This window comes from Mirounga angustirostris, unplaced genomic scaffold, assembly GCF_029215605.1.
Source record: "Mirounga angustirostris isolate CCGP_5_RB_7025 unplaced genomic scaffold, mMirAng1.0.hap1 SCAF_1, whole genome shotgun sequence".
NCBI lineage: Eukaryota > Metazoa > Chordata > Mammalia > Carnivora > Phocidae > Mirounga > Mirounga angustirostris.
The window spans coordinates 54,615,194-54,687,282 of NW_026991709.1; the positions used below are offsets into that span (position 1 = coordinate 54,615,194).

Sequence of the window (72,089 nt, forward strand, 5' to 3'; positions counted from 1 at the left end):
AAAATAGACAAAAAAACCTTTTTTTAAAATTGTAATCCTCTCTGTAGCAAGGACAGTCTAAAGTTGAAAGGCTTTGTACCAATGTATGCAAAGCATTTCAATAAGACTAAACAAATAGCAACTGTACCCATAACACTTATATGCTCTTTCCTTCTTTCCTTTTTTGTCGAGGAATGTAGATACTTAAAAATCATCATCATCATTGTTGTTGTTGTTTGCTAACTCTACTGAGCTTTCTTGGAAATGATGCCAGTTAAGAGTGGTGGGAGGAGGAGGGTTAGGGGCAGAGTGGTGGTTTCCCACAGGAAATGCATCTTGCAGCTTGTTGTAAAACTGATTTCAAGGGCAGGTTAATGAGATTATAGCTTGCTGATCATCCTAGCACCCATCCTTTGCCATTTCCAAACAAGATGGCCGCTTTATCTTTTGACACCAAAAGCCCTTAGGTCTATCTTTCAATACTGCCATTGCAGATTCACCTCTATGCACAGTTTACAAAGAGTTTCAGAAACTGAATGGGTTTAAGGGGCGCCTGGGTGGCTCAGTCGGTTAAGTGTCGTGGTCCCAGGGTCCTGGGATCGAGCCCTGCATTGGGCTCCCTGCTCAGCGGGGAGCCCGCCTTCTCCCACTCCCCCTACTTGTGTTCCCTCTCTCGCTGTCTCTCTCTCTGTCAAATAAATAAATAAAATCTTAAAAAAAAAAAAAAAGAAACTGAATGGGTTTAGTAGCATGGAGCACCTGCCTTACTCTAGTGAAAAACCATGCAAGTGCTTTCGGTGCATTCATTGTAGATGAAATCAGAGGGAAAATCCCTTCTCTCGAAGTGTACTTGCTATTCAATTTAGCAAATATGTAAGAAATCTTTGAGTTGGGCACTTTGAGAGATACAAAGACAAATAAGGCAAGACCTGCAAACTGTGGCCAAGGCTGAAGAGAAGAGATTGGCAATGGGACATGGGGCAATTGTCATAATGCATAAAAAGTATGCTTTTGCTTTTTTCTCCACCCCATCCTTAGCTATCAGATGACATTTTGTCTAGTTCCACAAATACCTAGTGCCCACAGCTCTCTACTACAGAGCCACATCCAAACCCAATATCACTGAGCTCCAGAAAAGTCCATCTCAAACTGCTCCTCTCTCTCCATCACTAACCAGACTCCTAACCACCGCAAGAAACATCAGTTACTTCAACCCAGCTTATAGAATGCTTCAGCCACATCTATCTATCCAGGCTGAGTTCTACAGAACAGTTTCCACTGGGTCTTGTAAGACCTTATGCTGACTACTCTCACCCTGGGGTTAACAGCAAATTCTTGCTGAGTCTTTGAGGTGGCAGTCCTGGATGAGTAGGGTAGCAGGCTGGGGAAATCTCAGAATGGTGTCTCTTTAACTTTTAAAATCTCTTAGTCAAATTAAGACAGTGATAATCACACTTCTGCCTAATGGCCAAGCCTATTAAATCCTATCTCGCCCCACACTTCCCACTGATGACAATCAATAACTATTTGTTGAATGAATAAATGCATGAATTAATTAATACAAAATGCATCCGGACTACCTCTAGGAGTAGCAATCATAATATCTGTTGTTATCCTCTCATGAAGGGAAAGGAAAAGCACTGTATTTCCTGTGGGAAATTTATACTGGACATCAAACTAAATGAGGACTGTCATTCAGGAAAATTGGTTAATAGTAGTGACTTTCTAAGATCGACAAATAATTTGCTGAGCATTTACTACGTGCAGTCACTTTCTAGACATTGGGGAAGCAGTGCTGAAGAAGATGGACATGGGCCCTGACTTCCTGGAGCTTAGAGTCTTGTGGAGGAAAGTAGACCACAAACAAAAACATAAGCAAAGTAATTTCCATTCTAATGTGTTACACAGGAAATAGGATATAATAGAGTAGAGTGTACCTGGGGAGATGAGTGCCCTACTTCAGTTAGAGTTCTAAAGGAAGGCTGTTCTGAATATTCAAATTTGAGCTGAGCCACTGAGGAGGAGATAAAAGAAGCTTTATAGCGAAATATTTTACCCTCTCCAAGCAGGGCAAAGGCTGAAGGTAATAAAGAGCTTATCTTGATCAAGGGGGTAAAAAAAAGGCTAGTGAGGCTCTAGAGAAGGGGTGGCACATTTTTTCTCTAACAGGTCTGACGGTGACTATTTTAGGCTTTTTGGGTCATGTGTTCTCTGGGGAAACTGCTCAACTCCGCTTTGCCGCACAAAAGCAGCCACAGATGTCCATAAATGATTGAGTGTGGCTGCGTTCTAACGAAACTTAGTTTGCAAAAACAGGTGATGGGGGGATTTGCCCCATGGGTTGTAATTTGCTCTGCTCTAGACAATAGAGCAAAAGGGAAAATGTTACATGTTTAAGTTGGAAAACCATGCACAGGCCAATGCGGGGCCTGAGGGCATAGTAAGGAGTTGGAATTTTATTCTTAGTGCAATAGAATGTCATTGAGAGCTCCCACGAAGCAAGGGAGGGACTTGGTCTAATTCAGTTTTTAAAATATTATTCTGGATGATGGGTGGGCAATAGATCAAAAATGTCATCAGGGTAGAAGTAGGGAGGCAGTGGTCGAGGCAAGAGATCATGATGCTTGGCCCACAGAGGGCAGCAGAAAGATGGTGTGAATGAATGACTACGTCTTCTCAAGTCAGGACATGAAAATGGATTGGATGTGAGGCGGGTGGGGGCATGCCAAGGCAGCAAGGAGGAATTCTAGGTTTCTGGGTGATGATAGTGCTTTTATCAAAATGTGGCAGATGGAGAAGGAATCAAAAGTTCAGTTTCAGAAAATTTTAGTTTGAGGGGCGCCTGGGGGGCTCGGTCATTAAGCATCTGCCTTCGGCTCAGGTCATGATCCCAGGATCCTGGGATCGAGCCCAGCATCGGGCTCCCTGCTCAGTGGGAAGCCTGCTTCTCCATCTCCCACTCCCCCTGCTTGTGTTCCTGCTCTCACTATCTCTCTGTCAAGTAATTAAATAAAACTTAAAAAAAAAAAAAGAGTACAGAAAATTTTAGTTTGACATGTCTGTGAGACATTAGGTCATCCTTCAGAAGAAGACTGACTGAATAACTACAAGATGGACCATTTTGAAGCAGGTCGAAGAGAATCAAGGCCAGTTCCCAGTCATTCATGCGAGAATGACTTTTCGGGGGAGTGTCCCACAGCCCTTTCTATAGGGGCTGGGGTGAGAAACTATACCCAGCAAGTGCAACTCAGGACATTTGTTGAAGTGGTCACAACCCTTACTTCCTGTGTCAAAACAAAGGACGCCCTCCTTCTTCAGCATAGCAAACGGGGTGTCTCCACATTAGGTCTGTTTCTGCATTAAGCAAGCCTACCCAGGAGTGAAAGGGGGCTGATGGCAGGCGAGACAAAAATAATTAGCGTAGAGACACAGGATGTTAGTTGTGACCAGCAAACAAAGTTTGCAGGTTGGTTGTGACCTGCAAATGTGCTGCTACACGTGTTTCTCTGCTAAGCGTTGACCACATCCTAAAACACAGACATGTCAATATTTCACAGCTAGTTTGTTTTGAGTAATCCAGTCATAGGCATAAGGAAAAAAATGTCACCATGTTTGACTGATTTTGCTTAATTCAACTTGAACTGGATGCTCCTAGGAATACTGCTGCAGAAAATAATCAAGAAATAGGGAACAGGGTAGTGAACTATGGGTCAGAACACGTACGACCTGTTTCCTAACCCATCCCACAGAAGTAGGTGAAGGGATTTTAATAGGTATTTTTGGGTCAAATATGGGTAAGAAGGATAAACTTTGAAATAGATTTATGGATTATATGTTTAAAAAAAAAGAAGATAGTAGGGAGGGAGAAATGAAGGGGAAATCAGTGAGGGAGACGAACCATGAGAGACTATGGACTCTGAGAAACAAACTGAGGGTTCTAGAGGGGAGGGGGTGGGGGGGATGGGTTAGCCTGGTGATGGGTATTAAAGAGGGCACGTACTGAATGGAGCACTGGGTGTTATATGCAAACAATGAATCATGGAACACTACATCAAAAACTAATGATGCAATGTATGGTGATTAACATAACATAATAAAATTTAAAAAAAACAGATTTATGGCAGAACAGTTTAACACTAATAATATCATTCACGCTAATATGCAGTATGCAACCCCAGAAGGAAATTACTGTCCTTGGTGTTTCCAAACTTAATGAAAATACACCACAGTTTGGTAAACACACACATACATTAGATATATCAATTCTATATTTTCAATAGGGTCGTGGTCCCATCTTACAGCTCAACTCATTTTAGATTATGCTTCACTACCAGTGACAGACTATCCAATTTTAGCTACTTAAACAATTAGGGGTTATTTCATTAAAGAGCAAGAAACCCAGAGGTAGGTTTGTGTTTTATTCAGTGGTTCATAAATGTCAGAACAAACTCATAAAAATTCTCTTGACCTTTTCCTCTCAGTTGCAAGATTCCTTCAACAGCTACAAGTACCACAGGGGTGTTTGAGAAAAGGAAGAGGGAATTGAGAGGTCATAAGGGGACATCAGCTTCATTCTTTCCTTTTAACAAGGAAAATATTTTTCAGAATTCCTGTAGCGGACATTTCCTTGAATCTCATTATCTTATTATCGTCAGGTTATTTGACCACATCTAACTGCGGCAGAGGGTGGGCAAGCAGGTGGAAGCTCTAGGAAAGCAGAGATCGGGATTCTTAGAATTGGTTTAGACACTCGTGTCATTTCCCCCGGCCTTGGCCCATTGTTGCTTCAAACAAAGTAGACCACAAGGAGAAGCTGAATCTCGTCTGGGCAACTGTCTGTTCTACAGACTGGGTTACAAGACACACTTCATGTAAGTCATTTGTCGTTTTCAAATTGTAACGCACACTGTAATATAGGGCCCAGATCACCCCTCAGGAATAAAGCGCTGATCGCCCTGCTGCTAGGAGGGTTGTCCAAGGAAGACAGGCCTCAAGCTATCAGCTCCCTTCAGGTATCACCCCAACGGAAGAGAGTCACCTCCCCAAGGACTCACCTCCTTCTCGGGGCCATCTTCATCAACACGAGTCTGCAGAGGCTCTACCCGCTCCTCTTGCCCTTCACGCCCCCCCCCCCTTCCCTCTATCTCCCACTGTTCTTCCCATACTCAACAGCACAGGAAGGCCATCTCCTCTTCGGAGCTGGTGGTCGGCTGAAGCTTGGGCGGAGACTGCATTGCAGCTTAACTCTCCCCTCCGGGCGCCCGATCCTGCTTTCCTGGCCTATTTTCCATGGGTGCGCCCAATACCAAGTGCACCACTAGTAAACCTCCTGCCTGCCCATGACAGTCTCCGAGTCTCCTAACTGCAGAGCCCAACCTGCTGCAAAAATAAAAGGGGAAATTAAATGTATTCAAAATGTTCTCTATTTTAGTTTTAATGCTTATATGAAATTTTTTAAAGAAGTAATTTTAAAAATCAGAGTTATTAAAGTGAAAATGTAATTTGTAAGACGACCATGTGCCAATGAAATTCTGTGTCATTTTGGCGATGAATGGCAAATATGAAAATATTTGCCATCTGCACCGACTGTTCATTTCCCCAATTGAACAGACATGTGATTTTGTTTATAAAAAATGCATTTTTGGAAATAGCTTTACTTTTCAGAATATAAAATGAACTACTGCTCACTGTAAAATTACAAAAACAAGTAAAAATATAAGTAAAAAAGAAAAGAAATCACCTGTAATCTTATCACATATCTGTAATTAATCTTTGAGTGATATCTGTCCAGACTTTTAAAAGGAGTTAACCTAATTGTGTGATGGACATTAAGGAGGGCACTGATGTAATGAGCACTGGGTATTATATAAGACTGATGAATCACTGACGTCTACCGCTGAAACTAATAATACACTATGTTAATTAATTGAATTTAAATTTAATGAAAAACAATTCATTAAAAAAAGTAGTTAACAGCTGTTTCTTTGACATTTCCTTCGGTCTCAAGGAAAATCTGATGATCTGACCCATGTTCAATCCTCCTTGAAATATTAACTGAAGTGGGGCGCCTGGGTGGCTCAGTCGTTAAGCGTCTGCCTTCGGCTCAGGTCATGATCCCAGGGTTCTGGGATGGAGCCCCGCATCGGGCTCTCTGCTCTGCGGGAAGCCCTCTCCCACTCCCCCTGCTTGTGTTCGCTCTCTCGCTGTGTCTCTCTCTGTCAAATAAATAAATAAAATCTTAAAAAAAAAAAAGAAATATTAACTGAAGTAATTTTTAGGAATTTAACTAGAGCAGATCTGTATTAAAAAAGAATCTGGCCAAGGACTAGGTACAGGACCCAATCACCCCTCCTTGTTGGGACCAAGTAATGAATCATTGGTATTTATGCGGCAGAGCTGTCCCAGAGAACTGGGGCTAGTTGCACCCGCCTGAGAGAGCAGGGTGACTTACCAGGAATAAAAGCTTATAAAGGATTCCAGAGCTAACGATCCCCTGAGCTGTGGCAGTGCGCACATTTTCAGCTTCGTTTCTTATGACCATGCGTGTTCTCTAAGCAGCGTGGCGGGAACGTTGCAAGCCGTGCCTGGGAGGTACAAGACCATGGCTCTGCTGTTCTGTGTGCTGCATTGTATCCTGTTTGCTTTTTTAAAACGAAATAAATTTGGTGCTGGGTCAAGCCTAATGTGTGCTAAGCTGAAATGTACAACAACTATAGCCAGCAGAAACAGACATTTGCATTACCACACAAACAATTGGGGACTGTATTCTCATTGTAAATCTTCAAATAACATACAGAATTTTACAAAGTAAACTCTCCACTGCAATTTCTCTCCTCTCTTGTTTTTAATCACTAATTTGCCTTCTTTACTTCGCAGAGGTCTCTTCAGATTTTCCATTACTTCTCAAGTCAGTTTTGGTAATTTGTATCATTCTAGGAATTTATCCATTTCTTCTAAGTGTTAAATTTATAGGCAGATAAAGTTGTTTATATTTCCTTATAGTTCTTGTAATTCCTGTAAGGTGTGTATATATCATTTTTATGGATCTTTCCAAAGAACCAGCTTGGGGTTCCACTGACATTTTCTCATGTTTTCCTGTTCCTATTCCATTGGTTTCTGCTCTGGTCTTTATTATTTCCTTCTTTCTACTTTGAGTTTGATTTCCTTCTTGCTTGTCAAGGTAGAAGATAAGTTTTGATTTAGATTTTTCATCTTTAACTGTGTAAGCATTTTATGACCTATATTTCCTCCTAAGCATTGCTTTAGCCACATCTCATACATTTTGATACTTGTATTTTTATTTTTATTCTGTTTAAAGTATTGTACAATTTCCCTTATGAGTTCTTCTTTAACCATCAGTTTTTTTGGAAGTCTGTGGTTTATTTTCCAAATATTTGGGGATCTTCAAATACCTTTCTACTTTATATTTCCAATTTAATTCTGTTATGATAAAAAGTACTTTGTATTATTTCAGTCCTTTTAATTTTTTTAAGACTTGCTTTATGGAATAGCATATAGTCTATCCTGAAGAGTGTTCTGTGTGTGCTTGAAAATATGTATTTGGCTGTTGCCACGTGGAGAGTGTTCTTTAAATGTCAATTAGATCCTTTTGGTGAATAGTGTTGTTCAACGCTTCTATATCCTTATTCATTTTCTCTCTGCTTTTATTAATTACTGAGGTAAGAGTAGCTAAATCTCCAACTGTGGCTGTTGTATTTTCTATTTCTCCTTAATTCTGTCAGGTTTTGCTTCGTTTTCGGACTTTGTTGTTATTAACGTATATACTTAGTATATCTTTCTGATGTGTTGAACCCATTTATCACTATGAAATGTTATGAACAAAACCATCTCTAGTAATAGTCTTTGTATTGAGGTCTATTTCGTCTCATGTACATATAGGCACTGTTATGATGACTGTAGGCAGTCATTTTTTCACTTATTAGTATCTTTGAATGTTAAGTATTTCTTTTGTAGACAGAAAGTAAGATCTTGCTTCTAGTTTTTGTTTTTTTAATCCATTCCACCTCTGCCTTTTTAGTAGAGTGCTCAGCTCATTCACATTTAATGTAATTATTGACATAGTTGATTTATATCTGCCATTTTGCTATTTGTTTTCTATATCTCTCATTTATTTTCTGTTCCCCTATTCTTCCACAGTCTTTTGTATTAAACAAAACTTTTTGGATATAATTTTAATTCCCTAATACTTTAGATGAATTGTTTGAGATTTTTTTTTTTTTTGCTGTTAGTTGCTTCTAGGGGTTAAAATATTCATCTCCAACTCTCACAATTCACTTAAAGCTAACACAGACTTGATTTCAGTAAAATACAGCATACCAGCACAGCTCCGTTTCATCCCTGCCCATTCCTTTGTGTTACTGTCATATGCATAAAGCCTTCATGCCTATTATAAACCTAATAATACCGTGTTAGAATTATGGCTTTAAACAATCTTGTGACATTAAAGAAATTAAGGAAGGAAAAGAAAAAGATCATACATGCACACCCATAGTCTTCATTTGCCCACGTATTTCTGGTGACCTCCATTCCTTCCTGCAGATCTGAGTTACTGCCTGGTGTCATTTCCTTTGGCTTTAAAGACTGCCCTAGTTTTTCCCTGTTAAGTCGGGTCTGCCAGCAGTTAATTCTATCCACTTGTGTTTATCTGGGAATGTCTTTATTTCGCTTTTTTTTTTAAGAATAATTTCACTAGGCTAGAGAATTCTTGGTTGCCTTTTTTTCTTTCAGCACTTTAAATATGTCATCCCTCTTTCTTGTGGCCTCCACTGTTTCTTATGAGAAGCTAACTATTAACCACATTGTTGTTCCCTTCTATACAATGAGTCGTTTTTCTTTTGCTGCTTTCAGGATCTTCTCTTTTCTTTGGCTTTCAGGGATTTGAATATAATATGTCTAGTTGCATTTTCTTTAATGTGTGTATTTACTTGGTGTTCACTGAGTTTCTTGAGTCTGGAAATAAATGTTTTTCATCAAAAGGGGGAAGTTTTCAGTCATTACATATATATATATATATATATATATATATATATATATATATATATATATGTATTTAAAGGTTTATTTATTTATTTTAGAGAAGGAGGGGCAGAGGGAGAAAGAGGGAATCTTAAGCAAGCTTCATGCCCAGCATGGAGCCGGACCTGGGGCTCAATCTCATGACCCTGAGATCATGACTTGAGCCAAAATCAAGAGCCGGTCGCTCAACCAACTGAGCCACCCCAGGTGCCCCTCAGCCATTATATTTTAAAATAATTTTCTGCCCCTTTTTTCCCTCTCCTTTTATGAGTCCCAATAAATAGATGCTGAAATTCTTGAAATTGTCCTCCAGATCTCTGAGACTATTCTTTTTTTTTTTTTTAATCTTTTTTAATTTTAATTTTCAGATGGTGGTTTTAGGCATTTTCCCCCTTTATACTTGCTTTTATCCTTGAATTTTATCTTTAGTTTTGTTTTACTACGGAAGAACCAACTTGATATTATTTAGGATATCTCAAGTGTTATTTTAGGGTCAACAAAATTGCCCTGATGAGTATAGTTAAAAATCTAAAAATTAACTGTTCTTACTTACCCTTCTGTGCTCTGGGGAATAAGTCAACTTATAAAATTATAAAGTCCATGTCTGGCAGGACAGAGAGTACCTATCTAAAATTAAGTTCATTCTCAGCACCGCTTATTCGCATATTTATCACTCAGATCCATTCTCCGTTCTCCACCCCTCTTTGACCCATGGGAGGCTGACTTCCATGGATAGCATCATGATTTCCCTCTGACTTTGTTGGGTGTGACTAATGAGGAAAATGGGTAAGAGTTTGGAGGGCAGAGGAGAACAAAACTGGCATGTTTTCCCATAACTCCCTTCTTGCCTGGTCACAACTGGTAATGGCTGTGTTTTTTGTTTTGTTTTGTTTTTAACTGAAAGCCAGAGTTCTCGTCAGGCAACCCTTTCTCACAGCTATTTATCTCACCAGGTTCCAGTGGCGGACATTCCTCTAATACCTTCAAGCCTAGGAGTTGTCATGGCTCCCTCTGTGGTTAACCTGGAAGGGCTTCACCATCCCTTGTTCTTCCCATTAGCCCAGGCTGCACCTCTGCAAACAGTCCCTTCTTTAAACTCATTCAACTAACCCTTTTGACTGTTGCATCTGTTTCCAGCCAGGACCCCAACTGGTGCATCCCCTCTTGGTGTCCCTGCTCCCAGTCTATGTTTCTAGTCCCTAGGGCCCTCCAACTAGAGCTTACTTTCTAGAAATATCCTAGTCCTAAATCTCTTCTTCTGATCAAAACTTAGTCTACCATATGTCTTATTTGATGGAAAATCCACTAGAACTAGTCTCACTGGGAAGGCCATTCTGAGAATGCTGTTGTGTTATCTGTCCTGAGACATCTGAATTTTAAGGGCTCATCCCTTTATAATCTCAGGCAAAACACTTCTAGAGATGGGAATCCATATATAGGTGGTAAAGTTGATAGTATCTGTGGTGTCCCTCAGGTAAGCCAGGCCCCGAATGTGGGAGGAGGTCAGAAGAGCCAGTTCCACAGGAAGAAAAGTAGCTTGATCCAGTGTTTTGTCATCAGAGTGGTAGTCCTGCAAAAGGCTTTGAAAAAATAATAAAATAATAAAATAAGAGAATGTTTCCCTTGTGAAATAATTTTTGGGAATACGGAATATATCTCCTCTTGAAAAGAGAAATTGTATATTAGCTTACTAAAGCTACAAGAAGTTCTATGGTAAATAAACTGGATTTACTTTGAGCCAGTTGTGTTTCAAATAACAAAATTTTTCACAGTGCTTTGACTTTATCAATAGCACTCTCTCTGGGACATTATGTAGAAATTAGGAGGCAAATTGTTTTCTCCTAGAAAATTTGACTACTTGGGCGCCTGGGTGGCTCAGTCGTTAAGCGCCTGCCTTCGGCTCAGGTCATGATCCCAGGGTCCTGGGATCGAGCCCCGCATCGGGCTCCCCGCTCTGCGGGAAGCCTGCTTCTCCCTCTCCCACTCCCCCTGCTTGTGTTCCTGCTCTCGCTGTCTCTGTCTCTGTCAAATAAATAAATAAAATCTTTAAAAAAAAAAAAAGAAAAGAAAATTTGACTACTTAAGCCTTTCACATGTAGGAAGGACTGTATCTACTATTAGCCATTACTCTCCCTTGTTTCTGAATTTTACCTACTCTTTTATTTTAGTATTTGATTGTCCAAGGATTCTGGTCCTATAAAGTTACAATAAGTATAATAAAAAGGGCTGAGAATCTTATGCCAAATCCATGCATTGTTCTATTACTTTTAACTTGTTTTTTCTTTTCTACATGAATAATTATGTCTTCTGGAGGAACTTACAGAGTAAACTTAATGAAAATATGAATCATCAATATAGTCTAATCAGATGTAACACAGTAATTACTTTTGAATAATTTCATATTTTAAAACCACATAATTGGAAGCACAGTGTCCCTCCCCTCCTGTCTTTCATAAAGTTGTTTGCATACCAGCTTCAGTCTTACTAAAGAATGATTTACCGGAATAAAAAAAAATCACACACAGAGAGAAGTTCTGTTTCTATAAAACAAAGGTACTCCAAAGATCCTTTAAAATAAGGAGACATCAGGGCGCCTGGGTGGCTCAGTCGTTAAGCGTCTGCCTTCGGCTCAGGTCATGATCCCAGGGTCCTGGGATCTTGCCCTGCATCGGGCTCCCTGCTCCGCGGGAAGCCTGCTTCTCCCTCTCCCACGCCCCCTGCTTGTGTTCCCTCTCTTGCTGTGTCTCTCTCTGTCAAATAAATAAAATCTTCAAAAAAAAAAAAATAATAATAAGGAGACATCTTGGGCCCCTGGGTGACTCAGTCAGTTAAGTGTCCGACTCTTGGTTTCGGCTCAGGTCATGATCTCAGGGTCATGAGATCAAGCCCCGCATCAGGCTCCACACTCAGTGTGGAGTCTGCTCCTCCCCCCATTCTCTCTCTCTCTCTGGAATAAATAAATACAATCTTTAAAAAAAATAAGGAGGCATCTTTTATTCCAACTATTTTATTTAGTGCATATTATTGGAAATAATTTAAACAATGGACAAATTTATAAAGTGTAAAGCCAAAGTTCCAGATAGTCCCCTGTTAGTAACTAATGTTAAGGGTGTGAAATTTTTGAACCCCTTAAAATACATATTCATATATGTGTGTGTGTGTGTGTGTGTAGTATATATATTTGTGTGATATATACAGATATAAATAAATATACTATGGTGATAAGGATTAAAATAAAAATAGTAGATGACCATCAAGTCTCAAAAAAGAGACTTGAAAATTGGGCTTCTTTCTATAAACTATGACCCATTTTTCTGAGTGTGGAAGCTCCGAATGTCAGCTGCCATTTTGATATATTTTTCATTTTCTTTTGGCAACAAAACCGCAATTTGGATGGCCTTAAAGTTCTCATTTCTTGACAGGTGCCCATCAGGACCACATACCTTCCCCCAAAATTTCTTATATTTTTAACTGCCTCAAGCTTGTCAGGACAGATCTGCTTAGTCCAGCTATCTGCTAAACTTCATTTCGATAACTCAACTCATTAAAAAGTACTACAGAAGGTTCATGTTTATTTAGTATTTGAACATGACTCATGAAGCCATCATTCAAATCTCCAATTGCACTCACTAGTGTATTCCATAACAAACATAAATCCATAGGCTCTTTTAGATTCTGATAATGTCTCCATGTGCTCCACCTATATTCAGTGAAAAGCTATCTTTTTTCTCCCCTGGCAAATTTCAAACATTTGTGGAGCTATCTAATACAAAGGTACAGACTTTCTGTGGGACCTTGGACAATCTTACTCTATCTCCTGATTTTATAAATCTACAGAATGGGGAATATTGTCATGCAGATCACTTTTAGAAAGTATTCTAATAATTAGAAATTGTGAAGTGGTTCAGATCTATCAGCCAAAGTTTTACCACTTTAGAAATGCCAGTCAAGCATTGTGTTCATTAACTGGGTGAGGCCATTAAGTAATCACTCAGCATGTACCACAGCCTGCCTTACTGACCCGAAGGCCTGGGATATACCCTTTCTCAGTCCCTTCCTGTCTCCTCTGTTCTTGCCTTCCCCAGATTTCTGCAGACTGTGGTACATGTCACACAGACTTGAGCCAGGGAAGCCCTCGGGTAGCTTTGGGTGCTGGCGCAACTGGTTCATTTGGTTTGAGACTATGTCGCTGTTGGGCTGTCCTGAGACATACACCTCCGGGGATAAGCACAGGATTCCTGCCTTTTCACCTGAATTATTCTCGCTAAAGCTGACCTTCTCCATAACCAAAGCCAACCACTGAACACCCTTGTTTCTGGATTTGTGTTCTATGGATCAACCAGGGTATCCCTGTTCCTTCTTTCCCCATCCTCTGCACTAGTCTTGCTTGAACAGGAGATGCCTGCACATAAATCTCCAGTCCTGAGACCACTTCTCTCTCCCATGTCCTCTGTAGGCCCCTGCTGATATAAACGGGTGTCTACTCTGCCCATGTTTCAAGGTCCCATGCTCCCGCTTAGGCAATCTATGTGGTTTCCTTTTGAGCCTGGGGCTTCTATTTTCCTTGCCAGGACATCTTTTAGGTCCAAAGCTCAACCCCTCACAACTGTCCCACAGCTGGGCCCTCTCCTCCTGACTAGATCTCCATTCCTGTGTCCTACCTAATTGTTGGATGGACCCTTCTAATTCTTTGTTGTTCTCTGGTCCCTACGTGAACCTGAGACTTCTATTCCCTTGAGCTCTTGGTCTGTGGGCATCCAGGCCTGTTTCATCCAACCTGTTACCCTGCTAATGGATGGTGCTGAACAAAAAGTTCTCTGGCCAAATAGGTTTAGAAAAAACTCTGTTAAAGTGGCTATTCGGGTGTACTTTTTGTAGGACTTACCTAAGCTTTTAATATACTCATATGCATCCACGAAGGTGAAAATAATAGTTTTTCCAAGTGTATCTGTTGAAGGAGCATTTATCCCCAAATTTTCCTTTAAGGCCTGGTGTTTTATGAAATGTATTTTGAAAATGCTTTTTTAGAGGATTAGGGAAGCCATGGTCTCTTTCCATTTTACAGATTCTGATTCAATGATTCACAAGAAATATTTGGGAGGAAAGCGATTGAAGTGGAAAAATCGGTTACTGTTTAGTCAACTTCATTCAAAGAATAAAGAAGCACTGTATTTTGAGTACTAAGAAGTTGTTTTATATAACGGAGCAAGGAGAAAGCAGAAGATTAACATTCTTTTATTTATTCAATCATTGTGAGAATATTTATTGAGACCTACAGCGTGCCAGACATTATTGTAGATGCTGGGGTTTTCATGATGGATAAGATCAGTACTCTCCCTGCCCCAAGAATCTTAGAGAAATCAGCAAGAGTAAGATATCCTGCTATCCCTTTAATATTTTTATTCTGAGCCTGTGCATCAAAAGTCTCATTTTTAAGTTTTCCTTAGAGTTTAAATTCTTAAAGTTTATGTGCATCCTCTTTTGCAGTAAACTGGATTCAGGTTTGTCATTTTTCTATAACTAAAGAAAACTGGTAGAATCCATAATCAAATACCCACAGACACACAATATGTAGCAGATGTACGTACACACAAACACATACAAACCATATACACAGATACCGCCCAGATCATCTTTATCCGACTAATGCTAAAAATAAACTTTACCATTGACATATACATGAGTTTTTCAGAGCGTTATTGAGAACACATATATTTTAAAATAACCAGGGGGCACTTGTGAAAAAGGCAGATTCCTGGACTCTGCTCCAAATGTTCAGATTCAGTAAGACTCAGGAATATGCATGTTAAACCAGTGCCACAGAACATACTTAGGCACACTCACATTTAGGAGCCTCTGATTCCTGAGACAGTGGGGTGTGCATTGTGAGCTGGAGCTCATTGCCAAGTGGCCCTAGATTGGGCAGATGGACTCCTATTGGCTGGAGTGAGAGTGGCCGGGAAAGAAGGCAGGCACCCAGTCTCCCAGTGGGACCAGGTAAAGAAGGCACCTGATAACATAGCAATGTTCAAAACGCATCAGTCTCCTTTCCTTCATTGTGCCTCAAAGAAAACACAACCAACAGCTGAGCAGACCTGGGGGCTTCTCACTGTTTCCTCCCCAGTTTGATATATTTTAGTTTGTTTCCATGTGAACTCACTTGTGAGGCGACCCCTGGATTCTCTCCAGAGGGGTGGGAGATCCCTCCCGGACTAATTCATACTTTGCTTTTGTTGTCATTTTTAACTTAGAATAAGGTATTGATAAAAATCCAAATACCAGAATACAGAGGCTTGTGGGATTTTTCTTCTCACATAACACAAAAACTTAAGAGCGTACTGGTTTCAGATCAAACCTCTAGAAGCCTCCATCACCACATTTCCTGTTTGTAACTGAACAAAGTACACACAAAAGATTTTAAGACACAGAAGAGAGAAAACTGAGGTACAGTTAAAGACACGTTTTACTAGCACACTGCTTCTAAAATACCAGAACAACTTAAAAAAACAAGTTTCTGGGGGCATTTTTAATCCACACATTTGCCTCATGGCTACAGAAAGATTTCTCTGACAAGGGAAGCATGTCAGGTAAGTGGCATTTTTAATTCTTTTTTTCTATTCCTATGCCTAAAAATTCACTAAATAATTTCCACATCTCCAACCAAAAAAACACTTAAAATTTGGGAAATAAATTAGTTTACACATTATTTTTTAAATGTGAGATAACCTTTAGTATAATTTAGAACATACATGGAAATATTTTAATGAATATAAGTTGATTATTTTCTCTTAAAAGAAAAATAAGGGAAGTTTCATAAGATAAAGCTAGTTGTAGCTATTCACTGTTTGCTGATAATTATGCCATTTACAGTATCTGTTATTTTTAAAGAAACTTTTGTTGATCCTGCATATTCCTCTTTAGTCTAGTTATATAGTTACAAAGCAGGTTAGTAGTAACTACATTCTAATTCCTTTGAGTTTAGGAAATGTCTTATCTTCCCAGAAATTAATCCAATTGTCGATATCAGAGAGATGACATTCTGCAAAGGCCAGTGAAAATTTGATCTCCGTGGCATGGATCACAAGGCTTGAATCCCCATCAATTAGCCGAGTGTCTGTTCCACGTAGATGGTTCATACCTTTTTAATGTCTTATGTACTTTTTATGTCTTCAATAAACATCTTTTTGTTGTAAAAGACACATATTCTACAAAGCAGGAGGACTGAAATATATATAAAAAAGAAAAAAATTACATAGTTCCCATCATCTAAAAAAAACCCACAAGATATTGTGTTGTATTTCCTTCCTACTTCTATTTCAATGTATTCTACATGGTTTGTTTTTCATACCTGAAAAAATAATGAACATAAAATCATATATCCAGATTTTTTGCTAACATTAGAAAACAAGTATTTCCCTTTTTATGCTAATTTCTGCCTAATCATTTTAGATGAATGTAGACAATGACATCCATTGGGTTAATTATAGTTTCCTTAGCTATTTCTTTATTGTTGGACATTTATGTTGTATCCAGTTATATTACATTTCAAATGACAGAAAGATGAACATCTCTATAATTTTCCTATATTAAGGGTTATTTTCTTAGGAAAAATTTCTAGAATTGGCATTACTGAGTAAGAGGTAATGAACACTGTAAGTCTCATTATTATCAAGTTGCTTTTCCAAGAGTGATGCCAATCCACTCTCATCCTAGCGTGTTTCTCCTGAACAGGCCAGTATCACCTAAAAAAATCTTTACTAATAAAAGTACAGTATGCTAACCCATTGTTGATAATGCATACTTTGATTATAATGAAGCTGAACATTTTTACATGTGTTTTTAAACTGTTTATCATCATACAGTGTGCCTGAATATGTCTTTTGCTTAATTATTGCACTTATAGTACTTTTAATATCAATTTGTATGAGCCATTAATAGGGTAAAGATATTATATATGATTTCTGTGAGTTTGCTTCCCAGTATTTTGTTTGCTGAATTTTAAAATCAATTGATTAGATTAATCACACGGGAGCGTAAGCCTGACATATGATTTGCACACCTATCTTTATTTTTTCCAGGTTCATAGATTAGCAAAGAACAAAAACAACTGTTCCAGTTTCGCTAGTGCCCTGCAAAAAATAGACAAGGCAGTATTATGAACAGTTGCCATCAGCTGATGACGTTGGGGAATTCAGGAAGGGTGGGAAGGCCAAAGGCAGTGAATATGACATTCAACTATTTCCAGGATTCATTAATTCTAATTTTACGAGGGATATGATAAAATTTCTTCCATATCATTTTGTAGTTTAGATGTTCCCTTTAGAGGTAATACAGGAGTCCCTCCATTGACAGTTGAGACCTTCCACAATGTCACAGAAGAGATAAAAATATCAAGTATTTGCTGTTAAAGACTCATAGATCTTAAAAGGAGGGGAAAAAAACAATGTGAGAGAAGAGTCAGACAATAGTATTTTTTACATTTAGATAAAGTGAAGTTAAAAAGAAAATTAGTGTGAAAAATTGAAATTATTCCTAGTTACGTAAAGGAACATAAGAAACCAAATCTCCTTGCGTTTCTCCTGCCTAAATGCCTTGCGCTCACTGCATCAATAAATGGGCCAATATCATAATTCCTACCATGTTTCTACATGCACATACAATCAATATTAGCAGAATGAACTGGTGAGAACAACTCCTGTGGGCTACCATTCATTTAGTTTACTGAGTGATCTGTAACTTAGTTACACATTGCTGTTTTTCAAAAAACGGATGTTCATTGTCTTTACTTGGTTTTCTCCTCCCTTGAGCCTCAATCGCCTTTCCGAGAACAATGAGTCTTTCCTTTAGAGATGAGGTAGGACTAATTTATGAATCATCTTTTAAACTTACGTGTTCTTTAAATTAAAGATGGGTCAAAGACAATGTGTTTCATCATTTAATTTAGGTAATGCGTGCAGTGATTTTAAGGAAAGTCAATCTGGGAAAGATTGTCAACATCATTATTGGTCACATTTCCAGGCATTTTGAATTTCATTTAATTCTCTCAGTATTACAGAACTAGAAAGAGGAGAGACAAAAATTAACAGGCCTTCTTAAAACAATAAAGAAACATAGTAGTTAAAATTTTGTTGGATGAAGATTTCCCGGGAACACACCCATGACATCTTCAGAGGATCTCGCCAAGGTGCTTCTCCAATGGAAAACAATAAGTACATATATAAAATGGAGTAGTAAATACAGATAAAGAAAGACTCATCAATGGCAGGGATTTGGGCAGCACTCCAATCCCAAAAGGATTTCTCAAATTGACCAATCCCAATTAAAGTTTAATTATAAAAGTGACAAGCAGTCCAGTACTGGGGGAATTATAAAATGCTGTCTTAAAATCTCCCCCCACCTCCCTCCACATGTATATTCCCTTTAACAAATTCAGTTAAATGTTGGTTAAGAGCAACTATGATGTACTATGTCACACAGATGGGGATCTGAACTCCAGCTTTACAACTGACTTAGTGAGGTTCAGTGGGATGCAAAAAGACACACAACTAGGAAGTGCCTACACTCATCTTCCTCTGCACTTTGAAGCAGACATTCCAATGCCCCGTGTTGCTATTGTCCCTCTCCCCATCTCCGTCCTTCCCCAACATACACCATCCATTTCTCAAATAACCCTCTGTTCATACTTAAGTTTGACAGATATCAAATTTTGCATTAAAATCAGTATCTTATTTACTCGAAAGCCTGGGAGTAGATTTGAGAATCCCTTCCAGTGCTTCTATCAATGACTCTAATGCCTTTTATTGATGGGCTGATGGGGATGGATAGTGGTGGGATGGGGGGCTGTGTGGATACTGACCACGCGCTACAAAGAGTCATCAAGAATATGCCCAGTTCCACACCAAACTGTCATCACAGTAAGAAAAACTTTTTATGCATGAGATCCATGGGGATTGTTATAGCAGAACTTTTTCTTTGAACTTTCTGGGGTGCCTAAAGTAGATATACATATTCATGGAGTGCAACAAGGAGATGGTCACTGCCCTGACAGAATTTGCAAGCCAAGGAAGAGAAACCACCATGAAAATCCATATCCTATATACTATAAACTCATACAATTGTCTCAGTTACAGACTCCCTGAAGGAAACACAATTAAGGCATTATATGTATTGCTTTTCTATTGTTAGTTAAGTGAAGTCTTCTGTATGAATCAAACCTACCAGCAGAAAAATGATACATTTGCTTAGCTGGGTTTCCCTCCAGAGCACATGCAAATGTGAATTCCAGATACAGTGCCTGCCAAATACTTTTGGCATTAAAGGAGTCAGAGGTCTCATAATTAAAGCTACCACAATTAGCCCCTGGCAGTAGAAAGCTAGATAGAAACTTTAATCATGGTTTTCCTAGCTGTCATTGCTTCATTAATAACTTCTTGAGGCCTTTGGCTTTTTAACAGTGTGAAGAGCTAAATTCAAATTGTGTGGGAGTTCTTTTTAACTTGATAAAAGCTTTTTAAATGAAAGCAATTACAATTATGAAATAATGATACTAAAGATTTCATTTGTTGAGCAAGAGCTTTTGAGCACTTTGTGCATCTAATAGTATAAGAAGCATTATGTATGCTGAATAGATACCCACATGGGTCTGGAGATATTCATACTGCATATGGGAAATAACTGGGTGAAGAGAGGTGTGAAAGTATGTGTGTGTGCCTGTGAACACTCACATAGATCTGTCATTCAAGTTGAAAATCTCGAACATTTAGCTACTCAATAGCTAAATGTGTACGTTTTTTGTTTTTCTCGTCTGTGTAAGTTTTTTTGTTTTTCAAAATTGGGGCATTTATTGTTGGCAATCAAAAAATTATGAATGCTGGGGCGCCTGGGTGGCTCAGTCAGTGTAGCACGCGACTCTTGATCTCAGGGTCGTGACTTTGAACCCCACATTGGGTGTAGAGATTATTAAAAATAAAATCTTTAAAAAATTATGGAAGCTATCAAGAATGTCATGAAATACAAAGTTTCTAAAAGAAAATCTTCCTGTTTAAAACTCATATCACATTACACAAGGAAAAAATCTTGGAAAACAGAAGAAGGTTAGATAGGACTTGGAGACTCTCGAAATCAGAGGAAACCAGAGACCATGCTAAACCAACCCCACACTTTAGAATTTGGCCTGTGTTTCCAAAGGCCTCCAGTTGATTATGTGAAACAAATTTATTGTTTCAGTAAATGACAAAACCGAGTCCTAGGAGAATGTACAGTGTGGTCTAAGTTCTTGCCTTACTGTTGCTAACATATTTCATGAAAATTACTAGGACTTTCCTTAAGGCCTTTATGTAAAATGTAGGCTCATGACATTGATTTGGTTGTTTCTTTGTAGTTGAGAGCAAATTATCTTCTTGCCCCAATTAATGGACTGATACAACTTTTTCAATGTTCCTTTTAATTAAAAAGGATAAAAGGAAACTTCTAATTGAAATATAATTTTGTGCAAATGATAGGATATTTTATAGCTAGAATTGGTGTAATTATAAAAATAAGATGAGGGGTTTTGCCTTGAAGTATGCCTTTTTATACAGTGCTCTATTTTATTTACCCAAAGCACAACTATGTATTGAATATATACTAAATACTAGATGCTATGAGAACTAGGAAGGAAAAAAAAAACACTAAGTATGAAGTAAATCATTAATTCTCTCTAGGATAAGTTCTAGAGATTTATTATTCTTTTTTATTTATTTATTTGCTTTCTTACCCTTCCCCCAGAAAGAGAGGTATTTGAAGTACATAGAAGCATATAGTCAGGGGGCGCCTGGGTGGCTCAGTCGTTAAGCGTCTGCCTTTGGCTCAGATCATGATCCCAGGGTCCTGGGATCGAGCCCCACATCGGGCTCCCTGCTCCGCGGGAAGCCTACTTCTCCTTCTCCCACTCCCCCTGCTTGTGTTCCCTGTCTCACTGTGTCTCTCTCTGTCAAATAAATAAATAAAATCTTTAAAAAAAAAAAGAAGCATATAGTCAGTATAAAGGATAGCCAAATAGATCAAGACAAAGGAAAATAAGGAGCAAGGGATATGATTAGGTCACAAAAATGAGTATTATATAATCCCAGAGATTTGCTTAAGGTAGATTGTGTATCAAATGATATATAAATGCAGACAGATGGCCTCATGAACCATAAGAGTGAAAATATGCCTGTTCTTGAGAAGATTCCCAGCTTCTTCTACCAGAGATGCCAAGTGATATATTAAACACTGTGTTCTAGTCCATAGACTCCTTTTAATTAATGAATTCAAATAGCAAGTTTCATCCATCTGGTTCTTTTAAAACAAGATAACATAGGTAGAAAGTGTACAAAATGGAAAACAAAAAGAACGACAAAGTGTTTTAATTTTTATTTCCTGACTGTAACCTGAAGTTTAGTATTCTGTTGTCTTTTTAAGGCAGGTTGTCAGCTGAAATGGAAACAGCTTTGATATTCTCTTAAACAATTTTAGGAACATAACTGGGATATGTCTCAGAATAGAAAGCCATCAAAGCCCATTCTACATCCATTCAGAGGTAGATCCAGGGAGAACCTATAGCAGGGTGAAAATTTCCTTCCCAAATCAGTTTTGCATCCTTTCAGCATGTGCATGAGTGAACGATCAAGGTCCCAGGGTATATGTCATAGGGTTTGATGCAATAATTCTAGACCTAACTATTACTTTTTTTTTCCAATGACAAATTTTCTAAAGTAAGTGTTCTTTTTTCTTTTTCTTTTTCCAAGTTTTTATTTAAATTCCAGTTAGTTAACGTATAGTGTAATGTTAGTTTCAGGAGTAGAATTTAGTGATTCCTCACTTACATGCAACACCCAGTGCTCAGCACAAGTTCCCTCCTTAATGCCCATCACCCATTTAGCCCATCCCCTGCCCACCTCCCCGCCAGCAACCCTCAGTTTATTCGCTATAGCTTGACTCTCTCTTTAATCCCCCTATGTTCTTAAATTCCACATATGGGTGAAATCATATGGTATTTGTCTTTCTCTGACTGACTTAGTTCACTTAGCATTATACCATCTAGCTCTAATCATGTCGTTGCAAATGGCAAGATTTCATTCTTTTTGATGGCTGAGAAATATTCCAGTGTGTGTATGTGCATGTGTATCACCTCTTTTTTATCCATTCATCAGTTGATGGACATTTGGGCTCTTTCCATAATTTGGCTATTGTTGATTATGCTGCTGTAAACATTGGAGTACATATACCCTTCGAATTAGTATTTTTGTATCCTCTTGGTAAATACCTAGTAGTACAATTGCTGGATCATAGGGTAGCTCTATTTTTAACTTTTTGAGGAACCTCCATACTATTTTCCAGAGTGACTAAACCAATTTGCATTCCCACCAAGAGTGTACAATGTTTTCCTTTTTTCCACAGCCTTGCCAGCATCTCTTGTTTCCTGCGTTGTTCATTTTAGCTATTCTGACAGGTGTGAGGTGGTATCTCATTCTGGTTTTGATTTGTATTTTCTGATGATGAGTGATGTTGAAAATCTTTTCATGTGTCTGTTAGCCATCTGGATGTCTTCTTTGGAAAAATTAGATTCAACTACTTCTAATGTAAGATTACAAGCCACCCAATTTGGCCAAAGGTAAATCATTTATACATCTATCAAATGCTTCATTGAAAACAAAGCAACTTTCTGGCCAACTCTATAAAAAATTAGCTGTGATATGTGTTCTTAGGTAAGGTATACTATATTATACTATATTATGATATATATAATTACTAGGCTGAAAAAAATAATGGGGGATATTTGCCTAAAACAATAATTTGAATTTTAAGTAGTTACACTTTGTTCATTCTTTCTCTAACAATAACCACACAGAACAACTAGTTCATAAGGCCACTCAATTTATGATAACCATGTTATCAGCCTATAGGAAAACCCTTATTTTTCTCTTCTCATAGTAGGAGTGGGTGTATTTAATAAGTAAAAATAAAGAAATTGGTCTTTAAGGTAAAAGTTGAAGAGAGTGACAGCACATCCCACTTCATCCCTTTGAAAGTTATTGTGCATTCTGTGAGGAGATTATTTCTCCTCACCCTGACTCTTCTGTCATTAACATCCCAGTTTTACTCAGGTGTAGATTTCCTAGGGTTGCATCTGGCTCATACAGCTTACCTCAGCTAGTGGTATTTTCTAAATTCCTCTTCCCAGAGATTTCACTGACCCTAACCACACTCCCCAAAGACTGATTTTTAAACAAGAAAATAAAATTTTATATTTATAGTGGTGGACACCCCATAAATTTAATCAGATGACTGGCTGTTAGTACCAACTTCCTTGTATCAAGTTTCCTGAGGAAAAAAATAAAATAACCTGTAGGTTGTTGGGTAAATACAGACTCAGGACAGAGAGAATTAGGAAGTTGTCAATGAGCACTTACATCAAGACTACAGTGGCCTAATGTGCTACTCTCCTTCTCACAAGGATCTCTTCCCTAGCTGCTGGAAGTTAGGTCCTTTCTCAAGAGTACTAGAGACAAATGTAATAGAATCTTCAACTTGTCTTTCCAAGATTGTGGGTGTGTTTAGACCTCGGACTTGATCAGAACTTTTCTGTTGGCCCTAGTCATTACATTACCCATCTTTACTCCACTTGTCTTCTATTTAGTCACTTGACACATATTTAGTGAAAAACTTCTTTGTGCTAAATAGGTTGCAGAAATAAAAATAGGAGTCTTACTAGTTGTAAGATAAGAATAAGAATAATAATAATAATTTTCAGTTATATATTGAATAAGTCATGGGAATAAAAGGTACAGCATAGAAAATACAGTCAGTTGTATTGTAATAGTGTACGGGGACAGAAGGTAGCTATACTTGTGGTGACCACAGCATAACATATAGAAATGTACATCTGAAACTAATGTAACATTGTGTGTCAACCATGCTCAAATAAAAATATTTTTAAAAGAATAATATTAGCTAATATTTATTGAGCATCTTATTAGTGAGGAACACTCTTCTATGAATCTCAATCCCCACAAAAATAGGTACAATGAGGAAATTGAGGAATGAGGACCAAGATGAATAGGACCTTCTTTTTGTCCTTCAAGAAGTTCATAGTCAAGTGGAGAGAGATGTTATGCATAAATGATTGCCTCAATAAATATTACCTCAACATTTGTTGAAATGTAGAGAGATATAAAAGATATCACTTGGTGGGGGACAGGCAGCAAAGAGTGAATGCTTCAAAGAAAATGTAGTCTTGAAGGATGACTAGGAATTTGTCAAATGGCTAAGGGGGAAGGCATTTCAGGCAAAAGGGCAAACATACAGAGACATAAGGACACTAAATAGTAAGTATGGTATCTATTGAGAATCTTAAGTGCTTCAGAATGATTGGAGCATGGCATATTATTGGGCAGGCATGGCAGATAAGTCCTAAAAGATAGGAAACTTAAACTAACATTTTGTGGAAATTGTTCACGGTAAGGAAAGAAAAGTGTGATGTTCTCTATGCTTAAGGAAGAGATAGGAGCAAGCACCTTCCCCTGAAGGACCCATGTCACAAGCTCTAGAAAAAAGACAAAGGAACCACTTTTTCCAAAAACCACAAAGGAGGGGACTATATGAGACAGTGTGTGGAAAGATAGTAGCTACCAGGAATGGTGGTTGATGAACCGAAAGAGCCATAAACATAAAGTCAGGGCCAATTGAAATAATAGGAACAGAGGCCAGACTGACCTGAAAAGGGTCTGCTTAATATTGTGTTTTAAAACCTGAGCCATCGTTATATCAAAATCCTTTAAGATGTGTGTATCCTTTGATCTAGCAAATTGAGAATTTTTACATGAAAAAAAAATTAAGGTTGGATATACAGTTTTAGCTACAGATATTCATCACAACATTGCTTACATAACTAAAAATCACAAGCAACTTAAATGTCTAACAATAAGGGATTGCTTAAATTATGGAAAATTCATTCAATGGAATATAGGGCAGCTAAAAGAAATGAAAGCATATTTTATTTACAGGAAAAGAAACACACTACAAATTATTGGAGCAAAAGTAGATAATAGTATAGTCAGTATAATTGAATCTTATGTCTTTGTCCATAACAATTTCTACACAGAGAAAAATAACTGGAAGTATATGAACCAAGGTGTTCACAGTGATTGTCTCTTGATCATAGGATTACAGTTGATTCTTAGCTTTCTGTTTTTGCTTGTCTGAGTTTGCTGATTGTTTTTAATATTGAACACGGATAATATATACAACAAGTCTGACCTCTGTGTGGCAACTAAAGTTCATTTATTTGTCACCAAATACAGTGACTGTAGAGGCTGAGTGATTAGAGTCTACTTGACAGACTGAATATCCTGAATTGATAATTGTGATCTATCTCGATAGATAATATAATATGTGCCCTCAAATTGCCTTAAGATGTGGAAGAACCTAGAACTGCATCTGGACCGTGGCTCTGTAAGTGACAAATACAAGAAGAGAAAAGAAGTCTTTAATAACAGAAGTCATTGATTTAACCATTAGTTTGATAATGGAAAGCATAAATTAATACCTTTGTATTGTGATAGCAGAGAGGGAAACTGAGACCCATCTGGCAAGTGAAACCCTTAAAAATTCCCTTTGATCCAGCAATTGTATTCCCAGGAGTCTCTTTCTACAGATAAGTCCACATATGCACAAAATGCCTGCCCAATGAAGTTCATTGCATTATTGTTTGTAAGAGAAAACATTTTAAAAAATCAGAATGTCCATCTTAGAGAAATGGGTAGATGAATTATACCTATTTACCACATATACACATTTACCACATACCCATATACCACAATACTATGTAATTCTATGCACCACTAAAAATAACGTAATAACATGGTAAAAATCCCCTAGACACACTGGTAAGTTTTTTTTAAAAAAGGCTAATTAGTATAATATTAGTGACCCATTTATGCTTTTTTTTTTTTTTAAAGATTTTATTTATTTATTTGAGACAGAGAGAATGAGAGACAGAGAGCATGAGAGGGAGGAGGGTCAGAGGGAGAAGCAGACTCCCTGCCGAGCAGGGAGCCCGATGCGGGACTCGATCCCGGAACTCCAGGATCATGACCTGAGCCGAAGGCAGTCGCTTAACCAACTGAGCCACCCAGGCGCCCCTCATTTATGCTTTAATAGAGAATCTTAAATGTTATTCTAGGATTTGCTAGGATTTGCTAGGATTTTTGATATTGCTAGGATTTTTAAAATGCATACTCAGCAGGCACTTCTGTTTTTTTTTTTTTTCATAAACAATAAAAATCAAAGAAACAATTCTAGGAATATAGGCAGTACCATTCAATACCTAGAATTTCTGGTATATTTTAAGTAGTTAATGATTACTATGTTGTAGGATTCTCATAAATATTTATGGGATTATGTTCATGATGAATAAATAAGGCCCTTCTAAACCTTAGTGTTTTTAACCAAATTAATTGGTAGGTCTATTGGGGAATTAAAGACTATTCAAGTCTTCTCAATTTTCTTATACTTTATGAAACATAAAAATTCCCTTAAAGACAATAAAACCACACATTTCACTATGATTATCAGTTAACTTTTCCCATTTATTAACTAATTCTTTAAAAATCTTTATAAATCATGTGCATGTCTGGCACTGCAGCGCAGAAGGCAGAAAAGGTCTTATTCTCTGTGGAGTTCATGGTAACATCTAAATAACATCTAAACAACATGGTATGAAATTAAGGAGGAGGTAGCAGACATTAGTAGATAGATTTGTTGGTGTTTAAAGAGCCACAGACTAGTTCAAACAAAAGCAAAATATATATAAATAAGCAATATGTAATATATGTAGATGTACATCTATATCACAAATGCATATAGATTTTATATATTTAATTATCTATATGCCTATGTTCATTTGAAAATAAATGCCAGGAAAGGAAGGAAGAAAGGAAGGAAGGAAGGAAGGAAGGAAGGAAGGAAGGAAGGAAGGAAGGAAGGAAGGAAGGAAGGAAAGGAAAACAGACCTCCTCTAATACACAGGACCACTGAAGGCAATTCAACAACCACACTGTGATGTCAATAAGTCCTCAAAAACAAACAAATAAACAAACAATGAACAATTCAAACATCAAATTTGAGATATAGAAAATAAGTAAAAGAGAGCAGCACAAAAGACATTTTGGGCTAAGGATTCTTTATTTGCTGGTTTAAAGACAGGATAGGGAAGTTAGACTCATTTCCCTCCTATTGAGAATTTGCCTGTTCTGTTTATTGTACCCAGCATCATGCTACTTAGATTTCTGTGAAAGGGCCAAGCCTGGTGTCTGCTTCGGGGCAGTCATACGAGGAGCTGAGACCGGGAAGGAATATCAGCTCTGCTGCAGCTACTGTCACATGGCATTTCTGCTTGTCTTTATTATAATATTAATATTATTATATTCTATACTGTATTATATACATATTAATATATAATATAATACATAAGTATAATTTACATATGTTATATATAAATATAATTTATATATGTTATATATAAATATATATTATAATATGTAATGTTTATAAGTATATTTATGATATATGGTATAAACTATATGTATACATGCATGCATATCATATATGTATTATATATAAAATCAATATATTTATATATAAATATAATATAAAATAAATATAAGTATATTGATTTTATATATAAATCATATATGTATATATATTTATATATAAATATATTGATTTTATATATGCATTATATATAAATATACATATAATATAATATATTTAAATACATAAAATCAGGGTAATTATCTTAGAAATCACTCATATACATGTAAAGATTGCCATAAATAATCATGGGCAACTGATAGGCAATATCCCACAAAACCCCCTATGGCTCAGGAATGAAAAAAAGAATCGCTTCACAAGGCTAAGGAAAGCATAATTGGCTCTCCAATATCCACTCATGGGTCTCTAAGCAGTATGAGAAAAATACCTTGTGGCCAGTCTTGGCAAAACGAGGTTATTATGATGCCAGAATTACTGTTTTATCACAACATAGAGTATCCTACACTACTGGGATTTATAGAAAGGGATAGGTGGTTTTCCATAAATGAAAGTATATATGACTATATCTGAAGATTAAAGAAAGGGGGAAAGTATGGCAAATTATCATTCTGTATAATTTGGATGTTCTTGACTTTGAACCAAAGTTTTTATGACAAAGTCACTAGTTGTCAAATTTTAGCAGCTACACTAAAAATGTCTTTCATTTCATCAACACGGAGAACGTGGGAAAATTGCTTCCGTTTGTCCATGCTGAATACAGGGACTTACCAGCAATACCCATTTGAAATCTGTAAGGAGGCTTTGTCTGTCAATGGTAATTAATTTCTTGGCAGAGGATTTGTTTTTCATTATGAATAAATACTATGGTTTTAATTGTGGGAATACCCAATTCAAAACAAATTGGTAAGCAGCTATTATATTACAGGTATGTCTGTTTTTTTTTTTTTTCCAGGAAACTCTGAATGCCAGTTTTATGCCTGGATAATTGTAGCCTTTTTGGGGTTAGCTCTGGTTGTATCACTGATCTTCAATATTTTCCACTATGTGGAAAAGCAGCGACAAGGTAAGACATTTTGAGAAATAGCCAGATAGTACCAGCTTGAATGGAGACAAGTCACTGGAAAACCTACAGAAGAAGACAGTTTTATGAAATGTCATGCAATAGGGTATTCTTATCTGTAGGAAACCTGTTTGGTATTTTTTTTCCACCCTCAGGTTTCTCTTAATTTAAAAATGCAATCATACTAGAATATAAACAGACTCCCAATCTTGGCTTTATCTCTGCCTTAGGATATAGAGTAGGAAGGAATTGTCTTGGTAGAATGTAGTTTTCCTCCTCCAACTCAACAGCTCATGATATTGTAGCCTATTCTGCAGCAGCCCTAAAGGTTCTCAGTGATACCCGATGGGAAGAGTGGAGACCTAACTCCTCAAGCTTCCACTTGAGCCTACTCAAATCCCTCAGCATCAGTCAGAGCCTCTAAAGTACAGTTAGCTGGATTGGATCAGAAGAGAAATGGAAAAGCAACAGGCTGACCCACAGGCTTATTATCTAACACTCCTGGGGTTAGCTTTTCCTTTCAACAAGCCGGTCAGCAGTTTTAACCATGTGGCTTTCACCCTCATGGACATGATTGAAATAGTGCAATGCCCGGCAATTGGCACAATCTTTTCACACTACTGGCATTCAACACAAGTGTGTTGGGTGGATGGATGGATGGATGGATGGATGGATGGATGGATGGATGGACATGAAAGTCCAGCTATCTCTGGGAGTAGGACATTTCAGTGGTAATAATGAATAGAAGAGAAAATGTCAATGCATTTTAACAGATGAAAAGAAATAAAACAAAGTTAATAAAATTGCATTAGACACATGACCAAGAAAAACTGCATGAAGCTAATATAGAACAATTGTCAGATTCTGGGGAGAGCCCTTGATCCTCTTAGGATAACACAAATATAAAATATGAAGATGGTGTTACTGTCACGCCTCTCACAAAAGATGAGAGGCACTAGAAAGGGAAGTGGCATAGCTGAGGTCGCACGTCTACTCAATAGCAAAGTAAAGGACAAGGGCCCCGTCTAATTCTCTGACCAAAATGGTTTCCACTAGCACATGTTGCTTTTACATTGTTGACCAAATGTCCTCGGCCAGAAACCCAACATTCTCTTAGGATTTCTATTATATCATTTCTAAGCCTGAAATGCCAGGCAGACAATGCTTTTCCATTAGCAATGATTTCAGTAATTCTTTTTTATTTATTTTTATTTTTTTATTATGTTATGTTAATCACCATACATTATCAGTAATTCTTTTTTAAATCAAATGTTTTTTGAAACAAATTTCATAAGTCAGATGCATGAATGACCCATCATCTAACATCTTTGAAAAAGGCTTCTGTCGCAGAAAAAAATAAACGAAGAGTAGCACTTTTCTTTATATAATAGCTTAAAATGACTATATTTTCATTTTTCCATTAAGATATTTTATGAATGCAGATAATATTGTCACGTGTATTAGAAAAAGATGAATTTAGAGGCACCTGGGTCTGCCTTCGGCTCAGGTCATGGTCCCAGGGTCCTGGGATCAAGCCCTGCATCGGGCTCCCTGCTCAGCGGGGAGTCTGCTTCACCCTCAGCCCCTCCCTCCTGCTTGTGCTCCCTCTCGCTCTCTCTCTCTCAAATAAATAAATAAAATCTTTAAAAAAAAGAAAAAAGAAAAAGGTGAATTGAGGGCTATAAAGTTGAAAGAATTTAAGATGGAAGCCAGGACCAGATATGACCAGACCAATGCCGGGCATTGCACTATTCTCTCTCTATTGATTCCAGTGGCAGTTCTCTGGGGCTCTGTGTGGGGCCAGGGAACAAGGAGCCTTTTCAGTTCTCATTTTTGGTAGTTTGTACATTGGAATTTATTTATCCGTAGTCATACCATTTGCCACCATACGAACTCCTTTTGGAAGTTGTTTTCTTATAATGGTTAGTTGACCACTCCTAAAATATAGTAGACTAACTTTTTAAGCAAGAAAGAAAGGAAGAAAGGAAGGAGGAAGGGAGGAAAGGAAAGAGAAAAGGTTTTTCTTTAAAAAAAAAAAAAACCAACAGATTTTTTTTTTTTTTCATTTCAATTGTACAAACCCTAACTGCCTCAGGCATGCCACAAATTACTTTGTCTAAAAGCAGTATGGTGGGAAATAACATTTAAAAAAAAAAAAAACAGGAAAGAGTAAATTACCTTCATTGTTGTATTTTTGAAAATCAATTTCAGTTCTCTCAATTTGTTTTTAACACCATGGCTTTTGAAGTCAACCTGTCATGAATTAAAACACTGCTTTTAATATTTACCTGGGAGATCTTTTGTACAAGAAACATAACTTCTCATAGTTTCAGTTTCCCTGTCTACAAAATGTGGAAAATATCATCCAGACCAAGGGTTCTTGTGTGAATTCTATGGATCCCTCAGCCCAGTGCTGGGGACTGAGGAGGTCAGTCTTGCACAGGGCACAGCCCACATTACCACTCTCCGTGGCCCTGGTGCTTCCTTCTCTCCTTCCACAAGTATTAGGTGAAGGGCTTGCTATGACTACATCCTATTCCATTTAATTTTAGTGTCGGGTATTTCAGGGAGTTCCTCTGGCTCCTCACTGCTCCCACCATCTCCGTATTCTCTAGGTCCTCTCCAGCTCCCATGTCACTCCCTGCCCCATCTCTATATCATTTAACATGTCTATGCAATAACCTGAGCTTTAGCAGTAACTGGCGTGTCCATTTAAGTCATATACAGGTGCATTTTAGAGAGTTTTCCATAGGCTTTTCATAGGATAGGTTCTAACCATTAGGCACTGCAAACTATTTTATTTGAGCAGTAACATGCCCTCCTTACGTGGAGCACACAACCTGGGTCTTGCACTTTATTAGCGTGCAAACCTCAGATTAGCCTTGTAGCAGTGCTCATTGATGCCAAAATGCCCTTCGTTCTCATCCCATCTCCCTATTTTCTCTCTGCAACCCTCTCCCAACCGCCCCAGCTTCTCCCGACATCTTTCCCCAAGCATCCGTAATAACTGCCACCCTTGCTAGTCCAAATGACCAAATATAGCACTGTCCGTCTTTCTCACGCAGAGACTACAGGTGGCTCTGGGATTAGCTCTGCAAGCTGACTTCTTTCCAGTCCTGCTAAAGGCTCCTCCCGGCTTAATTTCTCCTAGACAGACAAACCAGAGGAGATTCAATTATATTAGCCAGCTTTTCTGCCACTTGGTCTGCGAACACAATGCTCCCATATCTGGCCTCAAGGAACTTTTTATTTTTGCATCTTTGTGCTATTCTTTGTGGCTAAGAAACTTGCAAGATAGGACTCCACCTATGGCGAACAGTCGGTGAATAAGTTGTGCTGATATTAAATAGCTTACAAAAGAAAATCTCCATCCTAGCAACAACGCACTATCTCCACATTCAATCAGATAGACCTGATAAGCCTCTCCTTGATGTTTTCCGTAGCAGTGTTAGGTAAAAGCTTTGTAATGGAGTTCTCCCTTCCCCCCAAAATAAACCGTACATTTTTAGGTGATTTTTTGTCTGTTCTTTAGGAGGATTATATTTATTTCTTTTTCTGCTAGGAAGGTATTAGCTTTGTCCTCCTTTAAATCCCCCAAATTTCTTTATCCAACCTTTCTTCTCTGTTTTGAGAAGAAGGATAAATAAGTGTATGGTTTGCTCATACATCAAAGTCTTATCAGTATATCTCCTACTCACTAGAAAATTATGGCACATTTTTCACATTTTCACATTAAGAATGTATCAAAAAATGTTATTATGGAGATTGAGCCATGTGCTGTTGTTTCTTATTGTTATATATTGCACATGGAAGAGTAAACACTATAAAGGAGAAAACATAAAAGCAAATGTTTGCTTACACTCTCTCAACCATGAAGCTGACCACAAGTTGTCTGTATCTGAATCACAGAGAGGATTGTGAAAACTCACCCAGCTCTTCTCACACAGACTCTGGCAAATGTAACTGCTTCATAGCAACATAAAAACTGCTTTTTGTTTTATTAATATCTTTGAGATGATTAGGTAGCTCCCAAATCATGCCATTTATTTTTAAAACTTAGAAGTCTTCATGAATGAGCCAACTCTCTTCAGGAGCCTGAGCTTGCTGACCTTTCTCCTCAGCCCCAACCTCTAAACTTTTGATTACCACTCCTCTATTTAAAGAAATCATAGGCTATCACACTTCTTACTATAAGAAGGAACTTACTAAAACCATACGAGTACAGATTGTCCAGCTTCAGATTATACATTTAAATTCTAAGAGGAGTGTGGAAGTTGGCGACCTTGAACGTTTTAAGGACACTTTCAGGGTGCTTCTTCAATATGATTGGACTTGATGTATAATGTCTTTTCCCAATACTTATTTTCTTCCTCACATTGTTTTAGTTTCTTTTCCTTCCGTTTAAGCATCACATCATTATATTGTATCCTTCTTAGAGTTGCTTCTTCTTCCTTTTTCCCCACAAAGCTTTTTGGTCCAAACCTTGTTTTGCTTCTCTCTACTGATAATACATCCAACACCATTTTCTTTCCATAGAGCTATCCTTTTACACATCACATTCGTGTACCTTCCAGACACCAACATTCACACTCCAAGCACTTCCAACTGGAAAATCCACATTATCTTTTAAAAATATTAGTCTGTGTGCAGAAACATTTGACCCCATGCCTATTTTTTCTTATTCTCTGTAATAATGTCGTTATTTTTGTTTTCAGATTCTTTGTTTATTTTCTAATCTTTTAACACTCACTCGGTGACAATCCTCTTGCCAAAAGTGAGATTTGGTCATTTCATGACAAATCAAGCTTTACTTATAAATCTTGTAAGTAGCATTTTAATTATATCAGCTTGTTTTCAGCTAATCCATTTAATGAAGAGACTCTATTCCAATCAGCACAATTAAATTGTGGCTGACAATATGATTGGATTTAGAATGTATAATATTGAAAATCAACTTTGTCATTTTCTAAAATGTTTTTAACAAAAATTATTTCATTTATCTTCCATAGCTACTCACATGTTATAGGCATTATTATCTCTATGTATAAAGTGAGAATCAGAGTTTTAAAGTGATTTGCATGTTGTCACATGGCAAATGCATCGAAGAGCTGCTACCCAAATCCAAAGTCTTCTGATTTCTCACCCTGAATCTTTTCCATAATACATCAGGCTATGGTTTGACTAAATTCTTGTACATGTATTTTAATTCTTCCAAATGCACTGACATGTGACATGTCCATTTGATCCTCCAACATGATGATTTTAATAATTTGTTCCAGTATGTTTCTCTAACAGTTAATGACCCTTCTGGAGAATACTTCAACTTTGTCACATATAAATCTTACTAAAAATAATCTTTCTAGTTGATTGGTGACTTATTCAGTCATTTGAAATATTTTTGCTAGTTCCTTACCAACACAGTTTTTTTTATATATGAAAACTGAAAGATCACCCTTTGGTTACTATTTTCTCTGTGTTATTGCCAGAGACTTATATAATATGGGCTTCATTTTTATAGAAATAGCTTTTGCAAGATTTTGCTATTCAATGCCACATTGAATAATATAGTCAAAATGTAATAAATATCATAATATACACATCCATTCAATTCAATATCTAAGAAAATTTATTGATGAACAGATAATACAGACTTCATAATATTGATCTTATTAAAACTGTGCTCTAAATTTCCCCTATTTTCTCTCAATAATTCATTATGAATCTATTGATAGTCACTAAAAAAATTCTTAAAACTATTTTTTTCAAGTTTGAATACATGTATTTAATTTGAAGCAAGAATACTTTCTTTTATTTGCCTTTGAATCACCACCTTCAATGTTCAACAGTGGGTTACTTTCTGAGACTTGGTACAGAATTTTTTCATGGTTTTATGATCCTATATCAGATCTCTGGTCAGTATTGTTACTGCATACCAGTATACTGTTTCTTTGAAAAGCCACTCTGTGTTTTGATTATTTTGAGACTGTGTTCCCAACTTTTTTCAGATCTCTTCTCCCTAGAATCCTCATCTCTCCTTACCTCTATTTGCACCATGTAGATGAGATAGAATCACAACCAGAGAAATTTCCTGAACATAATTTTTATGTTGTTCACATGACACGAAGTGTTAACAGACACTTCAAAAATAAATAAGTCTTCTAGGATTTGTTTTGTTTTATGTTTTTGTTTTCATTTGTTTGTTTTGGGTAAGGATGAAAAGTTTATTCAAATCAGCAAGAGCAGAGAAGGAAATTTGACAGGAGGCAGAGGTGTTTCATGAAACGTGAAGGCTGAAAAGGACAGTATGCCCCACCCACGATGGACTGCCCCACAGCAAAGGCACTAGCAGAGGTCCCCACGTTCATAGGTTGGTGTTTCCCATCCATAAAATGGCCACACATCCGGGCCCTACATCACTTCCAAGCTGCGCTTGTGTTTCCATCTCAAATTACCAAGAGAGAATATATATGACTGGTCCAAATCAGAGAAGATTTTTATGTCTGGTGGTGGTGGCCGAGTGTCTTGATTTAAGATGTTAACTGACACTGAAGCTAAGCTCCCCTCACAATATTCTCTAGAAGATTTAAGTGTATGTCAAAATTTCTTTTTATTTGTCTATTTTTAATATCTTTCAGGTACCATGTACAGGTACTCTGAAGACTACATTCCCAGGTATGTAGAAAATAAGTTATGTATTATGACTCCCAACTAATAAGGGGGCATAACAAATGCTATATTGCTTATAGGTTTGGCTCAGGGATGTCACATTTGGGTAAAAATAAAATGAAAAGTGAGTTTTAATTACTTTTACTCCTCTCTGAAGATCAAAAGCTATAATGTTATTATCTTCCTTAGTTATTTACTTATCCTGAGTCAATAAGAGAGCTGGTTAAGGAACAAAATGAGACTCTAACCTGGTATCTACAGAATTCTTGTCAATTTCAGATGGATCTATCCTAGATTATGAATCAGATCAGATTGTAAGATTGCAGTCTAATTATATATGGAATTGTGGGGTCCCTAAGAAACCAGGGTGGAAAAGAAATCTGGCAATACCTAAATAAAATTTAAGATATATATACATGCATACTTAGATAAGGATGCTTTGTGGTGTGTTGCTTTTGAGAGTAATGTCAATCAGTGGGGAAATGTGATAAATCAACCCTAAAATAATATATGGTTACAGATATAACGTATTCGCTTTAATATCTGTTGACTTCATTGTAGAGAAATTTGTATTTTTTTTTTTACACAAAAGAAGGTTTACAGCATAAATCATAGCAAAGAATTTTCATTTTCCTCCACAGTATATTTTGGCCCAAATGTGTTATTAGATTGGAGATTTCTCCTTTAGGATAAAAAACATCTAAATATAGAGAATTTCCTAGAGGACTCTTCAAGACCTTTCTGAAATGGTAGACTGAAAGGCAGAAAGGTCTTTCACAAACACAGAGCTTTCTCACTGGGTAGGATAAGATTATAAGCTTTCTGTTAGCCTCTAAAAGGTCTTTTTAAAATTTTTCTCCATGTGGAAATATCTCTGACATTCAGGATGTAGGCTGCAGGCAGATTCACACAAAGAAGAAAATCTTTATTTTTATGATTTACCATTGGATTCTATAACAGGAGATAATTTTCAATGCATTATCTCATATACAGAGAGATTTGCTGATTTGGTTACAACAAACAACATGACAAAGAAAATCCATTATGGATTTTCCATGTGAAAGTTAATCTCTTGGACAATTGATTTGATACTTGTCATTTGAAAGGCAATTAAGATGCAATGTGATAGAAAGTCTAGTGATTTGATCATTCTGCTAAAGACTGGGTTGGTACTCTTGGATTGGGATGGTAAGAGTCAGAAGGGAAAATTGGTAAAATATCCATCTCATAGTAAGTGGGCTCTTACCTATAGGGCAATTGTGAAAAAGAAGTTGGCTCTTTTATAACATTCATTCATTAATTCATTCATTCAATAAGTATTCGTTCAACAAATAGGAGTTGTGTTAGACAAGAGATGCAAAGACGGGAAGATGCAGATTGTCCCTCCTGGATTTAGTAATCTATTATCTATTGTAATAAATCTCAATTTAGGCATAATTTGAATATACAATGCAGAATTTACCTATAACAAGTGGCTGGCATGTTAATTATGCATGTACTTCACAGCTTGTCTATTTCTGGTTATGTAGTTTGGGAGCCAAAGTCACCTTTGTAGGAAGGGCATGGAGGCTCCAGGAAAAAACAAGCAAACGTGAAACTATTTCCAGTCATTAAAACTTCAACATTAAAACAGCAAGTGGAAATAAAGGCTATCTTTCTTAGGTAGAAGTAAAATTAGTGATGTCCCTCAGTTCTTAGATGGTTTGAGGCTACGGCTCCCCATTGAACTCTCTCTGCCCTTACTCAACATTGGCTTAGGTGGGAAGCCATGCTTCTCTGATCTTATCTTCCTGCTTCCCCAAATTCCTGCCCTTCCTGCACTGTAGGTCAAAAATGTGATCACTTTAAGGACAATGTAGCATCTATATGTAACAGAAAGTCAGGTACACACTTCCTGGTAGTTACCCAAGGGCCACTTTATTTTTCCTTTAAAACATAATTCTAGGGGCACCTGGGTGGCTCAGTCAGTTAAGTGTCTGCCTTAAGGTCATGATCCCAGGGTCCTGGGATCAAATCCTGCATAGAGCTACCTGCTCAGTGGGGAGCCTGCTGCTCCCTCTTCCTCTGCCCCTGCTTGTGCTCTCTCTCTGTCAAATAAATAAATAAAATCTTGAAAAAAAATCTTTAAAACATAATTCTACACAGTTCTGGTCTTTAACTCTGTGTCAGGAAGATAAGACATTGGGAATATCATGGATTTGAGATCTGGACAATTCTGGATTTTAATCAAACTCATAATTACTAGGCTTGGAGTTTTAGCAAAATGAGCATTGGTGAACTTCAGTTGTATCATCTGAAAAATACAGATTATAATGTAACACTTCCCTTACAAAGCATAGTCAATTAAAAAAAAGATAATGCTTTGTCAGATGAAAATTAAGGTCTAAGAAAATTCCTGCCCATTTGCTGTATATTTATCCTCTAATTTAGGAAATCAGTTCAGGTTTACAACTACTTTAAATTTATCCTGACTCCTCAGTTTCAGAGTCTCTCTCAAAAACCTTAGGACAGATTCCCAGCAGTTTTTGCATGCTCTGCTCCTGGGTGGCACTGAAAGGTGCTTTTATGACAAAGCATAACTCATCTTAGCCATTTTTCTACCTTAAGATGATTTCTTGGATTTCCAGAGCTCTGCAAGCTCCTTTCACTTCCCTTCTTTACTAAATACACTAACCCTGGACCTCACTTTTTGTCTCAGCTGTCCTCCTCACCTGAAGATGTTTATGACAAGAGAATTTTTTTAAAAAAAGATTGTATTTATTTATTTGAGAGAGAGAGAGAGAACTAGCACAAGCAGGGGAAGGAGCAGAGGGAGAGGGAGAAGCAGGCTCCCTGCAGAGCTCAATTTGGAGCTTTCCGTCCCAGGACGTGGGATCATGACATGAGCCAAAGGCAGACGCTTAACGGCTTAACCGACTGAGCCACCCAGGCACCCTGACAAGAGAACTTCTGGGTAGCCTTCCCAGACATCTGAGATTTCCAAGTGGATATGCAGATGAAGCCCTCACTGTGATCACTGCCATGCTTGTAACCAAAATAGCTACAAGTTTTCCAGCCTTCTGTTTATTTGTTTTAATGTACAAATAACCGTTAGCCAAGCTCCATCCCTGTGTGACTGCAAGATGCCAGTCCCTTCTTAAGTATTGTTTCTTAAGAATCCTTGAGAAGTATGGATAGGTTCCAGAAACCTTATTCTCAATTGTCTTTTTGTCACCCCTAGCTCTGTGTCACTGCTCTCAGTGTCTTTGTCCATGTCTTTAGAATTCTTCATGCTGGCAGATATTTCTCGTCTCCTTTCCCCAAAAACTTTGGCAAAAGACCCTTCATTTTAAGTACTCCAAAGCACTGGCAATATAAGCTCCTTGTGTTTAAGAGACTTTACAAAGAAGTGGATATACTAGAAGAAAACTGGAACACTGATCAAGAGAATAAAAATTTAGTATTAAGTAATATTAGATATCATTGCTCTGAAGGTCCATTAAGCAACCTCCTCACTGGAAACACCAATGGATTCACTTCTTAGTCTCCAACCATATAAAGCTAGTACTGAGGTTTGTACGCTTCCCCAGGACCAGGGGTCTATATATGGTCCTCTTACCCCAAGTTCAAGACACCTACACCCATGGCATGCTCCCTACCAAAGAAAGCAAAAAGTCAGTGAGCATGTACTCAGAAACATATCCCTCCAGCAACCTTCTCTTTTCTCCTACATCATTGCTTTTTCTGTCCCTTTTGTATTATTCTCATCAATATATAACAGTTTTGTTTCAAACCAGAAAGAAAGAAAGAAAGAAAGAAAGAAAGAAAGAAAGAAAGAAAGAAAGAAAGAAAGAAAGAAAGAAAAAGAAAGCTTTCTTGATACTAGATTGCCTACAGCTACCTCTCCTTTGCTCTGTACCCTTTATAGTAAAACATGAAGCTTCCATCTACATTCTGCCCATATTTGCTGGCTTCTCCTCCTCTTTTTTTTCTTGAACCTATTCTATTCAATTTTCTGCTTTCCATAATCTGCCAGCTCAGCTCTTGTCAAGGTCACCAGTGAAATCCACATGGTCAAATCTTAGTGTCTTCGCATGCGGTCTATCTTGTAGCATTTGACACATTGACACTCTCTCCTTCTTGAAACAGTTACTTCTCCAGGCTCTGGGTCCTCTCATCTATAGTCTTCCTCCTCGCCAGTGGCTCCTTGTCCTTTGCTGACTCCTGACCCTTTGACATCAGAGTGCCCAGGGCTCATCTAATGAACCTCTTCTCTATCTATACTCCTTCCAGAAAGTAGTTTTATCTTTTCTTATGGCTTTAAATAACATTTATACCCCAATGGAGCCCAAGCATATATATCTGCCAATTTAAAGAAAAACCTTTTAAGCCAATCAAGGTTAACACCAAAAACAATTTCTAACAGACCCCTAAGCTTGCTCTTTCCTCAATCTGACAACTTTCCAGCCGCTTAAAATAGCTTTATTTAGTTTTGTAGAAATATCTTTCATTTTTCTTTGGATATTGGAGCCCTACATTTATATCATAGAATTTCAGAGTTGAAAAGAACAATAGCGATTAAATAGTTTAATAAACTTGTTTTATAAGTAAGGAAATTGAAACTCAGAGAATTTATGTCCAAAGCCACTCAGATAGAAGTAATGATTTTTTAAAAATTAAATTCACTTAATCTATTTAGATTATGAAGTATTTAAGCATTTTTCTAAAAGGACTTCACAATAAAATGACGATGAAATTAAAACTTTAGAAATAGGGACTAAGAAAAATATATGTGAAAGTAGAAAATACTAAAAGATACAATTAATATTATTTTAAATTTTGGAGTGTCAGTAAATGTGCTTATTGGTCAGAGGGCCATTTCAGACATGTTCAGAGCAATGCGCTCGCCTCTGGTATATGGCTTATTTATTAATCTATTTTTCATGGTAATTGATCTTCCACATAAAACACTGCCAGACATTTGTGCTTAAAGTTTATTAGATATTTGCAATAGGCTGGAGCTGTTTGGCATTGCTAAGTAAAAATATATTTTTTTAATTTGTTGGTTAGGCAACTGTTCCTTTATAATAGTTTATTTGGGATGATTAATCATTTGAGACCTGCCTGTAGACACAAGGCACGGCATTATAAATCACATCTTATTTTCATTCATAGGGAATGAAATGATATTCATTTTTTGGACATGATTTATCATTTGCAGGTTGTATCTGTTATCTGTGTGAGCTAGGAAAATGGATGGGTTGCCTTATTAAAAATTCTTCACCTTTTGCTATTATATTCTCTGCATAGCCAGAGAAAAACCATGAACAAGAACTACTCCACATCCCAATATTAAGCTGTACTGAATTACTGATGGAAGGAAAGGTTACAGATGAGTTCCTTTGTTATCAGAGAAAAGAAATACATGCCAGCATCTGGACTTTTCAAGCCATTTCACCCAAGTATCATTTGATCTGTTTTTTTTAGGACACCTACTTACTATTTACACATACTGTGTCTTCTTCCAGAAGCATAGGGAGTAGTATAGGTGGTATGCCTTGAGCTAAGTGTTTTTTCTTTGCAGGCAATTCCTCCAGTTCTCGGTGATCATAATCTCAAAGTTAAAGCAGTTGCTACTCTTTTATGAAATGCCAGTCTCACTGCTGATCTGTTCCTCTGTTCCCAGCCTGCCATTGTGAAAGCTGGTCACCAGGGCCATTGTCGTCTGGTGACAATGACAGGATGTCTAATCCTAAAAGGGTTTCTCAGATGAAGCTGTAAGGAAATTTAATCGAACATCAAGAGCAAACAGTATTCAGGGTTTTTGGACCAGACTTGCATTACAATCCTAGCACTGCTAGTTACTGTCTTTGTCTTTGGACAATTTAACTCTAGGAGTTACAAATTCCTTATATGCACAGTGGGGATTTAAAAAAAAAATAAGTATCTCAGAGTTGTTGTGAGGGCTGAGTGAGCACCAGCATAAAGAAAAGCTTTCAGAATTGGTACTTATTGCAGGCATTACACATAAGGCTAGGGAAAATATGTTAATCTATCTATCTGACTCTCAGACTTCCCATCTATAAAGTGGGAAATAATATTTTTGCAGAATTTCCCTAGGACTTTGGTATAATGTATATAAAACATTTAACACACATCTGGATGTAATAAGAGGTGATCAATCATTTTATGACATCTGGACATCTGCCAAGCTGGGTCTGTAGTATCTCTTTGGTCTTGTATTTTTTAAGCATCATTTTCAGTTAGTATTTACTTAGTAAACATAGTTTTAGGGGATTATTCAGAGTGATATTCTGGGCAAGTAAACTGGCAGTACAATGTACAGGTAAGAGTACGGATAACCTCAGTTCTAGTCCCAGCTCTGCCACTTACTCTTCTTCTGACCTTCAAATTACATGACCTCTCTGTGCCTCAAATTCCTTATCTATAAAATGGGGATGTGATAGTGCCTGTCTGGTCGGATTTTTGTTAGAATGGAATAAAGGAATATAGAAAATGCAGTTGAAGTAGCATCTGACAAATATAAGTGCTAAGTAAGTATTTGCTATTGTTATTTCCTGAAAGGTCCAAAAACACCTGTTCAAATGTATATACACACACAATGCATGTAGGCATTCATGTACTTTTGCATCCATTCACTTGTACATAAACATATCTACCTTGGTTGGCTGAGGATAAATAAGAACATGCAATCATATATTGAATTTAGCTGAGAAATTAGTTAAGAACTATGTGTTAAGTGGATTCTAATAAGATAAATTATTTTTCATTATTATAGGGAGGATGACTATTATATTGAAGATACACCAATTTATGGTAACTTAGATGACATAGTCCCAGGTAAGTTTTTTTTTTCCAAAAATTATATTTATCTATAAATTAATATCCATCCCCTTAATTCCACAGCATTTGAGGTGGCTTATTTTTGGTTGCAATCACATTTAAATATCCCAATGGTAACCATAGGTTCAATAATGTTTAGCATATTATTTAGTATATATTCCAAAGCTGCATATTATAAATTGTATTGCAACATCCTGTTTTTCTATATTTTCTTCATTTTACTGTAGTAGAAATGTGAATACAGGAGACTCTATTACTATGAATTTTGACACACACAATTCAATGAAATAAAGCTATTTCTAGAACAGAAAATGGCTCAGGGAAAGAGCTTTGCACTCTGTACAAAAGCAAATCTACAGTGAATAATCTGAAACAAGGAGCATGTTCTCTGGTTTCCCTTGTTTTAACTGCTCATGTTAAGCAGAGAACCTAGGGCCACATTGATGGCAAGTGGGGAAAGAGAAGAACTAAATTACTACTGACTAGGTTATACATTTTTTGTTCTTAGGTAACAAGTACTTTTCAATTCCCAGCATCCTTTATTACTTGAAACATCCCAACCACCCCAAAACAAAATGCCACTAAATTCCTTAAAGCAGACAATCATGATCTGATCCCAGAGTTCTGATGAGAGAAGCCAGGAGGCTAAATGCTAGCATTTAACCCCATCCTTGCACCCGCAAGCATTTCACTTCATTCGTGAATTGGGGGTTAACAGAGATTTCCAGAAATGGACTAAACTCTCTGAATCTCTGTATATCAAATCTAAGCTATCTAAATGTCTGTATATGCAATTCTCCTAAAGTTAGGAATGTGAGAATATTAAAGGATTCAAAATTTATTTAATTAAAAAAATGTATTTAATCTTTGTCTTTCCCCTCCTTTTAAAGTATCTTCTAATCTCTAGACTCCGAGAAATCAGAACTATTTTTTAGGACTATCCTGTTAAAAATAATTTGCCCTCCTGTTTCACCTTGCAGAATCATCATGCCTACCTGTAATATTTGAGGTTTCAATTCTTCCATACTCTGGTGATACAAAGCCCACCATATCTGCAATTTCCATATCTGAGGGAGCATAGGTGCCACCCACATGTTCTGATTTAGTAATTTTAAGAATAGGGTTTAGGAATTTGCTACTTAACAAATTTCCAGATAAGTCTAATATATGTTTTCCATGGACCATGCTTCGAGAAACATCATTCTTCTGTGTTGCTTTTCAGAAAGGGTTGAATGATTATAAGATAACTTGCACTGTAGTAAATATATCTTTTTTTCTATGGGATCAAATCAATGCCATCCACATTTCTGCCAGGCAACTGGCCATCCTACAAGTCACTTTCTCTCTTCTCCCTTTCAAACAGGCACATCTGGGGGAAGAAAGGGAGGGATGGTTTAATAAGCATGTCCCCACAGGATGAAATGACTGCAGGTCTGCTGGCTATTGGACACTGCACAGAAACCCTAAATACTTAGGACCAGCATTACAGAGCTCCAGACCCCTCCCCCCAAACATCTTGGATGTGCTGTCACTGATTTATGGGACAAAAAACATGACCTAAACATTCTTTTTCAAAAATAGAGGTGTTTAAATGCCTCTGAGTAAAACTTCTTACTCGTGGGTAAAATGACCAAATTGCAATCATCGGCACATGTGCACTGCGCTGTACCACTGTGCACCATTTGCAATCGCACCCAAATAGAAGCAAACACATGGGATCTCTATAACATCCAAATGGAAGCTTAAGTTGAGCCCATCATGTCCTGCAATGGCATAAATTAATATGATCTAGTCTTTATCCCAAGTGACCTTCTTTTGTCTTATTATTAACTCCATGGGGTAAAAGACTTCTTCACATTCTGATCTGCGGAAAATGGTTTGTGCTTCCTTACTTTTTTGCATCTCCACAAAAAAAACAAGCCGAATGATTCTTGGGGATTTCACATATACAGCTAAGTGTGGTTTGGGTCATGTATTTTTATTTGTGCCAGCATTTTTTTCATTTTTTCATTGTAAATCGTGATCTTTTCAATTCTCAAGAACCAGTGGATGAAAATTGCTATGAACAAATGAAAGCTCAACCAGAGAGATATACAAATGAACTGCAAGAAGCCACCCCACCTGCACAGGTGAGTTTCGTTGTCTGTATTAAGGGTCAAGCTCAGCCTAGATCACAGCACGGCTGCATGTTTCAAGAATATAAGAGCAGCACATTCTGATTCACATCTGAAGCAGTCTGATATTTTACAGGCCAGATCAGTGTCAAGTTCTGGGACCTGAGCTCTAAAGGGAACCTCAAAGGCAAATAAACGGCACTCAGAACCACACGCAAAAAGTCAAAATTTTGTACCATTACAAAGCCAATAGGTTGAAGGAAAAAGTGGATTCTCTTAACAATTAAGCTTTTTCTTTCAGATTGAAAAAAATTATGTACATCACAAAGATAAACATAAAAGTTGACACATATATAATGCTCATAAGACCTAGTTGTCAGGAATTTATGGGGGTAGTGGGAGAAGGGGAGAAGGAAGGAGAAGAGAGAAAGAGACAGTGCTTTAGTTAAAAGATAAATTAGCTGGATATAAAAGACCATACTTCTATTTTATAAGGCAAATGAGTGTAAATTTTAACACAAGTTCTATGGCTGTGGGTTAATGGCAAGAGATTTTCACATGGCTTGTGCAGGGTGAGGTAAGATAAAAATGCAAGCAGAAACATATGAAAACCCAAGAAGAAACAGATAGTTTTTCCTTTTCCTACCACAATCAGTTCCACCTCCTCAGACATAGCACTGACTTCATCAGAAACCATTCACAATTCTTCATCTACATGCTGTTGAAATGTTATAAATTTGTTAAAAGAGTTCTTCCTTTCCATCCTAGATCTTGTCCCTTCAATTATGTGTTCTCTTGTTACTCCCTGAAATAGTGAGAGGGCCAGCCAGCATCTTCTACGTGGTCCTTATGTGTCAGGCCTTGTCATATGTTCTTTATATGTATTATCGTTTTAGAGTTTTATGAGGGAAACAGCATTATTTCTTCCATTTGACAGAGGCTTGAGAAGGATGAAAAACTTGCCCTAAAGCGCTCAGGTACTAAGTAGAAAGAGAATCTAAACTTAGTCCTAACAGAAAATATTTTCTTCCCTAAGATGGGTCACATCTTGAAAACTTCCCATTAAGATAGAATTTTTCTCTTTTCCTCGATATGAATCCACCAAGAAATCAGAATTCTTGAAGTTTTTAAGAAACCAAGATGTGGTAAGGTTTAAACAGATTATGAAGTCACTTTCTGATGCACAAATCTGTCACCTGATGTGTGATTAATGGTAAAAAATTTTTTAGATAAAAGGTATGAAAACCTGCATGTTCTAATATACCTGCTAAATCCAATATAATAAAGAGAAACCTCTTAGAGAAGGCTAAAATATAACCACACCATCTGAAATGTAGAGATTCACAGCACCTTAATTGTAAAAGAGCTGAAAATTCATAATAAAAGTTGCTATTTAGTACATATGAATTGTGGTACATCTGGGTTTTACTCAAGTGGAAATTGTGCAAAGCTTAAAATGTCTTTAAAAGCCTGCTATTTTATAAATTATGTATTTAAAGATACTTCTAAGGAGATTAGTATTTATTCTTTTATACCCTTCTCACAAATTTAGTTTCACAAATTAAACATAATTTCTTTATATTTGCTCAATTCCATTTTATTAGAATGATCATGATCATCAAAACCACTACCCGGTTTGCTACTACAATACTTACTTTGGTCAATTACAAGAGCACTCTACAATATTATGCAGAAAGCTTTATGGATAAAGTGACTATTTGTTGGGAAAAGAAATAAACTCCTTGCCCTTTAAAAATGATGTGCACAGTTCAGTAGTTGTAATTTCAATATCTATGTCTACCATTAACTAAGAAGAGTTCATCAGGAAACCTAATAATAAAATGAGTCCACAGAGTTCCTGTATCATAAAACAAAGTGAGGGATACAAGTGTGAGCTTGTACCTCTCCTCTTCATGTTCCAGTCTCCCGCTGATCTTGCCTTTCCCTCCTATGTCAGAAGTATCCACTCTCCTTTCCTAAGCCAATACCAATTTATGCTCTTGATCATTTCCTCCATTGCTTTCAAGATCTTGCACCTTCAATTATTTAATTTGTCTCCATTTTCGTTTTTTTCTTTAAAGAATCATTACGATTTACCTATCAATATGCAAAAATCACCCCAATATTTAAAAACAAAAACAAACAAAACAACAAAATTTGCCTTCTGCCTGTGTTTCTCTTTAATTCTTAAACTGATTCTTACTTTCCTCTACTGTTTCCATAGATACACAATCTTTTACTCCTGGCTATATTTTTTCCACCCATACACTCGACTGAAACCATTCTCTGGAAGTCACAAGTGACTCTTCATGTACAATCTGTGATCCTTTCTCAGGACTCACATTCTTTGAATTCTGCAACACTTGATAAAGTTGACCAACTGTTGACCAAACATACATTATTTGAAATGCTTTTAGTTATAAGTACAGAAATAAAGATCTCCAAACCCAGCCTGAAACAAGCTCAAAGGGAACCTGGGAACAGGCAGGCAAGAAGGAAATAAAAGGGGAAGATGGAAAACTATAATTTTTGCCAGATGCCAGTCACAAAAATGGATACTGTCATCTTTATACTTCTGAATCTTTATACTTTATACTTCTGAACTTCAAAAATGTAGAAAAAGTGGGGATTTTTGTGGGTACCATCAAATGACCAGTTATTAAACATATGCAAAATAGATTTTGAGATTCATTAAATTCCTTCCTATTATGTTTATTCCCAGCTTAACAAATTGGAGTATTGTCACTTGGTGAAAGCAACACAGGGCAAGAGCTACCTAAGGTGAAGTCAGGGGGAGAGGCACATGAGAGTCCATCTAAAATGTTCATGTATATTTTGCGTATAAAAATAAAAATACACACACAAAAATTTCATCTAAGCATTTTTCTACTCAAAAGTCTTGAGTTGACTATTGTTTTTTGTTGTCATCCTACCTGGCCAATTTGGCAAAACAAGGTAGCCAAAGCCCAGAAAACAAGCTGCTTGTTTTTTATAGATCTTAGAAATTCCCAGAAGTCATCAAAGTTAAAGAATGAGATAACAACAAAAAGTTAACATGCCTTTCTTTTTAGGCAACTGAGGAACCACAGATGTTCTATGCCTCACTGGATCACAACTGTAAGGGGAAGCACAGGAAGCCCAAGAAAGAGAATAGTTATTTGTTAGACAAGGATGAAGATGAGCAGTTACATGCTGTGGATGCCAGCCTTTCTAAAACCACTTCAGTAGACAATTTCCCACTTGAGAGCCAGGAAATAGAGGAAAATGTTCATGATGATCCCATCAGACTGTTTGGATTGATTCATGCAAAGAGAGAATCTATAAACTAGCTGGACTATGATCTAGCTCAATAATCCCACTCTTACTGGAGATGTTTAAAAAAAAAATCCCTATATGACACAAGATTTGGGAGCGTGACGATCTAAATCATTTATTAGTGGGATGGTGGCTTACCTCTTATCCAGAGCTTATGTTCTTGCAAACCAAATGTAATGCCATGAAAATTAGTTATTTGAATTTGCTTACCAAATGCCTAAGTAGTAAAATGTAAAATAAAATCAAGTTTGCAAATTGAACCTAATTACGAAGTCACAACTTCACCAACAATATTTAATACCCTGTGAAATAAACAAAAAAAAATGTTTTAAGCATAAGTATACTCTAGAACATGTTGAAAGAAAAATAAAAGCCACCATTTAAAAAAATATTTTTCCTTTTTCATCCATGGAACACCCCTTAGTTGAAAGAAATTTCTGATTGAAAGACATGGGACATTAAATATATTTCTACAAGAAGTGGAAGAGTCTTCTTAAGAAGTATTGTTCCCACATGGAAGTATCTTTATTGCTTTTTAAAATTGTTATAAAGTTAATGCATGCTCCTTATAACAATAAACAGATATAAAAAAGAATTTGGATATTCCACTAGCCAGAGATAATTACTATGAGCAACTTTCCATATGTACATACATCAGTTGTCTCTTTCTTTTTTTCTCTTTTACCAAAAAAGGGAGTGATTATTTTACACATATTATTTAAACTTTTCCCACTTAATATATTGGTGATTTATTTTCCTTATTTTTTTAACTATAACTAAATACAGTTACATATTATAATTTCAATGCCTGCATAGCATCTCACGGATGACTACATTAGAATTTATTCAAATAATTTGAAAGTACATTTAGCTCATTTTCAAGTTCTGTTTTTCACTTTTACAAATAATATTTCAATGAGAATACATTTCCACACGGGTGTAAGTACTTACCTGACTTCTCGAGGCTAAATGCCTGGGAAAAGAATTGCTACTTCAAAAAGTGTACATGGTGAGTATCCATAGAATATATTTCTAAAAGGTCAAGAGTTTGATCAAGGTATGTGTCCAACTTAAATTCCTAACCTGCCCTCCAAAAAGTTATTTTTAAAAAAATCTTTCTGTTATCTTTCTCCATTTGGAATAGAAGTTTAATTGGGTCTCAAGTCATCACTGACCAAGGACAGTGTACATGTGAGCTGTCAGTCCTGCCCTCTAACCAGAGCTTAGTGGATTTCATTCATTCTTCTTCAGTTCTCTGTTGAGCTCCCAGTGTAGTGTAGGCACTAAGTTAGATACTCGTGTACAACGAGGGAAACAGAGGTAAAACAAGGTAGGCCCTGTCCCCATGGAACTATAAACATGTAGAAAAGATGAGTATCAGGTTAATAAAGTATCAGTACTAGTAAAAAAAATATAATTAAGAAAATAGAATGAGAAATAATAATGGAGAGAAGGACATCTCTGAAGAGAAAATTTTAATTCTGAGAACTGAACAATGAGGAGTGACCCATGTAAAGAGAGAGGAAGGAAGAGCATGTATGGAAGAGTTCTATCCATATTTGGAAGTACCAACTTCTGTCAATAATTGTTTTCCATTATGAACTGGCATAGAATTAAATGTCAATGCTAGAGTAAAATATTTCAAGTTGTCCACAATGTCATAAAAAAATCGAAAAAATATTAATGTCTAAGGGCAGAAGAATAAGAATCAGGTTTCTGATTTTAGAGAAAAACCATGAAAACATAAGAAATAATAATTAATAAGTATATATTGACTTTAAATTTTAAAAATATTTGCTATCATGTATTTGTGTTACATTTCTATACATACCATGGTTCAGTAAAAATAAAGTTTGATTGTATTTTTGGCAGTTACTTTTTCCCATAACTAATCTACATCATTCACTTATATTATTGACCTAGCTCCTAAAGATATTTGCATTTTTTGCCTCTGGTTTATACCATTTGAATTCCACTCAATATTTTGAGTTTTACGTATCAAATGTACTTGATGACTGATAATTTGGAAGGTTTTAACTACAAATTTAACTTCCTTAATAAATAAAAGACTATTCAAGTTATCTATTTCCTGTTGAGTGAATGTGGTAGTTTGTGTCTTTTGAGGAATGTGTCCCTCTCATTTAAGTTGTTTAATTTATTAGCATGAAGTTGTTCAAAATATTCCAATACTGTCCTTTTAATATCTGAAGAATCTAGTAAATTTAACTTCTCTTTGATGCTTCTTTTTCCCCCCTCATCTGTCTAGTTAGAGATTTATCAACTTTTTTATTTCCTCAAAGAACCAGTTACCATTCACATAATTTTTCTGTTGTTTTTATATTTTCTGTTTCATCAATTTGCCCTCTGGTTTATATTATATTATTTCTTCTGTTTGTTGTATTTTCATCTGTTCTTTTTTTAGCTTCTCAAGGTGGAAGCTGAGGTCAGTAATGAGACTTTTCTTCTTGTCTAAAATGGGCATTTGTTTTCATAAATCTCCCACAAATTTTGATATATTGTGTTGTTATTTTTATTTCAAATATTTCTAATTTCCCTTTGATTCCTTCTTTGGCCTATTGGTTATTTAGAAGTGTATTATTTACGCAAACAATGAATCATGGAACACTACATCAAAAACTAACAATGTAATGTATGGTGATTAACATAACATAATAAAAAAAAATCCAGTTCATTTATCCCATTAAAAAAAAAAAGAAGTGTATTATTTAGTTTCCAAGTATTTGAAGAGTTTCCAGATATCTTTTTGTTATTGATTTCTAATTTAATTCCACTGTGGTAAGAAAACATATGACTTGAATCCTTTTAAATTTATTGATGCCCAGAATATAGTCTATCTCAGTGAATGATGATATGCACTTGAAAAGAATGCATAGTCTATTTTTGTTAGATAGAGTATTCTCTAAATGCCAATTAGGTTAACTCGGTTGATCAAGCTTTTCAAGTCTTCTATATCCTCTCTATTTAAAATGCATTTTTATAGGCAGCATATAGTTTATTTTGCTTTTTTAATCCAATCTGATAATCTCTGTCCTTTAACTGAAGTATTTAGACCATTCTCATTTAATGCAGTGATTGATATGGTTGGGTTCAAAGCAATACTCTTGATCTCTGTTTTCTCTTAGTCTCCTCTATTCTTCATTCATATTTTCCTCTTTTTATGATTTCTATATTACAATTGACACTTGAACAATACAAGGGTTAGAGGAACAACCCCCCACACAGTCAAAAATCCACATAAAACTTTTGACTCCCCCAAAACTTAACCACTAATAGCCTCCTGTGGACTGAAAGCCTTATCAATAAACATAAACAGTCGATTAACACATATTTTGTATGTTTTATGTATTATATACTGTATTCTTACAATAAAATAAGCTAGAGAAAATATTATTAAGAAGATCACAAGGAAGAGAAAACACATTTACAATACTGTACTTTATTTATCAAATAAAAAACTCTGCATATAAGCAAACCCACGCAGTTCAAACCCACGTTGTTCAAGGGCCAACTGTACATTGGTATTATTTTATGACTCTTTTTTATCTTCATGGATGGATTATTAGTTAGAAATCTGTTGTGTCATTTTAGTGATTGCTTAGGGTTTATAATAAACATCTTTCTTTAAGATTTTATTTATTTATGGAGAGAGAAAGAGAGAGCAGGGAGGGGAAGGAGAAGCAGGCTCCCCACTTGAGGAGGGAACCCCAAGCCGGGCTCCATCCCAGGACTCTGGGATCATGACCTGAACTGAAGGCAGATGCTTATCTGACTGAGCCACCCAGGCACCCCTAAAATAAACATCTTTAACTTACCACAGTCTACATTCAAATGATATACTACTACTTTGGTATAGTATAAGAACCTTAAGACAGTGTACTTCTCTTTCTTCTGACTTTTGTGCTCTGGGTTTTATTTATTTTACACATTGTTACTATTTTTCCCTTAATAAGGAATTATCCTTGTTATTTCCTTTAATAAGGCCAATTCTTTTTTTAAAAAATTTAAATAATAATAAATATAGTAATGTTTATCCCTTTAGTTAACATTTCCAGAACTCTTCAATCCTTTGTGTAGATACAGGCTTCTATCTAGTATCATTATTCTTCAACTTAAAGGACTTTCTTAAACCCTTTTTTAGAACAGGTCTGCTGGTGATGAATGCCTCCAGCTCTTACATATCTGAAAAAGTCTCTACTTGCTTTCATTTTGAAAGCTATTTTCTCTGGGTAAAAAAATTTATGGTTGAGTTGACTATAGATTTCTTTCAGTAATTTAAAGATACTGCTTTCTCAGTTACATTTTTCTGAAGAAAAAATGTAGTGTCATATTTGTCTTTGTCCCTCTGTTATTTCTTATTTTCTCTGATTGTTTTAAGATTTTCCTTCTCACTGGTTTTAAACAATATGCCTTGGAGTAGTTTTTGTTTGTTTGTTTTTATGTGTCTTGTGTTAGGAGATTGTTGAGGATCTTGATTCTGTGTATTTATAGTTTTCATCAAATATGGAGAAAAATATGACCAATATTTCTTTAAATATTTTTCCTGTCCCCCCCCCATTTTCAAGTTCTTCAATCACTTGCAAATTCTCCCACATTTCACTGATATGTTTATTTCAGTCTTTTCTCTGTGTTCCATTTTGGATAGTTTCTTTTGCTATGTCTTCAAGGTCACTAATCTTTGCTTCTAAACTGTTTATCTGCCAGTAATCCAAGATAGATACTTTTTAATCTCAGACAATTTGTTTTTATCTCTATAAATTCAGCTTGAGTAATTTTTTTTCATTTTCGCATCTCTGTCATACATGTCTAACCTTTCTTCTCACTTCTTGAACATATCACATGTAGCTCTAACAACTGTTATAATTTTTTTTTAATTTTATTCTTATGTTAATCCCCATACATTACATCATTAGTTATAGATGAAGTGTTCCATGATTCATTGTTTGTGCACAACACCCAGTGCTCCATGCAGAATGTGCCCTCCTCAATACCCACCACCAGGCTAACCCATCCTCCCACCCCCCTCCCCTCTAGAACCCTCAGTTTGTTTTTCAGAGTCTATCATCTCTCATGGTTCGTCTACCCCTCCGATTTCCTCCGCTTCATTCTTCCCCTCCCGCTACCTTCTTCTTCTTCTTTTTTTTTTTTAACATATATTGCATTATTTGTTTCAGAGGTACAGATCTGAGATTCAACAGTCTTGCACAATTCACAGCGCTTACCAGAGCACACACCCTCCCCAGTGTCCATCACCCAGTCACCCCATCCCTCCCACCCCACCCCCTACTCCAACAATACTCGGTTTGTTTCCTGCGATTAAGAATTCCTCATATCAGTGAGATCATATGATACATGTCTTTCTCTGTTTGACTTATTTCACTCAACATAATACCCTCCAGTTCCATCCACGTGGTTGCAAATGGCAAGATCTCATTCCTTTTGATGGCTGCATAATATTCCATTGTATATATATACCGCCTCTTCTTTATCCATTCATCTGTCGATGGACATCTTGGCTCTTTCCACAGTTTGGCTATTGTGGACATTGCTGCTATAAACATCGGGTGCACGTAGCCCTTTGGATCCCTACTTTTGTATCTTTGGGGTAAATACCCAGTAGTGCAATTGCTGGATCATATGGTGGCTCTATTTTCAACTTTTTGAGGAACCTCCATACAGTTTTCCAGAGTGGCTGCACCAGCTTGCATTCCCACCAACAGTGTAGGAGGGTTCCCCTTTCTCCGCATCCCCGCCAACATCTGTCATTTCCTGACTTGTTAATTTTAGCCATTCTGACTGGTGTGAGGTGGTATCTCATTGAGGTTTTGATTTGGATTTCCCTGATGCTGAGCGATATTGAGCACTTTTTCATGTGTCTGTTGGCCATTTGGATGTCTTCTTTGGAAAAATGTCTGTTCATGTCTTCTGCCCATTTCTTGATTGGATTCTTTGTTCTTTGGGTGTTGAGTTTGATGAGTTCTTTATAGATTTTGGACACTAGCCCTTTATCTGATATGTCATTTGCAAATAACTGCTCCCATTCTGTCGGTTGTCTTTTGGTTTTCTTGACTGTTTCCTTTACTTTGCAAAAGCTTTTTATCTTGATGAAGTCCCAATAGTTCATTTTTGCCCTTGCTTCCCTTGCCTTTGGCGATGTTTCTAGGAAGAAGTTGCTTTGGCTGAGGTCAAAGAGGTTGCTGCCTGTGTTCTCCTTTAGGATTTTGATGGACTCCTGTCTCACATTTAGGTCTTTCAACCATTTGGAGTCTATTTTTGTGTGTGGTGTAAGGAAATGGTCCAGTTTCATTCTTCTGCATGTGGCTATCCAATTTTCCCAACACCATTTGTTGAAGAGACTATCTTTGTTCCACTGGACATTCTTTCCTGCTTTGTCGAAGATTAGTTGACCATAGAGTTGAGGGTCCATTTCTGGGCTCTCTATTCTGTTCCATTGATCTATGTGTCTGTTTTTGTGCCAGTACCATACTGTCTTGATGATGACAGCTTTGTAATAGAGCTGGAAGTCCGGAATTGTGATGCCACCGGCTTTGCTTTTCTTTTTCAATATTCCTCTGGCTATGCGGGGTCTTTTCTGCTTCCATACAAAATTTAGGATTATTTGTTCCATTTCTTTGAAAAAAGTGGATGGTATTTTGATGGGGATTGCATTGAATGTGTAGATTGCTCTAGGTAGCATGGACATCTTCACAATATTTGTTCTTCCAATCCATGAGCATGGAACGTTTTTCCATTTCTTTGTGTCTTCCTCAATTTCTTTCATGAGTATTTTATAGTTTTCTGAGTACAGATCCTTTGTCTCTTTGGTTAGATTTATTCCTAGGTATCTTATGGTTTTGGGTGCAATTGTAAATGGGATCGACTCCTTAATTTCTCTTTCTTCTGTCTTGTTGTTGGTGTATAGGAATGCCACTGACTTCTGTGCATTGATTTTATATCCTGCCACTTTACTGAATTCCTGTATGAGTTCTAGCAGTTTTGGGGTGGAGTCCTTTGGGTTTTCCACATAAAGTATCATATCATCTGCAAAGAGTGAGAGTTTGACTTCTTCTTTGCCGATTTGGATGCCTTTGATTTCTTTTTGTTGTCTGATTGCTGTGGCTAGGACTTCCAATACTATGTTGAATAGCAGTGGTGATAGTGGACATCCCTGCCGCGTTCCTGACCTTAGGGGGAAAGCTCTCAGTTTTTCCCCATTGAGAATAATATTCGCTGTAGGTTTTTCATAGATGGCTTTTATGATATTGAGGTATGTACCCTCTATCCCTATACTCTGAAGAGTTTTGATCAGGAAAGGATGCTGTACTTTGTCAAAAGCTTTTTCTGCATCTATTGAGAGGATCATATGATTCTTGTTCTTTCTTTTGTTAATGTATTGTATCACATTGATTGATTTGCGGGTGTTGAACCAACCTTGCAGCCCAGGGATAAATCCCACTTGGTCATGGTGAATAATCCTTTTAATGTACTGTTGGATCCTATTGGCTAGTATTTTGGTGAGAATTTTTGCATCCATGTTCATCAGGGATATTGGTCTGTAATTCTCCTTTTTGATGGGGTCTTTGTTTGGTTTTGGGATCAAGGTAATGCTGGCCTCATAAAATGAGTTTGGAAGTTTTCCTTCCATTTCTATTTTTTGAAATAGTTTCAGAAGAATAGGTATTAATTCTTCTTGAAATGTTTGGTAGAATTCCCCTGGGAAGCCATCTGGCCCTGGGCTTTTGTTTTTTGGGAGATTTTTGATGACTGCTTCAATTTCCTTAGTGGTTATAGGTCTGTTCAGGTGTTCTATTTCATCCTGGTTCAGTTTTGGTAGTTGATACATCTCTAGGAATGCATCCATCTCTTCCAGGTTATCTAATTTGCTGGCATAGAGTTGCTCATAATATGTTCTTATAATTGTTTGTATTTCTTTGGTGTTGGTTGTGATCTCTCCTCTTTCATTCATGATTTTGTTGATTTGGGTCATTTCTCTTCTCTTTTTGATAAGTCTGGCCAGGGGTTTATCAATCTTGTTGATTCTTTCAAAGAACCAGCTCCTAGTTTTGTTGATCTGTTCTACTGTTCTTTTAGTTTCTATTTCATTGATTTCTGCTCTGATCTTTATTATTTCTCTTCTCCTGCTGGGTTTAGGCTTTATTTGCTGTTCTTTCTCCAGCTCCTTTAGGTGGAGGTTTAGGTTGTGTACTTGAGACCTTTCTTGTTTCTTGAGAAAGGCTTGTATTGCTATATACTTTCCTCTTAGGACTGCCTTTGCTGCATCCCAAAGATTTTGAATAGTTGTGTTTTCATTTTCATTGGTTTCCATGTATTTTTTTAATTCTTCTTTAATTTCCTGGTTGACCCATTCATTCTTCAGTAGGATGCTCTTTAGCCTCCATGTATTTGAGTTCTTTCCGACTTTCCTCTTGTGATTGACTTCTAGTTTCAAAGCATTGTGGTCTGAAAATAGGCAGGGAATGATCCCAATCTTTTGGTACCGGTTGAGACCTGATTTATGACCTAGGATGTGATCTATTCTGGAGAATGTTCCATGGGCACTAGAGAAGAATGTGATTTCCGTTGCTTTGGGGTGGAATGTTCTGAATATGTCTGTGAAGTCCATTTGGTCCAGTGTGTCATTTAAAGTCTTTATTTCCTTGTTGATCTTTTGCTTAGACGATCTGTCCATTTCAGTGAGGGGGATGTTAAAGTCCCCCACTATTATTGTATTGTTGTCGATGTGTTTCTTTGCTTTTGTTATTAATTGCCTTATATAATTGGCTGCTCCCATGTTAGGGGCATAGATATTTACAATTGTTAGATCTTCTTGTTGGATAGATCCTTTAAGTATGATATAGTGTCCTTCCTCATCTCTTATTACAGTCTTTGGCTTAAAATCTAATTTGTCTGATATAAGGATTGCCACCCCAGCGTTCTTTTGGTGTCCATTAGCATGGTAAATGGTTTTCCACCCCCTCACTTTCAATCTGGGGGTGTCTTTGGTTCTAAAATGAGTCTCTTGCAGACAGCATATCGATGGGTCTTGTTTTTTAATGCAGTCTGTTAGCCTGTGTCTTTTGATTGGGGCATTTAGCCCACTTACATTCAGGGTAACTATTGAAAGATAGTTGGAATTTAGTGCCATTGTATTGCCTGTAAGGTGACTGTTACCGTATATTGTCTGTGTTCCTTTCTGGTCTATGTTGCTTTTAGGCTCTCTCTTTGCTTAGAGGACCCCTTTCAAGATTTCCTGTAGGGCTGGTTTTGTGTTTGCAAATTCCTTTAGTTTTTGTTTGTCCTGGAAGCTTTTTATCTCTCCTTCAATTTTCAATGACAGCCTAGCTGGATATAGTATTCTTGGCTGCCTATTTTTCTCATTTAGTGCTCTGAATATATCCTGCCAGTCCTTTCTGGCCTGCCAGGTCTCTGTGGATAGGTCTGTTGCCAATCTAATGTTTCTACCCTTGTAGGTTACATATCTCTTCTCCCGAGCTGCTTTCAGGATTTTCTCTTTGTCTATGAGACTCGTAAGTTTTACTATTAGATGTCGGGGAGTTGACCTATTTTTATTGATTTTTGAGAGGGGTTCTCTGTGCTTCCTGGATTTTCACGCCTGTTTCTTTCCCCAGATTAGGGAAGTTCTCTGTTATAATTTGCTCCATTATACCTTCTGGCCCTCTCTCTCTTTCTTCTTCTGGGATCCCAGTTATTCTAATGTTGTTTCGTCTTATGGTATCGCTTATCTCTCGAATTCTGCCCTCATGATCCAGTAGTTGTTTATCTCTCTTTTTCTCAGCTTCTTTATTTTCCATCATTTGGTCTTCTGTATTACTGATTCTCTCTTCTGCCTCATTTATTCTAGCACTTAGCGCCCCCATTTTTTATTGCACCTCATTAATAGCCTTTTTGATTTCTACTTGGTTGGATTTTAGCTCTTTTACTTCTCCAGAAAGGGTTTCTCTAATAACTTCCATATTTTTTTCAAGCCCAGCTAGTATCTTTAAAGTGATGATTCTGAACTCTAGATCTGACATCGTACTAATGTCCGTATTGAGTAGGTCCCTGGCAGTCGGTACTACCTCTTGTTCTTTTTGTTGAGGTGATTTTTTCCGTCTCGTCATTTTGTGCAGAGGAGAATAGATTATTGAGAGAACAAAATGCTAGCAGAGTAACCACGTCCCCAGAAAATATACTCTAAACAAATCAGAAAAGACCTGAAGCAGTGGGATAAGAAAGGGAAAGAGAGAAAAAAGAAAAAGAAAAAAAAGAAAAAGATAAAGATAAAAACAAAAACAAAACAAAACAACAACAAAAGAAAAACCAGAATGTGATCAAATATGATCTATATGGTATATAGATCAGTGCCACACACTAGATTTGGGGTGTATTTTGTTCTTTTAGAAGAAAGTGCCTCCCAAAATTTTAAAGAAAGAAAATCTTATATACGTACAAAAATAAGGGTTGATATGATGAAGGGATGGAATATGACTGTAAAATGGAAATTATAAAAAATTTTATAAAAGGAATTGATAAGAAGTTGTTTGAAAAAAGAAAGAAGAGGTTTTAAAAAAAGAAAAAAAAAGAAAAAAAAGGGGGGAGAGGATGTGATCAGGCAGGGGAATAGAAAACACCATATACTAGAGATTTAGGGTATATTTTAATCTGTTAGAAGAAACTATCTCAAAATTTTAAAGAGAGAACAACTTATATATATAAGCCAAAAATATGGGTAACTATTATGAAGGGATAGAATATGACTCTAAAAATGAAAAATAAAAATGTTTTTTTTTTTTAAAAAAAGGGATTGATAAGATGTTGGTTGAAAAAGGGAAAAAGAAAAATTCAAAAAGAAATAAAAAGACAAAAAAGACAGTTAAAAAAAATTAACTTTAAAAGACTAAAGAATCATGGTAAAAAAGCCATGATTTCTATGTGCAGTAGTCCCCTAGCGCTGGAGTTCCGCCGTTCTCATTGATCGGTAAACTTGGCCTTGGCTGGCTGTTCTCGCTGATCTTCTGGGGAGGGGCCTGTTGCCGTGGTTTCCAAATGTCTCTGCCGGAGGCGGAATTGCCCTGCCCTTGCCCCCTCCCGGCTAAGTAATCTGCTCGGGGTTTGCTCTCCGGGGCTTTTGTTCCCTGTGAGCTTTCCGTACAGCTTTGGAGGCGGAGAGTGAAAATGGCGGCCTCCCAATCTCCGCCCCGGAGGAGCCGAGAACTCGGGGCCCCGCTCCTCAGTGAGCCCCCAGAGAAAAGCCGTCAGTCACTCCCGTCTCCCCAGTCTCCGGCTGCACTCCGTGCTCGCCCGGCCTGTGACTGCGCGTTTCTATCTCCGGCGCCCGACCCCGGGTGGAGTCTCCAAACCCAGCAGATCCCTGCGGTGCACTCCCGCGCGGCTCCTCCCGGGGGAGGAAGGGGAGTCTCCCCGGATCTGCCGCTTGTTGGGTCCCTGCTGGAGGAGCAGTGGCCCGACTGTGCTGTGGATCACGGTTTAGGGCAATCCCGAGCTGAGAGCCCGCTCCTTGGCTCCGTCTCTGCAGCCGGCTTCCCCGCTCGGGTACCTGGGAGCTCTGCCGCACTCAGGCACCCCCGGTCTTTCTGTGACCCCGAGGGTCCTGAGACCACACTGTCCCGGAGGGTCCCACCCCCCACTTAGCCACCAGAGTGACGTCCCTCAGCGGGGCAGACTTTTAAAAGTTCTGATTTTGTGCTCCGCGGCTCTATCACTTGCCAGAAGCGGCCGATGGAGGCCCCCCCCCCATCTATCCTCCCAAATATCGCCTCGGATTCACTTCTCCGCACGTCCTACCTTCCAGAAAGTGGTCGCTTTTCTGATGAGAGAGTTGTTGCTCTTCTTTTCTTCGATCTCCTGTTGAGTTTGTAGGTGTTCAGAATGGTTTGATCCCTATCCAGCTGAATTCCTGAGAGGAGAGGAAATCCAGGTCTCCTACTCCTCCGCCATCTTGCTCCGCCCCCTGTTATAATGTTTTTATCTACTAATTCTATCATCTCTGTCATTCTGAGTTTCAACTGACTTATTTTCCCCATTATGGGTTATATTTTCCTACATTTTTAAATTCCTAGTATTTTTTTAAGATAAGGTACGTTAGTATGTAACTTAAAAGTCTGTTTTAAAGCTACAAATAATGCACTAATTAATATTATACATCTATAGTATGTACAATACAGAATATATATAAAATATTAAGGTAAAAATTCCTAGGCCTACAGGGGCGCCTGGGTGACTCAGTTCAGCTCAGGTCATGATCCTGGAGTCCCAGGATCAATTCCCACATCAGGCTCCCTGCTCAGCAGGGAGTTTGCTTCTCCCTCTGACCTTCTCTCCTCTCATGCTCTCTCTCACTCTCTCAAATAAATAAATAAAATCTTAAAAAAAAATTTCTAGGGCCTACACACAAATTTAATAAAAAGTTATAGTTGCACATTTTAATATACTATTTAAAAAACTCGATGGGTTAAGTAAACAAATAATAACCTCATAATACAGAGGATTAAGTAATACAATCAACATCCTCAGTTTAATAGGTATGTTTAGAATTTTTAACATCAGAAATAAAGAACATACATCCTTTCCACATGTCTCTGGAAAGTTTACCAAATGTATTAGCCACAGTGGAAACTCATAAATCATAAAAAGCAGAGATTTTACAAATGACATATGTGCATCATAGGTCAATGAAACTAGAAATCAGTAAGATTGATCCCCAAATTCCCTCAACTATCTGAAAATTATGAAACATTTTTTAAAGATTTTATTTATTTATGTGACGGAGAGAGAAAGCAAAAGCAGGGGGAATGGCAGAGGGAGAGGGAGAAGAAGGCTCCCCAATGAGCAGAGAGTCCAATGTGGGGCCTGATCCCAGGACCCTGGGATCATGATCTGAGCCGAAGGCAGACACTTAACCAACTGAGCCACGTAGGCGCCCTTATGAAACATTTTTATTTTTATTTTTTTAAAGATTTTATTTATTTGACAGAGAGAGACACAGCGAGAGAGGGAACAAGCAGGGGGAGTGGGAGAGGGAGAAGCAGGCTTCTGGCGGAGCCTGATGCAGGGCTCGATCCCAGGACCCTGGGATCATGATCTGAGCCGAAGGCAGATGCTTAACAACTGAGCTACCCAGGCACCCCATGAAACATTTTTCTAACATAACTTCTAGATCAATGAGAAAATTGCAATTAGGATAGCAGATTTTCTAGAAAATAATGAAGTAAAGAATACATCTAAAAACCTATGCATTATAGTAAAGATGAATTCAGAGGAAACATTATGACCTCAAATTCTTTTTTGTTAAATATTATTTTTTTAATTATTTAAATTCAATTAACATATAATATATTATTAGTTTCAGAGGTAGAGTTCAGTGATTGATCAGTCTTATATAACACCCAGTGCTCATTACATCTATATTTTTAAGATTTATTTATTTATTTGAGAGAGAGAGAGTGTATGTGAATGGGGGAGGGGCAAAGGGACAAGGAGAGAGAATTTTAAGCAGACTCTGTGCTGAGCTTGGGGCCTGATTCTGGGCTTGATCAAAAGACCCTGCGATCATGATCTGAGCCGAAATGAAGAGTTGGACGCTTAACTGAGCCACCCCTGTAGAGTCTTGCTTTAAAACTTTGTTAGGTCCAGAGGAGGGTCTTGCCTCAGCAGTAGGCCAAATTTAAGTTAGTTTAAAATCTGCTCTGGCCCTCATGAATTATGAGGTGTTCCACTCTGGCTGTGGAAAACAGGTATTCTGCCCAATCTTGTGTGAACCATGGGGACTGTTTTCTCTCATCTTTTTTAGGTGGGTCTTTTCCCCAAGCTTTTGGTAGCTTTCTTACATGCATGCACTGATTAGTATTCAGCTAAATACTCGAGGGGGACTCTTTGCACATCTCCACAGTTCTATGTACAATTCTCTCCCCTCCAGTACTCCACCTTCTTGGATTCTCTTGACATGAAGATTCATCTTCTCAGTTCTGACAATCAGTGGACAATACCCACAACCCGTCTGCCTGCTATAGGGCTGAAAACTTTTTCTAGACAAGATATGGCAACAGTAGAGTTCACCTCACTTCCCATCTTTCAGAGATCATTGTCCTTCTTTGCCTGATGTTCAATGTCTTGAGTGCCATTGTTTCATATGTTTTGTCTGGATTGTAGTTGTTTAAGGTGGGAGGGTATATGTATCCAAGTGAGAGGGTAAGTCCAACATGTAATTTCTTCTTGACCAGAAGGAAAACTCCACTTTAGTGTAATTATACAATATATTTTTAGTGTAATTTAGTGTAATTCTGTAACTGAACTTGTAGTCTTTTAAATGTTAATTAGTAAGCTATGAATTACTGATCATTATGCAATTATTAAGGGAATATATATACTTTACCTGTGGCAATTCTCAGGACTATGTCCCAGAGGAGTCTCATTATAAGCTTTCACATTTCAACTAAGAAAAAAATGTACAGACAGGAATAAAGAGAAAATCCGTGACTAGAAAACAAAGGAATTCCAAACTCTCGAGATTTTCACTAAGAATGTTAAAGCTCCAAAAAGTTCAACTCAAATCTCAAGAATAAGAGCAATAATTCATTTCCCTTTGGTATTAAAGGGCTTATTTCTGGCAAAGTAAAAGTAGGGTGATTAGTTTTGAAATATGCTTTAAATCTCTCTCTGAGGTTTTGCCTTCACTTGATTAATAAAACAGACAATTTACATTAAGACACTAAAAACAGGACATATCAAAATTTAGAGAAGGGAACAAGAAAGAATACATATCCAGTAGAGGTGCTCTCTTAGTGCTGCTTGTCATTCCTTTAACCTGCTCTGTGGGAAAACACCCTACCCACTTGCATTTCTATTACCTAAGAAGTCATGGCTGCCTGGATCAGAGGTGGATACCTGAATCAAGACAGTTAACTCATCTTCTGAACCAATCTGTATACAGGAAATTGAACAGTGATTACTGAAGGCAGAGCCATAAAGATGCCATGAAGTGGAAATGGGGCCTTGGGAAGCAAGACACAATTACAAAGTACAGAAACTAACAAGATGATAGTTGCTAGAGAGTGGGGTTCAAGACTCCATAACCAATCAGACTAATCAGATAACCACCACCACAACAACTACAACTAATATTAAAAACTTGTTAAGTGCAAGACACTGGGCTAAGTGCTTACTTTCATACTTAATTTAGTCAAATAAAACCCTAAAAGATGGATGCTATTAAATCCTAATGTTACGGATGAGAAAACTAAGACTGATGAAGACTAACTTGCCTAATATTGCACAGATAAATTGTAGGTTCAAGATTTGAACATACAGGGTGCCTGGGTGGCTCAGTCAGTTAAGTGTCTGCCTTCGGCTCAGGTCATGATCCCAGGGTCCTGTGATCAAGCCCCATGTTGGGCTCCTGGCTCAGCAGGGAGCCTTCTTCTCCCTCTCCCCCTTCCCCTACTCTCTGCTCTCTCTCTCTGTATCTCTGTGTCTCAGATGAATTAAAAAAATATATTTAAAGAAAAAAAAATATTTGAACACACAATCTAAGTCCAGAGCTGGCTCTGTGAAGTAGTGATGTCTTAATGATCTCTTCAGTTGGTTCCAAGCGCTTTGAGCCCTATTTTTGACTGTCCTATACCCCACCTTTTTGGTCATAATTAATCTCTCTCTACTTCCAATAGACTGGGTTTCCATTATTTAAAGTCAAAACTATTATTAAAACCAATTTTAAAAATATTTCTTTAAAATGTTGAAAAATAATGACCATTTATGGTAGCTTTCACACACTAAGAGCCTCTCCAGTTTAGGACAAATCCAAATGTAAGTCCACTTAAATGACAGTCTGTTGCTCTCAATAAACACTAAGTCATCCACCACAAAATGTTCATATCAAAGTGTTTTTACAGGCAAGTATTTTATCAATGACACCTGTTTTTAAATACCTTGAAAGACAGAAGTCATCATTTTGGTGATCTGGGATACAAAAGTCATGCTCATGCCCCATAAAAGACAAAACTTAAAACTAACCTACACAAAAAAATTCCAATATTAAAGCTAAAACCTTATTTTGTGCTCAATTTTCCCATTTTATCTGGGGGGGATTAAATTTATCTCATTTAACATTAGAGAAATCTTTGGTACTTAAACCAAAATGAAAAGTGAATAAGCATTTCAATCAGTAGTGTCATTGGCCACCTCTGATGCAATGGACAGCTCTCTTTGTCATAAAACTGGACAGTTAGTAGAGCTTTTATTTTGTTCTGTCTTCATCTCAATTGATTGAAGCAGTAATTGGTGGATTAATTTTTAAAATTAAGTACTGAATAATAAAAAGTACCATAAACATTTTAACCTCAAATGTATAAGCTTTTCTTTATTAACCTTTTGACATACGACCAAGACTTTTTCTTGAGAACATCTATGATGGGATTTCCATGCCATATATCTCACTGTCTACAGCCCCAGTTTTAGTTTCTTTAGTGGAATAAAACTTTAAAACATTTGTGATGAAATCTAAGTGCAGAATCTCTCCAGATTTTTGGCCTTTTTTCTAAGACTTTTATAAGTATTTTGTAAGTATTGCTACCATCAAAATTGGCAACAATTTCTAAGCAAGTCATGTTTATTGATTCTTTGTAAAGCACCAAACTGAATTATCAAAGAAAATGCTCCATCCACACCTATATTTCATTAGGAAACATAACAATTAATTATCTTAATTGTTTAACAATTAAATTATCTTATATAACTACAATAACAAGTACAGCTAGGACAATCAACTTTAGAAAGGAACACCACTGACTCTTGGAAAGCATACCACACTGGGGGTGGAGGAAATTCAGCAGGTTATAAGAGAATATCTAATGGTCTGAGTGTTTTTGATGCTGTGGCCAAAAGTCAGTCTGTTTACAGAAGGAAGAGAGAGTAGCTCCATACGTGGAGATCACTTAGCAAATGTTCTACTTCACAAATCCAAGTCAACTTTACAGAATGAATTTTTAGAACACTGGTAGGGTCCCCCACACCCACAAAATCTTTACCACTCAAATCGTAGTAGTACCTGAACTCTACCAATGAAATTAATTATTGAATTAAACATCATTGTGTTTTGTAATTTTTCTTCAAATAACTGAGAGAAAAAATTATCAAGCCAACTGGGGCAAGTTGCCAGCTGTCCTCCAATTTCCATTCTCCCATTCTTCCTTAGTACAGAATCTTGATTTTTAACTAGTCACCATGAAGGCCTTAACATTTTTCTCAGCTTGACAAACTTTAGACAGATTTCTTCCTGACTATAGACCCTTAGCCTCCCTTTTCCTAGGGTATTTCTTTTAAAACAGTTGTAATTGCAAATTATTCCTCTGCCTCCTTTGAAATATATACAAATTCCTTAAAAGCCTCTTGGCAGTTTGATGACCAGGGACCTGGTCTCTTTGCAATGTGAACATCAAAAGAAAATATGCCACTATTTCCCAGTGTCCATGGGAGGGTAGAAGCTTAATTTCAGCAGGTACCTTTCTCCAAGTTGTAAAACTATCCCCTGCCACAAAGATAAGAGAAAGTTGACTTTTCCTTTGAGTAAGACCAATTAATAAACACAGGTGGCCTAAGGTTACCTCCACCCAGCTTTTAAAATCTCTCCAGTTTTTTGGTTCAGTAGAGTGGAGTTCACTTTTCCTCCTTCATTGCAATAGTCCTGAATAAAGTCTTCATTGCCTGTTTAACTTTGTCCAGTACAATGGATGCTGAATGCATAGCTGCAGGAACAACGTTCCCCCTATCGCTTGGTGTGGCCTTCTTTGGCCTTCATTTCCTCTAGCTGGAAGAAAGACATGGTGACTGAATTTAAGCAGCAATATTAGATCACAGGAAAGAAGCCATAGGCTGGGGATGGCAGAGAAACAAGATAAGAAATGCCTACCTCCCTCCCAAATGGAACACACCAACCGTGGACCAACCACCTGCAGCTTTTTCAATGTGAGAGAGAAGTTTCTGTGTTATTTAAGCCATTGTTATTTGAGATTTCTGTTACTTGTGGGTGGACCTAATCTAGCTAATATACCCACAAATATCTTGGTTTCAGTTTTTAGTTAACTTTTCCCCAAGAGGTAAGAAGACATGTTAATATGACGTCATGAGGTGTGCGGTGGGGGTAGCAGAGTGGAGTCCATGGTGGTTTTCTTCACAGACTGAATCTATTCCACACTGCTCAGAATATTCTTAGAGATGTTTAAAAACCAGTTTGCAGGAAGATGGGTATTAAAATTCCTCACAAATGCATAAACTTGTTCCTCACCATTAAAATTTAGAATATATATATGACAATGTAAACTAAATTTGCATCATTATTAATTAATATATTCACCAATTCAGAGGACATACAATCAAAAGAATCAAACTGTGCCTTAAGGAGATCCCTTAAAAGAAAATATTTGGCAAGACGTTTACAGATACTTTAAATAAATACGAAACAACCAATTTTTAAAAGACCAACAATTAATCCCTTGGTTATTTATACTTCATTCACTCTCTAAATCTCACTATCAAATTGTTAAGGACAATATTACTGGCTGTAGTTTCAACCGTCCAGTTGATATTAGTCTGACCTAATTCATTCAACCTAGCAGGCCCTGGAAGACATGTCTCCAGCCATGATATAAATGAAGTGGCCTACAGAGTTCAACTCCAATACAGGTGAGAAGAAAGGCATGAAGAAGGGGGACAGCCAGATCCTAATCGGGTGGCAGGTCTGCAGCCTCTTGTTGTAGGGCACTTGGGTGAACAAAGAAATGAGCCCCTCTTACCAGGAGTGCTTCAGTGTTCCCTGCTCTGTAAATTTTAAACCTTGGATTACCTTAAGAAGAAAATACCTTTGCCTGCCAATTTTGTCATTCTTGCAGTCATTGCATTCAATGAGAAACAGCACATTCCTCATTTTTTTTAAAGATTATTTATTTATTTATTTGAGAGAGATCATGAGCAGGGGGCGGTGTAGAAGCAGGCTCCCCACTGAACAGGGAGCCTGAGGAGGTACTCAATCCCAGGACCCTGGGATCATGACCGGAGCCAAAGGCAGATGCCCAAATGACTGAGCCACCCAGGCACCCACATTCCTCATCTGTAAAATCAGAATGTGCAAGGTTACTTCTGGATGCACCATTTTTCACTGTAAATAAGTAAAATCCTATTCATCCTTTATTCCACCTCTGCAAATAAAAATGAGATCTTAGGCCTGGTTTTGACTTTCTGGGCTAAGTAATGAAGTTAGCAGAGCCTCACCTAAAGAAGAGTATAAGTCTTCACAATTAACAAAAAGAGTCTAAAAGAGATGAAGAGATATCCCCTTTCTCCTGAAGTTACAGACAGAGAGAGCTTTCTGCGTCATAAAACACATTCAAGGAGTCTGATCTGATAAGGTATTAAATTGAGAATGCTCACAAGAATATCAATCTTATTTCCTCTGTAACAAGGAGACTTGTGTGAATATTCATAACTGTTACCAACTTGTACTGTTCTTCCTATTAATATAAATTTGTCCTTGGAAGTATCAGAAAAGATTCTTGTAAGACTCTGAAGACTTTAGAGATTGTTACCATACCCTGTAACAATACTAAAAGAAACTTACAATTCTGCTTGGTTATCTTACTTGACCTGGTAATATTATTATAATTGATATCTCAGTGCTTTTAAACAACATAAATACTTGGAAGATTAGTAGGTCATATTGGAAAAGAATTGCTGGCATGATGGAAAAAGTTAAAGCCTATGACAGCAGCTTTCTTGTTTTAATAAGAAATGAGTCTATCAACTTATCAGGAATAATATTTCACAAATATTATGAAAATGGATGAATAGTTCACCTCCCTGCTGCCTACCAGTAGTATATCTAAAATATAAGGATAGGGGCACCTGGGTGGCTCAGTTGGTTAAGCAACTGCCTTCAGCTCAGGTCATGATCCTGGAGTCCCGGGATCGAGTCCCACATCGGGCTCCCTACTCAGCGGGGAGTCTGCTTCTCCCTCTGATCCTCCCCCTCTCATGCTCTCTATCTCCCATTCTCTCTCTCAGATAAATAAATAAAATCTTAATAAATAAATAAATAAAATATAAGGATACAAAAGTTGAAAACAAAAGAATGAAAAAAATATAATAAGCAAATAACATAAAAGAAAGTTGACATCGTTATCCTAATGTTGGGCAAATGGACCTGAAAACAGAAAGCAATACTAGAGATAAAAGGGTCACTGCAATTAATGAAGTTAACATTAACTAGGAATATTTAAGAATTCAAGTTTGTATGTACGTAATACCATCTATAAAGCTAAAATTTACAGAACTGCAGAGAGAAAGTATAAAAATAATAGACTGAAACACAACTTTGTCTATAATTAATAGATTAATACACAAAAGAATCAGTAAGGCTTTGAAAGATTTGGAAAACATAGTCAATATTGACCTAATGCAAAACTTGTAAGCTGCTGTGCTCTGGCAAACTGTTATATTGTGAAAGTTTCTGCCCCTGTTCTAGAGAGAGCTGACAGTGGGCTGGGGGTCTCCACCCTGACAGATCTGTCTCACCTGACCCCACAACCAACCTCATTCATTTACCCTGGTAAGACATGATCAGAAAATGTTTGTGAGGAACTGGGATAAAGGGCTTGTATAGAAGACTATATTCAGCAACTGGACGTTACCTTCAAGAACACATGGAACCTTTATGAAAATTACTGATCACATCCTAAGCCATAAATAAGTCTCAATATACGTCAAAGCATCAGAATTACACATATTCCATGACAATGAAACTAAGTTAGAAATCAATTTTAATAAGAAATACGTTTAAAAAATCCATAAATTTGGAAATGATAAAACATATTTTTGAGTAACCCATGGATAAAAGAGGAAATAATTAAAGTCAAAACTGAACGCTAAATCCAAACTATAATTCTACTTCTTGTCGACTGTAGGTAAATGGAGAGCCTTGAATCCTTATGTTAGAAAAAAAAAAAAAGAAGGGGTGAAAACGGAAGGGTAAAATATCAATTGTAAAAAGTTGGAAAATAAATATCAATCAGTCTAAACAGAAAAAAAACACACAAAGGTAAGAAGAGCAACAGAAAGGAAAAATGGAATTAACAAAACCAAAGTTCATTCTTCGAGAAGGCCTAATACTGCCAATCTTCTAGATCAGTGGTTTGCCACTGAGAACAGTTTTGCTCCCCGCTCGCCAACCTTTCTTTCTCAGGGGTCATTTGGCAAAGTGCGCAGACAGACTGTAATTGGAAATACAACCTGGGGTGGGGGGCACTACGGGCATGTACTGGGTCCAGGCCAGAGATGCCACCAACCACCCTACTGTGCACAGGATCACCCCCAAAGCAAAGAATCATCCGACCCAACATGACAAGGTTGAGAAACCCTGTCTCGCTGAATGGACTAAGAATAGAGAGAAGGCATGCAGAAACAATATCAGGAACACAAAGGATGTTCTCATGACCAAAATACAGAAAGAGACTTAAAAGGATAAGAACAAACATATGCAGACAGAAAAAACAAACAAACAAAAAACAGAAAAGTAAAAGATTTCATATCACTGTGGGAGAAATTGACTCCATAGTTTCCAGTCTCCCTGCGGGAAAGCCAGACTCTCCTACACAGCTGAGGAAGAGTGTGGGGGAGTGCACGCTGGGGGGCACGGGGGTAACACAAGAATTACAAGTGCATTTGCTCTTTGACACAGGACTCCGATTTTTAAGAATTGATTCTGTGGATACGTTGGTATGTTCACAAGGATATTTCCATGCGGCAGACATGCCGGCATCATCTGCAGTAGTGAACGTCTGAAAACAAGAGGAGTCTCGTTCCTGGAGCCCTGGGACTGCCACCAAATGGAATACTGTGAGGGCTCTAATGAGGAATAAGGACATGCTCTGTACATTGGTGTGGAAATGTTAACATTTTTTAAAAAACACAGTGTATAAGTGTGCATAAAGTATACTGCCTTTTGCATAAGGCAGTCCGGGTGAAGAAATAAGAATATACATATATTTGAATTTACTTGTATTTGCATGAGTATGAATATGAAAAACTCCCTCTAGGGAGGTGGAGGGGCCTCCCAGAACATACTCAGAATTGAATTTCACACAACCTTGACAAACAAAGGCATGAAGCCAGAAGTAATTTTATTTACCTGAATAAAACAATATACCTTTTCTGGTCCCAGAGTGTTGTAGAACAAATTCATCCCTTCTCTACCACAATGGTACATTAATGTCTTCAATAGTTGATTGATTTTGCATCATTTTATTTGAAGACCAGCCCTCCTTTGGAGTATGCCAATAAAAAACTCAAGAATGAAAGCGGTTCACATTTTATCCAATCTCGTGTAGTTATTACTACCGCCTGCAGAGACCCCTAGTTAGACCGTCTGATCTACTCAGAAACAGCAGCCCTAATGAATCGGGCTTCTCACAGAAATACATCACACCATGCACTTTCTTACAACTGCCCTACTTTCCAGCAGTCTGATTCTGTACCAGAGAGCTGACATAAAGTAATCCTTCCTTGACAGAGGAAGGGCATCAAAAGAGAAGACTGAGTATTGTAATATAGAATAAGAAACAGAATTCATCCGACAGGTATTCACTTTTGCCGAAACTGCATTGTTTGCCTACAATGTGACAGGCACCATTCTAGGCACTGGGGTTATGAAGAGGGATGAGTCACACATTCTCTGCCCTCAAGAAGCTCCATGCAGTGCAGTACCATCCACTCTGCACTGCTGAATTACATCGAAGCCTCGGGTGCTTTGTTAGCAGAAGGGGGCAGAGTCACATTCTTCTCTCATTCTGTCTGCTGGGCAACTTGGGGTTTCATTTCTCAGGAATTTATAGCCTCGAAGTATTATTAGAGCCAGAGGGAAGGGGAAAAGGCAAAAATATGGAGCACGACCTCTTTCAAGGCTTTTGTTTAACAATTGCCCCAGATTCACCATCCCTCAGATGGCTCCAGCAATCCGTGTGCTAAGTATTAACAAAGCAACATTATAAAACTTTCTAAATGTTGACATTGTTGTGTCCTGATTATTTTATTTGGCTGATGTTTATCAATATAAGCTGTACTAAAATAATACAAATTTCTGTCTTGAAAATTTTATTGGCCTCATTTTCTAGCGAGGATAATTAAACAAGTGAAGATAATTGGACAAATAAAGAGAGAAAGCATGGCAATCGCTTGTCATTCTATTCTCATCAGCAGATAATTCATCTAGCTCAGACATGCTGCTATTTAATCTCTCTCCTTTCAATTTGGGTAATGTTGCACTCTAATCAGGGGAATTAAAAGCACACTCAATTATAAAGGAATGTTCCATAAGGTAGAACAGAAAAAGCTGAGCTATCTCTATATGCATTCGGCTTAACGGCACCTGCTTATGTTTGGCAAAAGGCAAACTCTTTGACTCTACTTTTGGAGGGGTTTGATGAAAAGCAAATAAATGTTTAATAATCAATGCCTTGTGTTCAATAAGGAAGAGGGAAAGATTCTGAAGAAAAGTGAAAACAAAAGTTTCTACTGATTTTTGAAATTGGTCCCATTTCTCCAAAATTAAATATACTCATATTAAAACATTCCACTGATTCGTTGGGCTTTAGTAATTTATTCATGGTTTATCTATAATAGCTTTTTCCTTTCAGCTCTAGATATGGGGGACAACCCCCCCAAACAACATAGTAACCACAGCTGTTAGATGTGATAGGAATTTTCTAGGGAAGAAAATATGCTTAATTTTTTTTCATCTTTGTGTGTGTGTGTGTTTCAAAAGCTGCTTGTCACAGAACAGTTTGTTTACAACGTGTTTATCATGTTATATGAAAGGTGAGAGGTTATACAATGAGTCCAATTATGCCCTGTATGCTGGAAACAGTATTTCCCCGAATTGGGCCAGAAAACAATTCCTACGAAAGTCCAAAATCCACACCGATTCCAAACTGCCGTCCCTTACCTGTCATGCTGGGCAGGAGTTGGTTCTGATGTTTCTCTTTGTTCTTGTACTCTTCAAGACAGCTCAGAAAAGCACCATAGTAGGGGCGCCTGGGTGGCTCAGTCTTTAGGCGTCTGCCTTCGGCTCAGGTCATGGTCCCAGGGTCCTGGGATCGAGCCCCGCATCGGGCTCCCTGCTCGGCGGGAAGCCTGCTTCTTCCTCTCCCACTCCCCCTGCTTGTGTTCCCTCTCTCGCTGTCTCTCTCTGTCAAATAAATAAATAATATCTTAAAAAAGAAAGAAAGAAAGAAAGAAAGAAAGAAAGAAAGAAAGAAAGAAAGAAAGAAAGAAAGAAAGAAAGAAAGAAAGAAAGAAAAAGAAAAGCACCGTAGTAGAGTCATAATACGTGAGACATAGCACCTAAGAACTTGCAAGGGTTTTGTGGGGCCCCTCCAAGATATGCAGCAAAACAAAGGGTTTTATCTCTTTTCTGGCAATGTATA

General features: G+C 37.3%; 1 protein-coding gene across 1 annotated transcript; it reads left to right on the forward strand.

Moving 5' to 3' along the window:
* Positions 1-15,429: 15,429 nt before the first annotated feature.
* Positions 15,430-48,037, forward strand: LOC123834528 (T-cell receptor-associated transmembrane adapter 1). The gene is made up of 6 exons (XM_045863642.3): positions 15,430-15,602; positions 28,541-28,651; positions 35,284-35,320; positions 42,093-42,154; positions 44,198-44,286; positions 47,343-48,037. Exons 1-6 carry the CDS (start codon positions 15,596-15,598, stop codon positions 47,598-47,600), a joined length of 564 nt encoding a protein of 187 aa, XP_045719598.1. The 5' UTR covers positions 15,430-15,595; the 3' UTR covers positions 47,601-48,037.
* The last annotated feature ends 24,052 nt before the right edge of the window (positions 48,038-72,089 follow it).

Bases quoted from the DNA above. Each gene is read 5' to 3' on its own strand.
- LOC123834528 (XM_045863642.3), top strand. The intron at 42,155-44,197 runs GTAAGTTTTTTT...TCAATTCTCAAG, and splicing joins CTTAGATGACATAGTCCCAG to AACCAGTGGATGAAAATTGC. The intron at 44,287-47,342 runs GTGAGTTTCGTT...CTTTCTTTTTAG, and splicing joins AAGCCACCCCACCTGCACAG to GCAACTGAGGAACCACAGAT.